This window comes from Macaca mulatta, chromosome 10 (genome assembly GCF_049350105.2).
Source record: "Macaca mulatta isolate MMU2019108-1 chromosome 10, T2T-MMU8v2.0, whole genome shotgun sequence".
NCBI classification, from domain to species: Eukaryota; Metazoa; Chordata; class Mammalia; order Primates; family Cercopithecidae; genus Macaca; species Macaca mulatta.
Genome location: NC_133415.1, coordinates 35,977,976 through 36,028,591, shown reverse-complemented (window position 1 = coordinate 36,028,591; position 50,616 = coordinate 35,977,976). Strand labels below are relative to the sequence as shown.

The 50,616-nt window shown below is 37.7% G+C and overlaps 1 non-coding gene and 1 pseudogene across 2 annotated transcripts; both read right to left on the bottom strand.

The window, feature by feature from the left end:
- Positions 1-4,741: 4,741 nt before the first annotated feature.
- LOC114670404 (putative ankyrin repeat domain-containing protein 20A2) lies at positions 4,742-47,566 on the bottom strand (annotated as a pseudogene). The gene is made up of 16 exons (XR_013399681.1): positions 46,686-47,566; positions 42,571-42,685; positions 42,235-42,408; positions 38,235-38,341; positions 37,015-37,156; positions 34,320-34,376; positions 27,787-27,812; positions 26,856-26,860; positions 25,099-25,168; positions 21,861-21,945; positions 19,368-19,396; positions 19,203-19,275; positions 13,148-13,218; positions 9,080-9,243; positions 7,550-7,730; positions 4,742-6,061 (listed from the first exon to the last, which is right to left on the bottom strand). The product of XR_013399681.1 is annotated as a putative ankyrin repeat domain-containing protein 20A2 (transcript).
- On the bottom strand, positions 35,537-35,643 carry LOC114670641 (U6 spliceosomal RNA). The gene has a single exon (XR_003720342.1). It is a non-coding gene; the product is annotated as a U6 spliceosomal RNA (small nuclear RNA).
- Positions 47,567-50,616: the final 3,050 nt, after the last annotated feature.

Genomic DNA, 50,616 nt, shown 5'->3' with positions numbered 1-50,616 from the left:
GCTCAGCTGCTATTCCACTTTTTAAATTCTCTCAGGACTGCTAAAATCTCAAAACTTTGACCTAGATTCTCTAATCTACATTTCCAGCTCTGACCTTTTATCTTGAGGCCTCTTCCTTCTAGTACACATATTATAGACAATATTCTCAACCACACACTCATACATTGCTACTTTGTGCAGATTACTTTTGCAGATAGTGAATCTTGTATATTCTATTCTTGTCTATTCTGTTGGTTCTTATTGATATTACTTTGAGTATACTGTTATTTTCTAATCTCAAAGGGGGACAGTCTCACCATTATGATACTGACCAGTATACTTTGTCCCTTTTTTCTTTCTTTCTTCTTTTTTGGACCAGTATACTTTGTCCCTTTTTTCCCTTTTTTGAGATGGAGTCACACTGTGTCATCCAGGCTGGAGTGCAGTGGTGCCATCTCAGCTCACTGCAACTTCCACCTCCTCGGTTCAAGTGATTCTCCCGCCTCGGTCTCCCAAGTAGCTGGGACTACAGGTGCCCACCACCAAGCCTGGCTAATTTTTATATTTTCAGTAGAGACAGGGTTTCACCATGTTGGCCAGGCTGTTTTTGAACTTCTGACCTCAGGTAATCCACCCACCTCAGCTTCCCCAAATATTGGGATTACAGCACCCAGCCCTTTTTTTCCATCAGATTATCACTTGTTTGCCTTTGTTTTCTTTTAAAGAGTTTCCTTTGCCATAGAGATATAGCATGATGAAAGTCTTGTTCTAAAGTTTCTTCAGGGGACACTCAGCTATATCATTGGGAAGCTCCAGTCAACTAGAGGTCTCCCTTCCTCCTAATCGAGATACTTCATCTCAAAATGGTGTCCACCAAATGTCTTAATCCAGGTAGTCTCTTGCTTAGAAATTCATGAAATAAGAACATTCTCAAGAAGTTAGAGGCTATTGATTGAGATGGTTTAATATTGTCCCTTATATGTTTTACTCCCAAGGCAGACATCAAAGTGGCTAATAACTCTAAGCCTGATGTCTAACTCACTTCTATGGGAATCTATACAAAACTTTTTATTTATGAGACAGAGTCTCGCTCTGTTACCCAGGCTGGAGTGCAGTGGCTTCATCACCGCTCACTGCAGCCTCAATATTCCAAGCTCAAGTGATACTCCTACCACAGCCTCCCAATGTAGCTGGGACTACCGGCATGCACTACCATGCGTCAGCTAAGTATTTAAATTTTTTTTTAATGTTTAACTGGGGACTAACATGAAGCACTTAGAAGAGTACATGGAACATAGTGAGCTACAAAAATATTTGTTCCTAGCATAATAATTGAATTGTGTATCTTAACAAAATTGTGTATGTTAGGCAGGTGGCATGCCAATGGAAGTGGTCTCCTATAACTGCATGCAATCATTCTTCTCACCACTGAGAGTTGCAGCAAATGGGGGCATATATTTATAACTTTTCTCTCTGTGTGACTCAGTAGGCAATGACTATGCATGTACTACCATGTAGATAGCACCTCCTGGATTGAATAGTACATAACTGACATAACCAGCAGAGACAGGCTAAAGACACTGAGCCAAAAACCCTGGATGCTACTGCTAAATTGAAGTTCCTGAATCAGTTCCCTCTGACCAACTGTTGCTGTGGTGCTGCCTTCACAAGCATTCTGCTGAGCACTCAGATTGAGGGGCTGTGCTATCATTCATCAGACAAGCTGCAGCCAGAACTGTTCAGCTGACAAACTGGTAGCAGTCCAGAAAGACAGTTCTGACTGCATCGTGAAAACAGGCCAATTTAGATTCTTTCTCATAGTGAGAAAAACATAAACATGTGATTGATCGATTCTCCTTTATTAGACTAATTGGTTTAGATTTGATAGTTAATTGCTAAAAATACATTTAGAATATAAACCTTACTGTGTCAAGGTCTCAAAAAAGAAATAATTGGTATGGTATAAAGTATTTAATTGTATGCTAAAAACTTCTAAGCTAAAATATTTTCAATTTATGCAAGGATAGGTGGCATACCTATTATATGTTATTCCCCTATTAAGCAAATTTATAATGAGAGAAAATTATCTTCCATAAAAAAATAAAAGCCATGTAAAAATTAAGGACTAAGTTCTTCTGCACAGACTAGACAACAATTGCTAACACATAAGGTCAATGAGAGTCAGAACAGTCAGAGAAAGCTTCAGGAAAACAAAAAAATTGTCTGACAGGTCTGAATGAATGAGGCTAGATAAACAAACTAAGAAGGCAGAAAGGCTAGCATGAGCAAGACAAGTGCTGATATCTGCCCAATTAACTCTGAGGATAAAGTCCAAGAGCAGGGAAATAAAAACACATGTTCACATAGTAACCTGTAAGTGAATGCTCGCAGCAGCATTTTTCATAATAGCTAAAAAGTGGAAACTAACCTAAAGGTCCATCAACTGATGAATGAATGGAAAACAAGTATAGCCATGCAATACATATCATTTAACTATAAGAAGAAATAAACTATCAATGTGTGCTAAAACATGCATGAATTCTGGAAACATTATGCTAAGTGAAAAAGCCAGTCACAAAGGACGACATATTGTAGAACTCTATGTATGTGAAATATGCAAAACAGGCAAACCTATGGAGACAAAGGTAGATGGTGGTTGCCCACAACAGGGGTAGGTGAAGGGACATGGAGGAAGGCTGCAGTCATGCCTAGGAGATGTGGGGTTGCTTTTCAGGGTGACAAAAATGCTGTGAATATACTAATAGATACTGAGTTGCACATTTTAAATGGTTGAACTGTCTGATATGTGAATTATATCTCAGTGAAACTGTTTTTAAAATCCAATGGCAGGATCAAGATAATTTTCTCAGCTCTCAATTTTTGATGTACATACTATATCAGATCTAAGTATTTCTACACTTTTATAGTATATTTTAAATAAAAGATAAAGAGAATGCCTAACTTTTCAAATAGTTTGTAAATTAACATAAAACATGTACATTTCAAAGAATAGTATAATGGCCTTTCTCTACAAGTTAACCTAGAATCTGTGAAATAAATAGATACAGATTCTGTGTCCATTCACAAAAGTGAAGAAATAAGACAATTTTCTGGAACATTCCATTAAATCTTCCCCTCTGATTTAATCTAGCCTGCCTCATCATCGCAATACAAAAATTACTTGAAAATATGTTGAACAGGAAAAAAGTCAATTTTCTGTGAGGAAGGATGTAGAATTCTTAATTTTTCCAAGGGTACATACTGTAAGAGAAAAGCTATGCAATGGTTTTTCAAAATGGTAGAATGAAAGCCACAATATAAAAAAATAAGTACATTGTAAAGATAGTAAAATGGAAATAATTAAAATGAAAATACAAAACCAAGCTTCTGCCAAAATCAGTATCCTAAAACATGTTATATAATTCAACCAGCTACGGAATAACTGTCGACATGTTAAATTCCATACATATTTGACTTTCCACTTGAAATAATTTCTTCTTTGAGGCCTGTGTCTTATCCCAATTAATGTGACAATGTGATGTACCTTCCAGTGGAGACTCTAACGTAGTTAATTTTTTACGGGGATCAGCCACTTCTTGAAGTTGCCTCACAACCACCTGATAAAATATTTTTCTTACTGATTTTATAAATTGCCTTCTTATTATGTTAGTAACATTTAACTCTAATATACCTACTTTGAAAATTATCACCACACACATCAATTCACTTTCTTTTCATCACATGTACACACTTTTATTTATTACTGAATTCAGCGAGGGAGGCAGAATGTGTTACCTTCCTGCCAAATTGGTATTCTCTTACTTAACACAACAGATTCATCCCACCATTTGATCATCTTAGAAGCTCAACTCAACCTCAAAGTTCCTAGCATATTCAATCACCTGTTCAAATCCTTCCAACAGATTCCTATCTCAGAATAAAAGCCAAATTCCAATGGCCTAGGTAAACAGGCCTCTACCTCCCTCTCTGACTTCAAGCTCCTACAACTCCCTCCTGTGCTCACTCCATTCCCACTGTACATAAGCCTGCCACCCCTCTTTAGTCTGAAAATGGGAATCTAATGCCTAACTCATAAATCACAGGCAGCTACAGTATCTTTGTACTGGACAAAGTTATATTCAAATGATAGTCATTGGGTCTTGAAATAAAAATTATGAGCTAATTATTAATAAAAATATTCAAAGTAAATTATAAATTCCAGTGGGAAGACCAAATCAAATATGGTTTTGCTAAAATCTACCACATTTATCCTAAATTGTAATTTTATAACAAGTAGGTGCCTTTAAAACACTATGTGGTCATAAAAATATGTAATTTGAGACTCACATTTTCAGATTTAAGTTAAATTAATATGAATAATAACAAAGCTTATACCAACTAAAATATATAAAAAGCTACTTAAAGGAAGGTATTAGAAGACACAGCAATACACTTCAGTTCATCTGGGGAATCTAGAATTAAGTGACAAAGCAAATCACTTACTTAAATGTTAATTTGAAAATACTCATTTCAGGTGTAAACATTTCCATTTATACCTTCATCATGGTCTTAACATGTGGCAACATAAAGACATTAAAATTATTGCTTCAGCAGCACAGGACTATCTACCTTAAAATATGACTCTGTGCCTAATAAAATTTCATAGGTGACACAATGTCTTTTCTCAAAGTAAATCATCTCTCAGCTCCACCTTTTATTTCCTGGAAGCAAGGTATGTTTCTAAGTTGATATAATAAACACATTTTTTCTTTTTTTTATTAAAAAGCTTTATTGAAATATAATTTACATACTATAGAATTTGTTTTAACATAAAGTTAAAAGATTTTTAGTAAATTTACTGAGTTGTGCAGCCATCTCTACAACCCAACTTTAGAGCATTTCCATCACTGCATGATCCCTCATACCCATTAGCAGTCACTACCAGCTTCCAGCCCCACCCTTTGTAAACATTAATCTACTTTTTGTCCCTATACATTTATCTTTTCTAGATGTTTCATGTAAATGGAATTATACAGTATGGTAAACACACTTTTTATCTATTGATTTTTATATTCAACTGGGTTCGACATGTATCCAGAACCGAATGTTTAAATTATCTTTCTAGAAGTTTGAAAGTATTTATCTGCCTTGACACTTACTACTCTTTCTGTTTTCTCTTTCTCATACTGAAAGACACTTTCTTTTAAATGATTATATTCATTCATTCGCTTCTTATTTTTCTCTTCTAGCAGGAGGTCTTTCTTTCCACTCTCAATAGAGCCTCTTTGGATATTAATTACTATCTCTTGATGATCCTCTTTCTGATGAACATCGTCTAGTTGCTGTTCAAGCCGCAGATTTTCACGTTGGAGTTGACATATCCTCTCTTCTACACAGTTCCGCTTTCCAGTGGATTTACTCACTTTTGCTTCTGCATTTTGATACATCTCTTTCATTTCCTTTATTTGCTGCTGTGTTTGGCTTAGGTCATTGTGTACAGTTTCTAAAGCCAATGACTTTTTTCTGAGAGTATCTCTTGTCTTACGGAACTTATCTTTTAAGGTAATTAATTTAATTTGCATTTTAGAAAGTTGTTCAGTAAGAAACTCATTCTTATCTTCTACTTCAGAAATATCAGAAGTCATTTTTACTTGTAGAGAAACGTCTTGTGTTCTTTCTAAAGCAAGTCTTAGGTTTCTTTCTGTTTTCACACTTTCACTGTGTTTACTTATAGCAGCAGCCAGTCTAGACTGATACGATTCAATTTCAGCTTCCAGTCTTGCCTTGCTTTCTTTTTCCTTCAACAGTTTGGAATTGAGCCCTGTATTCTCAGCCTTGAGATCATGAAGCTCTTGTATCAATACTGGAATGCTGTTTTGTTAGTTTCCTCATTGAGTTTTATACTCTTTTCAAGGTAAGCATTTATTTCCTTAACAATTTTAATGTCCGTAAGACATTTATTTTCTTTTTCCAGGCTGTCATTTTTCATTGTGCATATTTCCTGTCTGAGTATAGCAACATCTGTCTTCAAAATGCAATTTTCATCCATCAGATCTTTCATTTCTTCACGATTACGAAAATCCTAAATACAACAAAAAGAAAGTTTTACCTAGTACTCAATAAAATAACGTATCATGATTACCTCTGAAGGGAATGAATAAACTGCACATCCATACACTAACAAGGTTACTGTAAGTGGATGTCCAACTGGAGAAAAAGTTGAAGCAAAACTTTGAACCTTATAGAGCATAAATTCCAAAAAGTTCAGAAATGTATTTAAAGTCAATGAATTTATAAAAGTAAACACACACACACACACACACACACGCACACACGCACACCAGAGAATTTTTAAGAATATCAGAATTGGAAGAGCCTTTCCCTGAATTACCACAAACCCAAAAGCAGAAATTAATGCATTAACAAATTTGATTAAATTAAAATATATCCAAAAAATTGCATTTATACTTTAATATCTAACCCATTCACCACCCTATAGTAAGAATCTTAGTTCACAGGTATTTGGACAGATAAAATTTCCCAAAGTTATTATACTTCTGTTTCACTGATAATATTCTATTGCAATTTGACTCTTTTAACAATTTTATAGTCAGTTGTAAGAATTACATTTACTAAATCATAAATCTAGACATTATACTAGTCACTCCTATATACATTCATTGATGAACTCATCTAGTTACCACAATTTTGAAAAAGAAAGGTTAAAAATATAAGCAAGTGCCAGGCACGGTGGCTCATGCCTGTAATCCCAGCACTTTGGGAGGCTGAGGTGGGTGGATCATAAGGTCAGGAGTTCTAGACCAGCCTGGCCAACACGGTGAAACCCCATCTCTACTAAAAATACAAAAATTAGCCGGGTGTGGTGGCAGGCTCCTGTAATCCTAGCTACTCAGGCGCTGAGGCAGGAGAATCGCTTGAACCTGGGAGGCGGAGGTTGCAGTGAGCCAAGATCGTGCCACTGCACTCCAGACTGGGCGACAGAGCAAGAATCCGCCTCAAAAAAATATATATATATAAGCAAGCTACAGGATTTTCCCCAGGACTTCTGACTCTACTTCTAGTTCTCCAACAGATCACAGTTACTTCTGCGATGTAAATATATCAATACAAAACTTTTATTTCAAAACACCAATAGTAAATAAGATAAAATTTATAGAACTCTTCTTAGAATATTATGAGATTATTTGTGACTGCAATAATTTGTTTCTTCTTTATAATATTAGGTAATCAGTATGAAATAAGGGAAAGAAAAAGGAACAATTTTACTGGGAACAAAATTTTTATCAATACGTTATCACTAAGTGTATATTACGGTATATAATTGTTTTCAAAAGCTCTTTGTAATAAAATAGTATTCTATGTGGATGCCAAGATTTATAATAAATATTAATAATTGTACCTGTAAAAGTCATCATTCATTTTTAAAAATGAGATAACATTTCTGGTTTGTTTTAGACCTAAATAATATATATTAAATCAAGGGGATATTATAAGTAACATTGCTAAAATAAAGTTTAAAATACAGAATTTTTACCAAAGATTGATTTACCTGATTTGGAGTATTTCTTACAGTCTTCGGTTTCATCTCTAGTGACTGAACAGTCGGTTCAAGTTGTTTGCTTCAACTTCTTTCTTACATTGTTTCTCCTTCCTTTCTAACTCTTCTCTATTTTTCTTTGTACAGCATATTAATATTTGTTTTTTCTTCATTTTCTTGTTTTAAGGTGCGTCTGCAGATAAAGACATTTATCTTAAAATTCATTTTGTTAAAAAATAAAAAGTTCATCTTCTGATCTACCTCTTCATATGCTACTATCCTAACAAAGTTTCTATGTTCTGGATTATTTTTCCTTTCTAGTTCTCAGATATTTAATTTCTCACTTCAACATCTTCAAAAGAATGCATATACTTGAAAAGTAGTAAGGAAAGAATATTCTGCTAAAGTTTGTGTTTCTAGTCCCTCTAGTATATATTATAAAAAAGGATACTGGAGATTATTCAGTAAACTTACAAGTTCAAAATTACCTTTTTAAATCACACAGTCATAATTACTCCCTAATTTAAAAAGATCATTGACAATTAACTAATTTTTTAAAGTTACTATTTATTGACAAGTGTATAAGTTCACCAGAAATAAATTTTAATCTTTATGACTGATGGTATAAGATGGCACCTTCAGATGTCTTTCACACAAACTATCTGCAGATTACTGTAATCCAAAACTAGGCTAAAGAGTCTAACATATCCATACTTTTTATATTTCTTTCTTAATACTTTCAATTCACCTTGCTATTACATATATTTTATATATTTATTGGCCTACTGTTCATTATGTGTAATATATAATGTCCTTAATAAATGTGTATATGTTTACACAAGTTATGTTTTCCTGTGAAATCTAGTTCCAGAAGTGAAGTTGTCGAGTTAAAGGGATGTCAGGTTATTTGAAATTTTGATACACAGCACTAAGTCACCCTTCAGAAATAATTTAATAATTTCATATACCAACAGTGTGTGAGAATGCCTTTTTCCTCACATTTGCCAACACTAGTAATTACTTTTTAAATATCAGCATGACTTTTAAAAATGTATCTTATTTAATGTTAATTTGCATTTTTCTGATTACCAGACAGGGCTAAATATCCCTGGTAAAAGTATAAAACTTGTTAATCATAAAGAATATCAGTCTAATTTTGAATTAGTTTATAGCACAATGAAAATTACCTGCTGTTATATACTGCAATAGGTGGCCAGGCACGGTGGCTCACTCCTGTAAACCCAGCATTTTGGGAAGCTGAGGTGGGCAGAACACCCGAGGTCAGGAATTCGAGACCAGCCTGGCTAACATGGTGAAACCCCATGTCTACTAAAAATACAAAAAATTAGCTGGGCACGGTGGCACATGCCTGTAATCCCAGCTACTATGGAGGCTGAGGCAGGAGAACTGCTTGAATCCAGGAGGCAGAGGTTGCGGTGAGCCAAGATCACACCATTCCACTCCAGCTTGGGCAACAAGAGAGAAACTCTATCTCAAAAAAAAAAAAAATCAAAAAACAAAACCACCGCTACACAGGCTTACTTATCATGCTCTTCCTTCACCTCCTTGGGAAACTGCTGAGACTATGTTTTCCCAATCTTTCTTTGTTGGGTTAATCTGCCAGCAGCAGCAGCAGATGTGCAATCACATAGACTTTCTGATAGTTGTATTTTTTCACTTTTGTTTGTATTATTTCCTTCTTTGACCTTTAATAAAATAATAAATAATTATTTTATTCAGTAAAAAAACCTTTTTCCCTGATTTTTTCACTTGATTCAGGTTGTCACCATTTTAATCATAAAAATATTTTGGGCTTAATTTAATTTTATCATTATACATAACTATTATAATTGTAAGATATTCTTATTTCATCAGTGAAATATTTTTGTAAAGTCTGCTCATTTCTGTTTGAGTGAATAGAAGAATTTTCCAAAATTTCAACAAGGGCTCTTCTCCACTTCGTGCTTTTATTCCCATCCACTCTTTGCTACCCGATATAAATTTTTATGCTATCTGACTGGCAGAAACAGAGAAATAAAAAGACACAGACATAACATATGTCTTCTGTCTTTACCGCCTGGATTTTACATGAAATAGCCAGATTAAGAGGATGTGACCTTGTAGGGCTTCGGGAACAGTAAAGAAGCTTAAAGAAGCTTTCCCTTTTCTGCACTAAGCTATTCTTTTCCCCACTGCCTTTCATGTCTCTTTTGTTTTTTCATTTGAATCCTGGGATATCAAAAAAGTAAAGGTGCTCTCTGAACTATGGGAACAAAAGTTTGCCACAACACAAAAAGCAGAGTGACATTGCTGACCTTCTAGTGCAGAATTCTGGAAAACAAGACGCTTCCCAGATTTCACATTCAATTACCACAAAAGTTTATAGGTGGAAAACATATGGTACAGTTACCTACTTTAGCCCCATTATCTACTGCTAATGGGAGTCAAACCAATCAAGACATATTCAGTGTTTCATCCAAAGCTCCTAAGGTGGCATTCCCTAGCATTTCATGGCACCAAATAATATGATACAATTTCATACTCCTGAATTACATAAATTACCAGATAAATTTATCAAATTAGATATATTAAAAGTCTAACTGAAGCAAAGCAATTTAATGCCCCAGAGGGTGGAAAAAGGCCTCATCTGCTTTACTTTGAAAGAAGTAAAACTCCAGATTGTTGTCCATCTTTAGAACACAATCTACAGAACTCAACTTTCTACTAAAGAGTCAAATGCTAAATTTTGGGTTGAGAAGTTATGCTTCTTATATGATAAAAATCATACATGTCAAAACTTACCATATTTTATTAAACAACATAATATAAAGGTCTGATTCAACAGAAATATTAGAGAGTGGTAATGTTTTAAAGTATGTGGAAATATATATTTGTTTTCAAAAATATTTGAAATAACCATGATGGGACTGTAAGTTCAAACAGTTTGAGCTAAGCAGATAAACTTGCACGCATGAAAACACATTAAACAGACTCCTTTGGCTGGGAATAGTCGTTGTAACTCTCAAGGCTAGATGTGTTTTTGTGGCTCTTCTCAGTCATTGCTTCCCTCCCATTGTATTCTCATTCTATCATTAAATAATGTAATTCATCTCTAAATGAATACAGAAAAAAATAATCTAGAATCTAGACCTTGTTTCCAGCAATTTCTTTATTTATCTGGTTCAAAAGGTCACATGGTACACGGCTGAATTAGTTTCCCAGCCCATATGCCACTTGGGAGACTGACGATGAGACTTAGGTTGATTAATGAACAAACATGATGAGAACAATCTCCAGAACCATTATTTAGATAGGAGAACTAATCTACTTTGACACATAATTACACATTTAGATAACCCCCTGTAACTGTACACATGAGATTTTCTTGAATAGAAAATTAGACTGAATCAAATAATTGATAAAGAGAAAAAAGGGAAGCAGCAAGTGAACCTCTGTATTTCCGAAGTTGAACTGTCTCTTTCTCCAAAGCCAGGAACTCAACTTGTAACATGCCTACCTCATTCTTAAACCTTGGAATATCTTGCTGTAAGTCTTCTAGCTATACTTTTTATGTTCTCTCACTATGTGGTAGAGAATAACTCACATTTTATAATTCAAGATTCACGCTTTTGTAGTTATTAGCACTGGGATTGTCATATAGTGGCTTCTGGAACAAGCACTGTATTGGTTTTCTGTTTTTATACGTATCTGTAACAGCAGATTTACTGTGGCTTTCTATCTGAATCATATGCTTCATTTCTTTGGGGTGGGTAAACCACAAATTAAAAAGACTTTCAAGATCTCTAGACTGAGGCCAATGCCTAATGTCTAATTTCCAATTAGTGGTATTTGGCTTTCTATTTTTTGCCATTTGCATGTTAAACTCTTAATCTCTTTCTTTCAATCATAATTACTGGGTTCCTTAATTTTTATCATTACAAACATTTTCTTCATCTGTGTTAGAAACAAGCTATGTGTCTAGTTTGTTATCATTTCTTAGTCTGATCTATTTTCATTTAAATGAAGCTTAGAAGATAACTGGTAACTGTATTTCAGGGACCTGGAGTGTGAATGGAATGAAAAGATATTTGACATGGACTTCCTCTGTCAGGCACTGCCTGGAATGCTACAGAGTTAGACCCTCCAGATGCAGCTCCTCCTCAAAATCAGGGACATGATTCATCAGATTAGACGGCACTCTCTTTAAGTTCATCCCTCTTTATAGTTACTATGTAGGAGCTCTTCCTCAGGGCAAGGAGTAATTTGGGAGTTTTCAAAACTGTCACCAATATTCAGCTTAAACTTGTTTGTAATGAATTTTAAAGGAAGTCCTGAATATACAGATATATTCCCTTTATCACAATTCCTACCCAGTTCTGGTTCCTGAGAAATTTTTTTTCCACAGGTGCACAAGTGGAAAACTAATTTGCTTGTTTTGTTTCTCAGATGTCTTTTCTGTCAGAGTGCATGTTTTAAAAATAGCTTTAATCAAGTATAAACAAAGAAATATCCGAAAATAAATTTAACTGTGAAACTTAATCTATGTGTTGCTACTCTTAAATTATGGGATTGTAACTAAAAAGTGAAATATAATTTGCCTTGGCTTAACATAGGAGAAAAACATGAATCGGCAAGCTGAAACTCTCAGTGTTTGTTTGGACTAAACTTATTATGTGTTAAATCTACCAGAAATGAATTCAAAGATGATATGTGGTATTATAAAAGCTTCCTCTCTTAAAAAGATGTTACCTCAGCATACCGGTGAGCCCCTACAGTGCATTTATATTTCTGAAGATTAGAAGATTAGAGACTAGGCAAACACAAAATTATTAAGAGCCAAACTGAACACCAATCAGAAAGGGAAGCAAAATTTTAAGTTCTAATTCAAATGATAAACTATGATAGTGTTATGTATCTAGATAGATTTTCTGCTTATATCCACTTCTAATATATTCTAAGTTCTGCTAGTGATAGCGGATGGATTTTTAAAATTTTAGTAATATTTACTATTTATTTATGCTGAAATAAAGTTATTGTTTGTACCCTGACACCAACGGTCCCATTCTGCAAGGTATAATTCTCTTAACAGACAACTGGGTTGACTTTTATGACCCCATTCACTCCCTGAACACAAACACTGAGGTCAACTGGCAACCACAAAACAGAATAAATCTTTAAACTCGGCACTGGTGACCAGCAATATGAAACTGCAAAATTTGAACCACTAGCAATGATGACTCCTTTAACATTAGTTTAACTCAGTGGCCATCATTGTTAAATTGTTCATAATTTCTATTCCTTAGTAATATGACTCAATATTTCATGTTACCTTCTGTATTATGAGTAAGGTTATAAAAATAAAAGAGCGAGATAATACTGGAAATTTCTTGCCTCAATTCCAAAGGTGAAGACAGCTATGAGTTACCACAGATGGTAGGAATATCTTAAGTTTCATAAGTGGTTAAATGTTTTAAAAATTAAATTTAAAATTATGATCTACTGGATTCTAAAGGTATAGTCTAAAAGGTCATGTCATTTGGACTACACTTTGTTATTAAAGCAAAAAAAAAACCCACCAATATTAGACAAGAAACTTAAATTTTTATATACCTGTGGTTGCGTCTTTTCACTTCTTTCAAGCCTTTCTCGTTCTTCCTCTGAAGCCACTAGTAAGTCTTCTTCTGTTGAAAAATTCATAGGTTTAGTTCAAATGAACTAAGAACAGTTAAAAAAATACTATAATCTTTATACAAATAGAGAATAAAATTTCTTTGTATTTTATATTTTGAGAGTTTAAATGAAGCTTAATGTTTACTGAAATATTTGCTTATTTAAGAAATACTTCTAATTATCCAAAACTTTAACAAACCACTTGGGGAGACACTAGATACCGCCAGGTTCAAGCTATACACAATCTCAGGGTCACTCACAAATTGTTCCACCCAACGTAGATAAACAAAAGTGTTGCAAACAAAACAAAATTTTAAAATACACTCAAAATATACAATGTAACACTTTACTGTACTTCATAACAGTATCTTTTTAACAACACACTAATTGAGTTGGCAGTTACTAATAATTTGCAAAATTATTGTTGTTTATACTGTAATTAGTGTGCACCCCGTTTTTTACATCGCATATGTTCTACAATTCTGAAAAATGTATTTTGATCTTTTAAGACTCAGAATGTAGGCTGGGCATAATAGCTCACATCTGTAATCCCAGCACTTTGGAAGGCCAAAATGGGAGAACTGCTCGAGGCCAAGAGTTTAAGACCAGCCTGGGAACCATAGCTAACCTTGACTCTACAAAAAATTAGACAGGCATGGTGATATGTGCCTGCAGTCCCAGCTACTCAAGAAGTTTAGGTGAGAAGATCCCTTGAGCCCAGGAGTTTGAGGTTGCAGTGAGTCTCGATCATGTCATTGCACTCCACCCTGGGCGACAGAGTAAGAACTTGTCTCCAGCAACAGAAAAAGAAAAGAAAAAAAAAAAAGGCTCAGAATGCTATGTGAAGTCTTCCTTGATTCTAGCTCTCTTTCTCCACATACACATGTTTCTGCTTCTTGGGGCTCCCTTAGTACTTTGTCAATTTTTCTAGTGTCACTTTACCACCTCAACTGCACATCATGTCTTTACATGTCGATCCCCTTTGCTGCTAGACTGTAGAAGACAATCTTCTGAATCATCTTTGTATAAACAGTCTTAACTTTGCCAAATAATTAGCTATTGAGTTCCTGTTAAGTGTTAGGCATTGGGGTATAAGGAAGGAAAATAAAAGCTGTCAAGGATGGCTTTCCTAAAGATCATGCATGAGCTGAGACTTAGAGAGTAAGGTTAGCCAGATTAAGTGAGGCAGAGGGCAGGAAAGGATGAGCACATGCCAGGCAGCACCAAGAGAGGGAGAGAAGCCTCCAAGAGCATGTGTATTTCTCTGCAAAAGAGGAATGGTGAGAGGGGCATTACCAGCAGCTCAGTAATTCCAGAGAAAAAGGCAGATGGGGAAAGGGCTACGGATGGAGATTTGGGCAGAAGTCAGCTTCTTTTTCTTTTCTTTTTTTGAGACAAGGTCTTACTCTGTCTCCCAGACTGCAGTGCAGTGGCATGATCTCGGCTCACTGCAACCCGGCCTCCCAGGTTCAAGCAATTCTCCTGCCTCAGCCTCCCAAAGAGCTGAGATTACCGGCGGGTGCCAGTACCACCTGCTAATTTTTGTATTTTTAGTAGAGATGGGGTTCCACCATGTTGGCCAGGCTGGTCTCGAACTCCTGACCTCAAATCGTCCACCTGCCTCAGCCTCCCAAAGTGCTGGGATTACAGACATGAGCCACCGTGCCCAACCCAGAAGTCAGTTTCTGAAAGCCTTATATAAACCTTTAATATGCTTGGACATTAGGTATTCAGGAGTGGTTCACAGATCTATTTACATTAGAGATAATTAACTCTAAATACTGTGAGGAGCATAAAATTCTGAGGCATATAAATAAATGAACAAAGATAAAACATAAGGCAATGTTGCAAAGATGATGCAGGTCTGAGGAGATGTTTTTAGAAATATTTAGAATATAAGTATCAGTGGCCATTATAAGAATGAATTTTTATTGAATGAATATATATCTGGGTCCCCAAAGAAATACATGCTGCTCATTACTTTACAAAAATTATCAAATGAGAAGTAAAATAACACACATAAACTGTTTCAGTTACTTGTATTTACTTGATACTTTTTCTGTTTCAGTTTTACTGTGCCAAGAAAATGCATTTGGGTTTTGTGGTGGTGGTGGTCATGGTTGTTGCTGTTGTTAGAGATGGAGTTTCACTCTTGCTGCCGAGGCTGAAGTGCAATGGTGCGATCTCAGCTCACCGCAACCTCTGCCTCTCGAGTTCAAGCTATTCTCCTGCCTCAGCCTCCCGAGTAACTGGGATTACAGGCATGTGTCATCATGCCCAGCTACTTTTGTATTTTTAGTAGAGATGGGTTACTCCATGTTGGTCAGGATGGTCTCAAACTCCCAAACTCAGGTTATCCGCCCACCTCGGCCTCCCAAAGTGCTGGGATTACAGGCACAAGCCACCACGCCCAGCCGCACAAGCCACCACGCCCAGCCACATTTGGGGATTTTGTTTTAAAAGTTCTGCTTGCTGGATCTACGAAGCTCATGAGAAAATAGAAGCAAATAAGTCATTTGCATAGGTAAGAAACTTTAGATTTATGGCTTGTCATCACTACTCTAGAAGATTACCATAAGGTTTTATAAAACAAAATGTTAATTCTAGACATAAAGGGAAAAAGAAATTAAAACTATAGGAGTGAAAAAATAATGCATAATTTATTACTGTTCACCTGATCATATGACTGATTAAAGGCACTGAATTTAACTTGTATGTAAAGTAGACCCCATAGTTCTGCAGTTAATCAACAGACTGTGTGTTCTAGCAGAATCAAATTTGATGCTCATGTGTTATCTTGAAATGATACAGCTCTGATGAAAACCCGTATTCCTAGTGCATGATTATCCATCCATTAAGACAAGGTGATGGAATGTGTGAGTACAGCCGAGGAGACACTACAAGGCAAATGCTCAATGGTTCCCATTAATATTGGGAAAATCAACACTATAATACAGAAAGCCATAGACATCATTTAATATTTGGTTTGGGAAGGTATTTTTAGTCACACTGCATATAATTATACCTAATAATTGCACAATTAGAGATGTAAAAATGAATCAAAGCCAAATTGTGTTTGAGTAGGAAATCTGTAGACATCTACTTCATTTTCCAATCGAGGCCCAAAATTCTAAATATAATCATGGTACCCACACACAAATTTATGTTAAATACTAACCTCAATGAAATTACTCTTTCTCCTCATTCTCTTTGTTATTTGTATGTTGCTTTCCTTAAAGGAAGAATACAAATGCCTTGCTAAGAAGCATTATGTTTGGCTGTAGGCTGCATAAGGGGAGTAAACACAAAGTACATTTGACCACAAAATGACTTTACAAGCCAGAACTACGGTAGCATGAAGCCAACCGAGGGAATCTAGAATAAAATTTTCTATGCTCCTTTCCCTTCCTTGCTCTCTTTCTACTGTAATAGCTGTGATTCACACAGGTAACGAAGAGTATAATTCCCTGATAGAAACACAGCTTCAAGATTAAGCCTTTCTTTAACTACGAAGTTTGTGTGTCCAAAGTTTGTAGTTGCTGTCTGATTTTTGATCACTGATGGTGATAGATATTTATCATCAACTCACAACTTCCCAAATTTTTGAAAAGTCTTACTATTGATGGTTCAAGTAGTAGAAATATAATCTAAAACATCTGAAAATCAAGTTTTCATTTATTAGAATGTAAATAGTAATACAAATTATAATGAAGTATAAAAATTCTTTCTTCACTGAAGCAGTACCATATTGTCCTCTACCCCACAAACACACTACTCCTTCATGGTCTAATGTATTTTACAAGTCCTGTAATTGCTATTAACTCAGACAAGTGTACTTAACTAGAATTTCTCACTTTGTTCTGAGCTTTTGTTATTTACTACAATTTACTTTGAATCACTCAACGATGTCTATTATATATTTTGTTTTCCACGAGAAATTTTTTAATAATTAAGATTCTTCAGAGATAAGAAAATATTTGAATAACTTTGTGCATAAACACATTAAGATGAAATACCCATGACATTATTTTGTGTTTCTGTGTACTAGAGACAAAAACTTCAAAAAACATTTCAATGAATATACATTAAATTAAAAACTGCTTTCATCTTCCTTCAACGCATGAATACCTTCAGAATTCATATATGAAGCCTTAAACATAGACCAAAGATTTGCATAAAATATAATAGCCTTAAAAAATCTTATCTGTAGCCGGCACAGTGGCTCCCACCTGTAATCCCAGCACATTGGAAAGCTGAGGTGGGCAGATCACCTGAGGTCAGGAGTTGGACAGCACCCTGGCCAACATGGTGAAATCCTCTCTCTAATAAAAAGAGAAAAATTAGCAGAGTGTGGTAGCATGTACATGTAGTATCAGCTACTCAGGGGGCTGAGGCAGGAGAATTGCTTGAACTCGAGAGGCAGAGGTTGTAATGAGGCAAGACTGAGCCACTGCACTCCAGCCTGGGTGACAGAGCAAGACTGTCTCAAAAACACAAACAAACAAACACACAAAAACCTAATTGTTCCCATACAAAAAGAAGTCTAGTTCACACTAGATCTGAAGCATACACAATGCCGTGAGACAGGACAGAAATATATTTAACAAGTTCTATTCCCGGTTTCTGTATAAATAAAACTGTTGAATTTAAGCTTTTAAGACAAGTCAAGGAAAAGAGCAAAAAAATGTAAAAGTGAAACTTGAAAGTTCATTTCACCATCAAGGGCTCATGATCACTAGACATTCACAAACTATATATATTGTTCAAAACATTAGTTCTGAATTTTGATCTGAGTATCCCCGGAGTTTCGGTTTCATTCAAGGATGTCCAAGAGGTCAAATAAGACAATGCCATTTGCTCTTTTCAGTTTTCTTCTCTGAGAACAGCACAGCAAACTTCTTCAGAGAAATGAATTGTCCTAACTTCAGAGGCTAAAGGCTCATGAATCATAGTTCTAAGGACATTTATAAACTATAGTGGTGCATGCTTGCACTCTGAACTTTTCAGCTTTAAACTCTTGTATAGTAAACATGAATAGGTACAACCTGATTAAACAAAAGCCTTTTTAATCTGACATTATTTTTATTTTTCTTTCTTTCTTCATTTATCAGCAACAGGAGAGTCTAACTAAATGTGGTAAAGTGGTTTAAGGGAATACAATGAAAAGTGTAAAATGAATTAAACCAGAGATAATCATGTCAATGTGGATGCATCTGGAAAATAATACAAAACACACCAAAGAAAGTGGCAGAAAGGTATGTAAAGTGTATAACTCACTCACATACCATTTTAGGACACAAATAAAAAATTCTGCATATTATTTCTGAGCATCACACAATATAGTTAAAGATTTCAAAAGGGCATTGAAATGAAAAACAATCGATTTATGATGTCGGTAGCCTCTATGCAATCATGTTTCAAAAACCTTAACACCAAAAAGTCTCAAAATAACCCTTTTAAAAGACTCTACCAGTTATAAATGAATAAATACTTCCCTAATTTTTAATAATCAAAGATGCCGCAAACACATACATACACACACCTATACATACACATACACACACAGTCTGCTCATTGGAACATCTGATTGGCTTCAGATCATCAGTGTAATAACACTAGCAGCAAGTCTCTAAAGTTAAAACAGAAACTGACACGTTAATAAGCAAAGCTCTCCTCTAGGTAAAGATCAGAACTCCAACTAGCACATAACTCACTGGAAATATCCTAGAGTTTCAAAATTCACTGCTTTGAATCCCTGACAAGTATAAAAATTTTATATTGAAAACTTTATGCTATTCAAAACATTAAAACAGAAACATCTGAGTTACAGCTTACATTTTTAAAATCTTTTTTATGCTTCTAAATTTATTTTTATTCAAATGTAGATACCAACAAATAACATTTATGTCAATGAATTAGGGGTTAAGAATAATGTCAGTACTTTCAATCATTTGATGTACTTATTTCCAGCATTCCATTTGTATTGAAAACGTACCTGCTCTCAATGTCTGAACATTCTTTCTTTGTACTGCTCCTTTCACAGCAGGATCTTCCATTTCAGTGCTAGGCTGAAAGGCTTTTAAAAGAAAATGATTCATAAATCATATATATTTTATACAATATGGAGTTAGTGATTCAAAAAATATACATAATTAATTACCTTCAAGGAAGGATGTTTTGCAGGAGGCTCTACAAAGCAAAGGGGATATGTCATCAATTACATGTAAGTATGAGTATGACAGGGCCAACGAAACATTCATGCAGTGTTACTATCAAGCTGAGTTTTCATGCCTGGCTATAAAAATACTTAAGGTTTTGAGGTTCTTCTTGACATCTTTTCATTGCCTAGGACAGCAACATGACAGAAATATGAGGAAAATAGGAATATAGGATTCCTACAACACAGTTTACATTTCAATAGTGAGATTATGTTTCTAATGCCTATACATAAAATAGAAAACCATGGATAGCACCGTGAACACGTGGACTAATGAGGAGAAAACAGACCATTAAACAGAGGACCAGATCAAACCTGAGGGAATCAATGTCAAAGCTGATGGTGAGTGTACAGAGTATTTTCACTCAACACATCAGAGGCATGGCTGCCAGCACACCACAAACAAATTCCCCTGTCCTGTCACTGAGGAATACACAGCTGAGATGACAGTTCGGATGAATGTGCAATTCACCTCTCATTAAAGAGAGTGTTCTAAATTGATCAGCTAGGATACACACTTATGAAATGACAGCTAATCAAAATACTCATTTTTCCCATGACCGCATGGGCTACTGCAGCACCTACGTTTCTCCTATCTCCTCGTTTGGCCTTAAATTAGAGCTCCTTGATCCACTCATGCAAGGCAGTCCAAAAAACACACCAAACAAACCGTGTAGAATAAGCTTCCAATATCAAAACATTTATCAAAAAAGAAAACATTGAATTACCACAGACTTGCTGGATACGAATACACTTTCATATTGCAAAATTAGTGCAATATTTATTGAAAATGACAATTTTGGTATTCACAGAATGAATTTTACAATATTATTGCTTCTAAAATTAGCTAAGTTTGGTATATATCTTACACTGTAAAGGATTTTTATAAAACACCTATCATATCAAAGAACTGACTGTTTCGAAAAAAAATTAGCCAAAGTATCTATATGCAACTTAATGACATCTTATTCACTCATGTCAATGAGACGTCTCTCTCTGAGACCTGACAGTTATGAAGTGAGATGAGCTGCTGTGGTTTATCCGAATTCTAGCACTCCCTCCTGCCTCCAGTACTCCCCACGGCAATAACCTCTTTTGTGAGACTGGGTATATGCTGAAGCAACTGGAAGTGAGTTGTCTCAAGTTTACTTAGCTTTAACTCCCAAGACCCCAGCAAATGTCTTTCTTTCCTCCCTCCTTGTCCTTTCACAATCCCTCTTCCTTTGAAAAAGTGATTTTTAGATCTGTCGTGCTTCCCTTCCTAACTGCTTTTTATGGATAATTGTGACCACTGTTTACATCTGTATTCAGCAATAGTATACACCTGTAATCTCTCTTTTCATCTCATTCTCCTTCCCTTATGGCTAGAATCACACTCAGAAATAAAAGGAAATTAATGCTTTCCCTTGATTCTGCTATTTTTAAAATTGCTGTCCAATGGTTCTTTTTCCAGATTTCGCTAAAGGAAGGCTATTCCCTTGCTATTCAGAGCTATGTCCAAGGACCAGCACCAACATCACCTGAGTATTCATGAGAAAGGCAGAATCGATCAGAATGTGCATTTTGCAGAAGCTCCTCAACTAATTCATGAGAATTTGAATGCCCTGTTCTACACTGATATGCTTCCATATTTGTTTACCCTAGTTGCCCTTTTTGGCCTAGCCTCAATTTCTTCCCTATTATGTCCCTGAATTTAATACTACATTATAAGCCATAGTGTTCCTAATGAACTTTTAATCAGGCAATACCTTCTCTAATTAATTTCTTCTCCATAAATCACCCAACACTCTTCTTTTCAATTATGTTAATTTGGCCTATATGATACTATCCCATGAGGTTACAACATTTTCTATAAAACTAAATTATAGCCATACATGGCTGACCACTTTTGGTGATGCTCATCTATGGTAGATAAAACACAGGTCTGTGTAGTAAAGTACCTCAATCCTTAATGCCTTCCCAGTAGTGAGGATGACAGCAAGAGTAGGAAAATGTTACTCTAATTCTCTGACACATTTTGGTACTGGAAGCTCACTTTATCTTCTTTCCTATTTCTAACACCATGTTCTTCCTTCTTCTACAGAACAATTTGAGTTTACTACCCTCCATTACATACACCCGCATTTTTTTTTAAATTCCATGTACACTCTGCCCTCCTCATTCTTTCTCTTTTATTCATTTCCATTCCCTCTTTCCTGACTTGCCTCAGGTCTTAGAGTGTCTTAAAATGGAGCTCGTAACTCAGCTCCTTTAGTGGTATTCCATAGAATCAACTGCTGACCCTTGGTTAGAGACACAACTTATCACCATTTTACTTCTCCTTTACTTATTATACAGTTAACGGGACATTTTCTTTAGCTATTCGACTATATTAGTGCTTATATTTTAAAAGAAACATTCCATCAAATGACTTTTTAAACAAAATACGAATCTCACCTTCTCCTTTTGCATTGACTATTCTGTTTCCTTTTTCACGGGAAAGTCCAGGTAAAGGCTCTGACACTTTCTCGGGGACACACTGCTAAGGTAATATCAAGAAAAAGTTTCCATTTTAAAAATTATAATAAGTTGCATCAAGAGTTTCTTATCAATCTCTTTTTATGAAACTGGGTCTCACTCTGTCAAACCAGAGCTAGAACGCAGTGGTATGATTATGGCTCACTACAGTTTCAACCTCCTGACTTCAAGCAATCTTCCCACCTCAACTTCCCGAACAGCTAGAACTACAGGTGCATACCATCATGTCAGGCTAACGTTTTTATTGTTATTTTTGTAGAGGCAAAGCCTCATTATATTGCCCAGGCTGGTCTCAAACTCCTAGGCTCAAGGAAACCTTCTACTTCTGGCTCCCAAAGTGTTGAGATAACCACTGTACACCACCACACCCAGCCCTTTGCCAGGTTTATTTAATCAATTCCTTTAAATAAACCTTAATATTGCCCAGGCATGGTGGCTCACACCTGTAATCCCAGCCCTTTGCCAGGCCAAGGTGGGTGGATTGCTTGAGTTCAGGAGTTTGAGACCAGCCTGGGCAACATAATTAGAACACATCTCTACACAAAAATACAAAAAGGAGTCAGGCTTTATGGTGTGTGCTTGTATCCCAGCTGCTCGGGAGGTTGATGTGGGAGGATCACTTGAGCTTTAGAGGCGGAGACTGTAGTGAGCCAAGATCATGCCACTACACTCCGTCCTGGGCAACAGAACAAGACCCTGACTCCACAAAAATTTCGACTTAAAATGTGAGAAAGAAGGGAGATACAAACAAAAAACAAGCCTAACTGGTCAATGAAACATGAGCTTAAGCCAAGAAAGAAAATAAACAACATGAAGTACAATAAAGTAAATGGAGAAACAGATCTATAACAGAGCCTTTTGGTCTTTCATATCCCTAATAATACTAATTAATATTTATGCTACAATTAGTTTTTTGTAAGTACTTCTGTGATAGAGTTTATTACTCTAAGACATTCAATTACTTAAATATGGTCATCTACCACTACCTGAAAGAATATTACTATAACAAAGAGAGAAACCTGGAACTTTCAACTTTCCACCTAGAAAAAGAAATGGTCACCAAAATTCTAAAGAGTCATGTATGGCTTGAAAAGGTAAATTTCATAGAACATGAGTTGGGGCTAATAAAAAGCACAAGAAATGTTTATCTAAAATCACAATGTTAAGATTCCAGTTGAATGATACTTGAAAATACATTGTAATCCTCATTGCTACTGATGACCTATTTCTAATTTATTTCCTTTTTATGTATGGCATAATTTCTCAACATAACACATCAAAACTTACACATTCTTAAATATTAAAAAATAATGCAAATGTAAGCAATATTTTAGAAGTTTAATCATTAGATACATGAGGTATATTATATTACTTATAACCTTGCACTATATAAAAATTCATTTGTCTATTCAGATTAAGCAACTATTAAGGCTGAATGTCTCATGCCAGTAACCCCAGCACTTTGAGAGACTGAGGCAGACAGAACACTTGAGCCCAACAGTTAAAGATCAGCCTGGGCAACAAGGCAAAACCCTGTCCCTACAAAAACTACAAAAATCAGCCAAGCATGGTGACACAGGTCTATAGTCCCAACTACTTGGGTGGCTGAGGTGTGAGGATCACCTGAGCCCAGGAAATGGAGATTGGAGTGAGCCAAGATCTTACCACTGCACTCCAGCCTGGGTTACAGAGTGAATCCCCATCTCAAAAAACAACAATTAAAATGCTTCTTACATGGAAGACTGTATTCTACGTACTCCAGGATACATGCAAATATGTTTACTGACCTCCAGTAGCTCATGGTATTCAGGAGTTTCCAATGATTACTTAAACAACTAAACATAAAAACTTCTGAAACTCAAAATTTCAGAATGTGATATAAGGACTTTGAGTGGTTATTTTATTTCATTTTTTTAAGATGTAGTCTGGCTATGTCACCCTGGATGGAGTGCAATGGTGCAATCTTGGCTTGCTGCAACCTCCGCCTCCCAGGTTCAAGCAATTCTCCCTCCTCAGTCTCCTGAGCAGCTGAGAATACAGGCATGTGCCATCATGCCCAGCTAAGTTTTGTGTTTTTTCTTTTTTTTTTTTTGAGACAAGCTTTCACCATGTTGGCCAGACTGATCTCAAACTCCTGACCTCAGGTGATTCCCCCACCTCGGCCTTCCAAAGTGCTGGGATTACAGGCGTGAGCCACTGCGCCTGGCCAAGTAAATATTTTAAATAAACTACAATGACAAAATTATGATGTTAAAAGTCTTACCATATTGGTATTACAAGTCTCTGCTTCTAGAACTGTTTATTTGCAGCAAAATACATGTTATTCAATTAGATGAAGTGTTTTATATAAACTCTTCATGGACAACTTATAAAACACACAAAAATCCCTTTGCGATACAAATTTTGAGAGCATAAATTTAAATTTTTACATTTCCACAATTTATATTTTTAAGACAGATAGTCTTGTTATGTTGCCCAGGCTTTTCTCAAACTCCTGGGCTCAAGCAATCTTCCTGACTCAAACTTCCAAGTAGCAGGGACCACAAGTCTACACCACCACACTCAAGTGATTTTTTCTGCAATTTTTAATACTATTTTAGTCTCATTACAGAACCAATAATATAAGTAGAGAAACAATCTCTCCTAAAAACTGTATGATACCAAAATTGTAAGTTTCCAAGGAAAAAAAAGCTCTATGCTATGTGCTCAACAATTTTGCAACTAAAACGTCCTGGGGGAGTCCATGATTACTGCAAATAATTTGATCCACTGAAGATTTATACAGGCATAAATATTATGAAAGTCACTCTCGTATGATTTAAAAATCAAAGTGTTAGTATTTATCCAAATAAACCTTAACCAAATTTCATGTTTCCTCTATTGGAGAAAGCATTTCCTAATTTGATTTTCCTGTCACTACTTACTTTCCAGTTCATTTTTTTCAGCTCACACCCTGTCACAGGACTTATCAATCTTTGTTAGTTACCAAAGTTAAACAAATGTTTTGAATCAACTAGCCACATGTATGTTTTTCTCTGACCAACTTTCCATTACCACCATAAAACTATGATAGGTATACCACTGCTAAGTTTTAAAAGTAAATACTATGCAAAACTGGATTCAGAGTGAAAAATAATTTTACAAGAGACCACTTTACCTTAGTAGCAACACTCAAGTCTTCATCATCCGATGCAGGCAATGAATCTACACACAGATCACGGAAAATGCTTGAGAGCAAAAATGTACAATGAAAATGAGCAAGTTGATTTCTTCACAATTTTTTTAAATGCCAGTTTGTATCCAGCTTCCCCCTCAAAAAAGGAAACCATAACCTGGGGAAAGGTCAGTGATCTACATATTAAATAATGATTCTTGATATAATTAAAATATGTCCTCTGTAGTAAAAGATTTTAGTTACCTATTTCTGCCTCCACCTGTCTAAATCTATAAAATATTCAATGAAAACTGACCTTGAGTTCTATAACAAATAGTGACAGTCAATATGTTGGCAGAGCCTGACAATAATTTACCCTCACAAATTATCTCTCCTGAAGCTGAACTTAAAATTCAGTTAATGGGTGACATACATTTTGTTATCTAATCTGGAAGAAAACCGATGACCTAAAACAAGGTAGACAGATCCACTGTCTCTTGTCCATGATCTACTTCTGGTTAAAAGACTAATCTGCATCACTTCAAAATGGCAGTCTTGAGTCCTCAGCAAGGAAACCACTTAAGAAGGTCATATTGCTTTCCTTTGCCCTAAATCAGTACAGGGAATCCCCTGCAATATCTGAAATGTATGAAAGCTAAATGTACAAAAATCAAATAATGAAGGTGTATGTTCTTACTGAGAATACTTTGCCCAGAAAGACTAAAACATTAATAATAAAATTCCATTATTTCTACTCTATAGGTCCTGCCTCATTCAGATCCACATAAACTAGCAAGCCCTTAAAGATTTTCATAGGTGCTTAGACACCCAAGGAGAGAGCCTGCTGGAAAAACAGAGTCCTGCTAGTTGTGCCTCTATTTCCCTAAGTACTATCTAAATATCTGTCTTCCTATGGGCTCCTGCTTCCAGATTCCACTTCTGCAAGGCTCCACAGAAGTCTCCAATCTTCAAATATTCAGTCTATGAAAGCACAGATTCCTGAAAGGATGGCCTCAAATGACCAAGTGTAGGAGCCCTCTATATCCCTGCTCCTGAAAAACAAGCTAACTGGAATCTCCATCACCTGCCCCCAGCACAGACACACTACCAAAGTCCCAACTGAACTCCACGAATGATTTGCCAGACAATCATGCCCCTGATCCAGCCTCCATGAACAAAGGAAGGACATCAGTGAATTGGGAAAAGAGGCAGAGGTGAGGAGACCACCTGTCCTGGGCCACAGATCTGTGTAGTTCAGCAGTCTCCAGTCCCTTAGTATTCCAGGGGCTCTACGGCACCCCTCTGTAAGTCAGGATGGAAGTAGATGATGCCACATTTCTATCTGCTGTAGACACTCCTCCCAGTGTCTCAAAATGTTTTAGCATCTTTCAGTAAAAATCTTCCAAGTTTGTCAGTCCTTGATAAATAAAAAAAAAGCAGCAAATTTTTTAGAGCTCCTTTGAATCTATTTTAATGTGCCTTTGTAGATAATTCCCAACATCTTGTGTGTCCGTTATCTTTATAATTTATTGATAAGTGTTTCTCTTCAAACTTGGCCTTCCTCTGCTCATTCCATTCTTACCCACTTTCATTGGGTTCACTAGCTAATTCGACCTTCCTTCTATCCACTGGGTGCAAGAGACTCACTCCCGTTTGTATTATTAAACACACGCCAATAGGATATAAAAAGAAGGAAGAGTACTGGGCTTTAAAATGAGTACAAATCTCATTTCTGCCAATTCCTATGTCTAAAAAAAAACCTAATCTTTTTGATTCTCAAGTTCTCTATCTAAAGAATCACTTCACCAGAATATTCAACACACGTGAAAATACTACAAGGTATTTTAATTCATTCTAAGATTCCTTAAAATTCTGTAATTCTATGTGCTTTTGATTCTGTCTATAGGAAAACTGGGAATACATAGCAGAATTTGAAAAAAATAATAGAATAAAAGAAACACCAAAAAAAGCAGAGAAGAAAGTTTTCAAAAATCAATACAAGATTATGGAAAATTCATGGAAAAAGAAACAAGACTAAAAAATGTATTATGGAAGTAAGCAAAAATACTAGCCTAAATGGAAAACAAAACCAGGAAATCAAATAATTTCTAAGGCTTGCCTAAATTTGATTTTGTAAAACTTACAGTCCTATGGCCATAGCTAAGTAAGATCTGCCCTAAAGCCTTTGATGGTAAAAATAAGATACTGGTTACCACTGAAATTGTCAAATTTATCAGGACAAACTCTTGGACTAACCACATTCTAATGATAACCTTAAATGAGAGTTGAAGGTATTTAAACTCTCATTAATTTAGACATTAAATTAATGAATCTGATTAATCTGATTCAGACGTATACCTTGATCCAAGGGCTACACAGATGTCTATCAATCTATGCTGAGGAGCAAGAGAAGGGATTTGGAAGGCAGGCAGGCTGATGATCAAAGTGGGCCAGCGACTTTGTTAACTATGGGATCATGAGCCAATTAATCAACTGCTCTAATCCATAGTTGTTTATTTAATAAACAGTAGCTTATAGAAACACAGATGTTGTGATGGCTTTATAAGATGATAAATGCATAGACCATAACAGGATGTCCAGCCCAGACTATGACACTCAACAGATACTAGTTTCTTCCATCTATATTTCCTTAGTTAACATAATTTTTAAATCTATAAAATCCTATCTGACTGCAGATTCATCAGAACTTCCAACATCTATTAAAGAAAAAGGCAAAATGCATTTTAAATCAATCATAAATATACAGAATATTAAAAGCAAAAAAATGCACAGTGATGCATGCCTGTAATCAAAACTACTTGGGAGGCTGAGGCAGGAGGATCACTTGAGGAACCCAGAAGTTTGAGACCAGCTTGGGAAACATAGCAAGACTCTACCTTCATTAAAAAAATTGTGCACACTTGTGTGTATGCTTTAGATCCTGTTGTTGTTGTGTTGTTTTGGTTTGGTTTGTTTTTGTAAAGCACATGACTGATGCTTTGTTACAAAGAATTCCTTTGGGAGCATACCTGGGACCTTATTAGAATTAACATTAATTATACCTATTGGTAGGTAATTAATGCATTAAGAACTGTTACTTCCCTTTGTATTTATTAAAAGCAAAGAAGAATAAATTTATTAAAATTTGGTATCTACAAGTAAACTGCAGTATACAAGTCATCCTAGTCAAACCCTATGAGACTGAGTAAAAATGTTATTGTTAGCGGAACAGGTGTGATGAGTCAACAGTGTCAAAGAGCATGATATCTGGACCAAAACATGAGAGGCAGTTAAAACAGAGTATACAGTAGTACCCCTTATCCACTATATGTGCAGAAAGACACACTTGACATGGTTTTGTCTGCTGTCACGCCACAGCAACAATCATCAACAGAGAAGGCTTCTGTGACCAAATGTGTGGAGAGTTTTTCCCCACCAACAAACAAGCAATCATTTCTGCTGATGACACAATTAAATTTTCACACTCTATCTGCAGATAACATCAGATTTATTTTAATTTATAAATTAAAGTTTATCCTAGATACATATGTGTAGGAAAAAACAGTTTGTGATTCAGTACTACTCGTAGTTCCATGCATCCACTGGGGGCGTTGGAATGTATCTCCTACAGTTAAGGGGGAACTACTGTACTTATTTTGTTATAACACAACACAGCCTCTCTAGCTCTTCAGTTCAAACTGTTCAGTTTAGGATAAAACACCCTATCACCAGAAGCCAGCAAAATATAGGAATCCGATCAGAAACAGGAATCCTTGCAAAGACTTTCCAGCTGCTAGTGGAAAAGAGATCAAAAGAGATCAATGTGTTACTCTGGCTACTACTCTTTGGGGAAGGTGCTGGGTGGTTTACATAGTTGTAGCTATTTGCTCTGCCCTACGTATAACAAGGCCCAAATTCACCTGCCATTTTACCTCCCACAGAAAAACCACTGGAAATACCACTCCTTTAAGAGCTTATCCACTACGAGGCACACCTCACATTCAGAGAGAAGCTTAAGAAACACTGGGGAGGTGTGGCAGGCTGCCAGGCAGTACTATATGACATGAAAATGTATAGAAAGAAAACCATATCAATGCCCTTTTACTACCAGAATGTTCCAATGTTTGCCCTTCTCCCTAGTAAGGGAAAAAAATTCTTTTTCACCTTACATAAAGCAAAACTCTCTTGCCATCCCTCATGACAGAATCTAGTTGTAGGTGAGTCATGTCATTTTAATAGCTTGTTGTCAAACTCATCCCTCAAAGGAAGAGGATCAGTGAGGAACCTATGTATTTACCCTATAGCATTCACTGTCTGCTCTTATTTCTAACCAAAGGTAAGTAAGAAAAACTTTGTGATTCCAGTTTTATAAAGTACAACCCCTGGAACTTGTCCCCTTTCACTGCTAGAGAGTCTATCGGGACCCACCTCATAGAGCAAGAGGCCCCAGTGTGTGCTGTGTGGTACTGCATGGTGTCCTTTTCCTCAACCCTTTCCATTATGTGACAAATACCTATACAAATCATGTTTTCTAAGTATGTAAGGAATATGTCATCAGCATATATCATTCTTTACAATGATAAAGAAGCAAAGGAAAAACAAAAGGACAAAGTACATACATCTTAAATGACTACATTCAATTACAATGGAGCTTTTTTTAACTATTCAAAAAGATACCCAATGTATTATTCCAACTATATGACTCTTCTGAAAAAAGTAAAATTGTGACAACAGAGTAAAGATCAATGGTTGCCAGGAGTTGCTAGGGAGAAAGTGAGAGATGAACAGGCATATCATAGAGAATTTTTAGGGCAGTGAAACTGTTCTGTCAATAATATTACAGTAATAGATACATATCATTACACATTTGTCCAAATTCACAGAATGTACAGCATCAAGAGTGAAGCCTGAAGTAAACTATGAACTTTGAGTGATTAGAATGTGTCAATGTAGGTTCATCAGTTGTAACAAATGTACCACTCTGGTGGAAAATAGTAATAATAGGGGAGGCTACGCATGTGTGGGAGGCATGGAACATATGAGAAATCTCTGTACCTTCCTCTCAATTTTGCTGTGAACCTAAAACTGCCCTAAGAAATAAAGTTACTGACTTAAAAAAGGTATTCACAGCTGGGCACGGTGGCTCATGCCTATAATCTCAGCACTTTGGGAGGCAGAGGTGGGTGGATCACCTGAGGTCAGGAGTTCAAGACCAGCCTGGCCAACATGGTGAAACTTCGTCTCTACTAAAAATACAAAAATTAGCTGGGCATGGTGGCAGGCTCCTGTAATTTCAGCTACTCAGGAGGCTGAGGCAGGAGAATCACTTGAACCCAGGAAGCGGAGGTTGCAGTTAGCCAAGATCGTGCTACTGCACTCCAGCCTGGGTGACAGAGTGAGACTCTGTCTCAAAACAAACAAACAAACAAGCAAACAAACAAACAAAAAAGGATATTCATTGTCTATGCATCCCAGGATCTTCCAGAACAAAAATTAAAAAAAAAAAAAAAAGATGGCCAGGTGCAGTGGCTCATGCCTGTAATCCCAGCACTTTGGGAGGCCAAGGCGGGTGGATCACCTGAGGTCAGGAGTTTGAGACCAGACTGACCAACATGGTGAAACCTCGTCTCTACTAAATACAAAAAATTAGCCGAGCATGGTGGTGTATGCCTGTAGTCCCAGGTACTTGGGAGGCTGAGGCAGGAGAATCGCTTGAACCCAGGAGATGGAGGTTACAATGAGCTGACATTGTGTCATTGCACTGCAGCCTGGGCAACAAAAGCTAAATTCTGTCTCAAAAATAAAAACAAAAAATAAAGGATATTCACTGAACCTGTTGTTATAATATATTTAAGCAAGACACTGTGACCCTAAAAATTAGAGATCATTGAAGACCAAAGTAACATCATGTGGTCATTATTTCACAAATTGAAGAATATATGATAAATAAATAAATTTAATTGCATGCATAGGTAAGAAAATATTGATAAAATGATTGAATATTTTATCTTATTTCATAATTCTAAACACGGATTTAGCACAATATGAAAACTAGATTATTCATGTAATCAAAATAAAAGACCATTTTTATTCTAATTTTAACTCGGAAATTATGCTTATTTAACATTTTACTGAAAGATTAATGAGTTAAAAAGGACAGATTATAATTACCTAACATTGCTATGGTAACTTACATGCAAATACCTGTTAGTCACCAAAAGTCAAAAAAGCAACTGGCTTTACAACTTCAGATGGATCATACAACAGAAACTAGTACCAAGTTACCTTATAATACTGAGTGTTACTAAAATGAAATTTTAAAACAACACCAAAGTTTAAGTTGGGGTTATAAGTGTTGTGCAGAAAAGATTTCATATAGCAGGCAAGAGACTGCCATCCTTAGAAAGGCCTGCAGCATGCAAGGCTGGCCCTTGGCTGGTGTTTAGGAAATTGGAATTGGGAGGGTTTCCACCATTCCCTGAGAAGAGTGGCTCACTGTGTTTAAAGTGTTTATAGAAACAGTGCGGTTACTCTGAACAGCTGTTTTCCTTCTAGAAGTCTGGAATTTGGATACCTGTGAGGGAGAGTAACCTCCATATAAAAACTTGGGTACTTAAGTCTCTAATGAGACTCTGGTACTGACAGACATCACTGCACCTATGTTGTCAAAATGTGAGCCTGGGAGAATTAAGCAGATCCTGGGAACTCCACAGGAGAGAAGTCCTGGAGGCTTGTGCCTGGTTTCCTCCAGACTTGACCACTGCACACCTTTTTACTCTACTAATTTTACTTGTCCCCTTTCTTGTAATCAGTTAAAGATCTGAGTATGACTCTTTGCTGAGTCCTGTGAGTCCTTCTAGTGAACCACCAAACCTGGCGGTGGTCTCGGGAAACCGGGACACATATGCATTGTATAAGATTTTTATTAAGTTGATATGATACATGTAACTGTAATCAGATGGCTATTTCACAGAATAACTTTCCCTAATCTGTTTTTCTTTTTTGACCTTGATGTTTGACTTGGAGATTCTTGTATTTCTATATCTATCCAATTGAATAAAGCCATAAAAGAAATAAACGAAACAATAATGTCACAAAGTAATGTGAAATAAGCAGCAATCCTATTTTAACCAAATAAAAAATAGAGGATCTGGGTGATTGACAATATGTCCTATAATATGAATGTTTCTAGAAAAAAAACGAAAAGGTGGTCAATTTTCTGCAACTCAACTGGGCTTCATTCCTTTATATAATAATTGTGCAGGCCATGAGCAGTGGCTCACGCTTATAAATTCCAGCATTTTGGGAGGCTGAGGTAGGAGGATCACTTGAGCCCAGAAGTTCCAGACCAGCCTGGGCAATATAGTGAGACCTCATCTATTAAACAAACAAACAAACAGAAAACCCTCAAAAAGAAAATTAACCAAGTGTGATGGTGCATGCCTGTTTGGTCCCAGCTATGTGGGAGGCTAAGGTTAAACATGAAAGGCTCATTTAAGGCCAGGAAGCAGAAGTTGCAGTGAGCCAAGATGGTACCACTGCACTCCAGTACCAGCAACAGAGGGAGACCCTGTATCAAAAATAAATAAATAAATAATTGTGTATCAGGCCAGATGTAACTACACAAGACTGTAGGTCCCAGGTACTCAGAGGATAAGGTAGGAGGACTGGTTGAGTCCAGGAGTTCAAGGCTACAGTGAGCTGATTGTACTGCTGAATAGACACTGTATTCTAGCCTAGGCAACATAGAAAGACCCCATCTCTTATAATAATAATTGATTCATTGTGCATCATTCAAGTAAACTGTATAACTGGAGAAAAACATATGACTATTGAATATACTGTAATAGTCTACTACTGATCATAGAGTTCCTGTTTACTGCTTCTAATCTTTTTCTTCGTTTCTTATACAATTAAAAACACAATTCACCCATTAAAGGCAGTTCATCACAAAACAAGTCAAAAATCCAAAGAACTGCATCCAAACTATAGGATGTGTTATCCACTGCTCCCTGTAAACAGTTGGATTTGGTCACTAAGAATCAGCAAGACTTTTAACTTTGTGTGTGTGTATATGTGCATGTGTGTATGTGTATGTGTTTTGTAAAGTATGACAGATAAAACCACTTTGCTTGTGTTAAGAATATGTAATATAACTTGTGCTTCTCAATAAGGAATTGCTTTTCTGTCTTCTGTGCTCAGTAGCTATCTTCAAAAAATAATCTCCTATTTGTATGGATGTATGCTGTTCAGTTTTACATTTCTTATTGCATTTATGGTACCAGAAAGGGATTGCTGAGTTCCCATTTCTAAGATAGTTACTTTCTTAGTGACACAAATCAACATGTAATACAGTTCACCCTTCAACAGCAAGGGTTTCAACTGCAGGGATTCACTTATATGCAGATTTTCTTCTGCCTCTGCAACCCAGAGACAGCAAGATCCACCTCTCCTCCTCCTCCTCAGCCTAATCAACCTGATGATGATGAAGACCTTTGTCAGGATCTACTTATGCTTTATGAAAGGTCAATATGCTTTTCCTGATGATTTTCTTTCTAACAGCTTCATTTCTCCAGCTTACTTTATTGTATGAACACAGTGTATAATAATGCAGCACAAACAAAACAAGTGTTCATCAACTGTTTATGTTATCAGGAAGCCTTCCAGCCAATGGTGGGATATTAGTAGCTAAGGTGAAGGAATCAAAAGTTATACTCAGATCTTCAACTGCACGGGGATCAGAGTCCCTCACCCCCACATTATTCATGGGTCAACTGTAATTCTTTATTTACTAAATATAAAAATTTATTATAAAAATGAAATAGAAGATCCATTTGTATAACAAGTTCAATTTGTTATAATGTGACTATAGAGGAAACCTACAACATACTAACTTAAAAATCTTTTTTCTTATTTATGCAAAAATATTATATAGGATTGTAGGGATCATGATTAAATAAATGAATTTTTTCAGACAATAATGTTTGAGATTATAAATTAGCTACAACTACCTTCTTAAATAAATCTGAATTTCAAACTAAAGTTAAATTTAAAAAATTAATTTACTTATGTAAATACACATATACACATGCAATTCATACATATTTCTAAACTGGCTTTTTTTGATTAACACTAACTACCTTAATCTTGTATCTTACTTTTAATTTTCTTATCAAGAGTAGGATCACCAAGAGAAATAAGAAATTCACTATCAGAAGTCTTACCTGGATTACCATTTTTAAGTATTTTCTTTTTAATGTTCCAAAATTTGTTGTTTAATTCTATGTATAAAAAAGTAATAAATAAAATTGCTATTTTAATACTGAAATAAAAAATATTTACCAAACATATTAAATTCTAAAACAATTTCAGGCAATATCAGACCTAATATCAGAATTTTAATGTCCCATACATTTCAAATTTTTTAACCTTACAAGCTGATTAAGCTTATAATTAAAGAAGAAAAAAAGTGAAGTACTCATAAATGGAGGAAGCACAGCTCAGTAAATTAACTCTAGTTAGCAGGACCTCATGCAAAGTGTCCTGCACTCAGAATAAGTCCTCGCTCTGTAACCAATAGGTATTCTGTTTACAGACAAGTTGCTTCTCGTAGGCTCCATGGTTTCTTCTAAAAAACAAGGATTTTGCTACCTACCTCACTAGGTTGTTAGGAAGATGTAATGAGATTACATGTTTAAATGTTCAGAGAAATAGTAAAACAATGGAATAATTTATTCTTGAACGTTATTGCTGAAACAATTTTTGGAATCCCAAATAAAGCTCAGTGTGTGTTTTTCTATAAGTCCTAATATTCAAATGTTGCAGTTTTCAGAAAATGTTATTAAGTGCTAATTTTGGTTATTAGTTGGATTCATTGTGGCTTGTAATTCAGGGCATTTTACCTAATTAATAACTTATTACTAATATATATACACACACATATATATACATATATACACATATATATACACACACACACACATATATATATGATGTCATTAAAATAGATTATCTAATTGTCTCCTATCACTGAGCTCATCAATCACACCAAGGGCAGAAAACTAATAGGTATCAAAACTTGGCTTGGACAACTACCACTCCTTCTCTACCTCCTCAAACTCGGAGCCAGCAGATCTGTGCTAGGATGCTGGATCTCCATGGTCCTCTCCAACTAACAGACAAGACAAAACCCTGCTTTGATTGTTTTTCAGATCCATGAAGGAAACACAAGCTGACATCTTCTCATTCCCAAGACATGTACTAACAACATGTAACATTCCCTTACTACTTAACTCTTTTCTCATTTCAGAGATCACCGTACATCATTAGTTTCATACTGATAATCACAATTTCAATATTGGGTGTCTCCTGTTTTGATTTCACTCACACTACTTCCTTGGAGCTACTCAACAAACAGTCAAATGACCTTCCTGGGGCTATGCAAAATATGGAATGCTTTCTGAATTTGTGTGCCATCCCTAGGCAGCAGCCATGCTTATCTGCTCTGTATTGACCTAATTTTAAAATATGTACTGCGGAAACAAGTACAAGGTCCTGTTTGATACATGGATACTCATGAGTCATGGATGAGGCTTAGCTCTATTAACTCCAACTCACTTAACTTTAGATTCAGAGAATTTTATTGAATGGCTTCCTGTGAGGCAGAATTTTAAAACATATTTAAAACTTGAGAAAGAGTTGCGATTAGCCTAGGAGATTTTCATTATTATAAAGACACACTACTTGAGGGGCCAACTGCAAGTTGGTTCCCACTACTCGCTGGAAAGGTAACACGGAACCTTCTGCTATCTAACCTAAGCTGCTGCACAGGATGTAAAAAAGCCTCAAGGTACCGATCTGATAGCAAAAGGGAAAGGGAGCTCTGATCTTTTCCTGCAACATTATTTGAACATCCCTGACTGTTGAGAACAAGTCCAACTAATACTGGTTAAAGAAAAGACAAACATGGCTCTCAAAGGATAACATACCATGAAGGCCTAGGCTAAGTCTAGCTAAGAGGTGGGCTCCAAATAAGGTTTTTAGTGTAGGGCAAGCATCAGCTTGCTCAATGTTTGTGTGGGTAAAGCTAGGAGGCCTAGCTGCCAGAGCAGGGTGCTGGGGACAATGATTGAACATAAATACATAAACTAATAAACACTGTAGCTTTGAACTCTATGTATGAATCACCACGAAAACTGAGGGGTCTGAATCAGTGATGGCATTCTGGTGGCAAAGGTCAATCATTATCAGATTGTAGGACCAGTTACAATGGCAACAATACAGCAAGTGAGTCCGATCATTCTGGAGACAACAGAATGATTAGAATGGCCTTTTTCCCCTTCTTCTGATTAGTGAAGAAAGGTTGCCTTCCTCAGACTTAAGAAAGCCCTTAGCTTCTTGGAAAATTCAAAGAAGGAAGACACAGGGGATAGCCCCAGGGGACAATACAAGATTTTCTGCTCAATTGGACATTTCGAGATCCAACAACTAATTAGAAAAGTCAGGCCAGGCATGGTGGCTAGCACTTTGAGAGGCCGAGGCAGGAGGATTACTTGAGCTCAGGAGGAGTTCAAGAGCAGCCAGGGCAACAGAGCAAGACCTTGTGTCTATTAAAAAAAAAAGCAAAAGAAAAGAGGTCAAAGATGTGGCTCCTTTTATCCCATGCATGGGGATTATACTTAGAATAAAATGAACAACATTGAGATTCTTAAGGACAAAGGTCTTACAAATCCTGAAAAAAATCTTGCCCTCTACTTCTAACTAATCTAGATTTCTGCTTGATTTCTGGCTAAAAGGTAAAACTCACTGCTATTTCAAACTACCAGAACCAAACTATGAAGTCTCACCTAATGTATAAGATGGAATAATTGCAATTGTTTTAAACTTCCATTTAGTATTAACTGGTCTTTTAACATAAACCCTTATTTTGTCAACCCACGAGAAAGAGCATAACCTTCTGCCTCTCGTCCACACGTCTTGAGTGAAGACATTAATATTTTGCTTAAGAAGGATGCTGACAATACCTGGTGAGTCATAGTGCACAGCAAGCGTGAGGGTTGTTCTAAAATAACAAAGAAATAACTCCACTCAACAACTTTAATAAAGACTTTTTTAAACAGCTAGTTTGATACACTTTACTATTTTAATATCTGCCTGTCAGTGTAGACGTAATAACCATTTGCATGTACTAGCTTGAGTCTATAAGCAACTAGGGTGCTCAAGTGTTCATCTTTGTAAATTATCACCAAGGCTAAAAGGAAGGGACAACAAGGAATCCTCTTGTCCCACAGGGGTATGACATAATACAACTTGCTAACTTATAGTCCTCTGGTGGCCAAGAAATTGTGCTGGGGTCACTTATCTAAAGTAGGCAAAGATTTAGATGAAGATTTCCCCATTGCTTTCCTAGTCTGATATATTATAATTCAAATCAGCTAGGGGTCAGATAAGAGTTATCTGCAGGCGGAAAACAACAACAACAACAAAAACAATAATAATGACAATACTAGTAGTCGTAAACTAAAAGTCCACACCTTAAAAATTAATAAAACTGGCCAAGTGCAGTGGCTTACGCCTGTAATCCCAGCACCTTGGGAAGCCAAGGAGAGCAGATCACGAAGTGAAGAGATTGAGACCATCCTGGCCAACATGGTGAAATCCCATCTCTACTAAAAATATAAAAATTAGCTGGGTGTGGTGGCGTGCACCTGTAGTCCCAGCTACTTGGGAGGCTGAGGCAGGAGAATCACTTGAACCTGGGAGGTGGAGGTTGCAGTGAGCCAAGATCACACCACTGCACTCTAGCCTGGCAACAGAGTGAGACTCCATCTCAAAAAAAAAGAAAAAAAAATTAAGAAAACCAATACAAAACCCTTTAGCTAATAAAAGATTACACTAGCAAAAACATCAGATTATAAATAACAAACACTCTATATTATAAGAAAAGATGAATTCTACTACATACCGTTCTTTATGTTACTCAGTTCAAATATTTGCTGGTCTACCTGATTCTTCATGGTGGTATTTTTCACTATATGACAATAATTATATTAATCTTATTAATATTTCTGACTTGACTGTTACCACTCTAGAATATACAGGTTTTTATTTAAAAAAAAAAAAAAAAAGAACTACTGTACCATCTCAGCTTATCAACGGCATGTACATTTGCTTTGTTTTTCAATAAAAAATCTACCATTTTCTCTTTCTTGCAAATTACAACAAATAAAAGTGGGGTATTATTGTCCTATAAAACAGCAGAAAAAATTAATAATTCACAAAATTACGTATTTCTCAACTGAATTGAAAATCTTATCTAAGGTGCTTTGAACTTCAACATGCAGTATAGAAAGCAAGTAAATGAAAAGCAGGCCCTTCCTTCTCACTCCTCTGCACTTTCTGATGTGCTGCTCGTTGCCTTGCAAACAACCCTCCTCTGTCTCCCCAGATTAACTGTGGTCATTACCAAAACTCACTTTAAACATTTACCAGTCCCAAGAATCCTTGCTTTGATCACAGCACTTAGCATGGTACATTGTAATCATTTCATTGTTTCCCACTGAAACCAAGAGCTTCTTGAGGGCAAAGGCTGTATCTTTTGTCTCTATAGCCCCAAAACCCTAAGACATAGTAGCAAATATTTTGGGTTTTTTACATAAATTAATGATCTAAATTATTCTCTCTAAAGCAGTGTTTCTTAAACTATATTCCAAAGAATATTTGCTTTACCAGAAGTATACCCCAAGAGAAAGACTCCATGACCATCTGCATTTGAGAAATATTACAAAACTGTATTTTATGTCCAATAATCAAGAAATCTCTTGAATGTTACCTAATCCCCATTTGATAATACTATTTGTGGCAAACATTAACATTTGAGAAATTAAGAGTTTCAGAGAAACAGTTGCCAGAGCTCCCCATTACAGGTGGAGGTTTCCTCTGGGTGGTACAAACTTGCTTGATTCACTTCTATCAGTGGTGTCAGGATCCCAGATGCCAATGTCAGGCACTCCTGCTCCAAATGGTCACTATCAAAATGAGCTCTGAATTAAGAGAGACTGGCTTCAAATGCACTTATTTTCCTTATTATTAAATAGTCCGTAGATTTTTTTCCTAATACAAGAGAATAGATTTTTATCTTTACTTTTAGAAAGCTCAGTATGTTCTGTGTAAGAGAGATAGGTTTAAAAAACTTAAAAACAAATACTTAAAAGACCAAAGCTCAGTAAGAAATACTGTTCTCAATTACAATGGTAATCCCGGCACCCTAATGCAGTTCTACTTTTTAAATCCATTTTTATTGGCTTCCACTTAAATGGCTATTTAAAATTATTTTTTATTTTAGGGAAAACATAAATCAGAAATAAAACATAAGTGCTTGTCAATAAAAGTTCTCTTACTGATCCATACGGATTATTTCTAGCATAATGAAAGCCAGTAAGTCACTTGCATTTTTAAGGAAGAGTGCTGAGGAGAAAGATGTAATGTCTGCAATATTCATAAATTATCCAACTATAACCAGGAATAACCTAATAAGGCTTCTAGGCATTCTTATGGGAAGATGACTATTTGTGGTATATATAAAGAAAAGAGTTTTAAAAACTTCTAAAATTCAACTCCATAACTGAGGGATTTATATACTCTATAGACTACATATTATAAACAAGCACATGCTGACTTAAAAACCTTGAAGTATTTATCAAAATATACTACAACATAAGAGTTGTAAAGTCAAATACTTACAATGACAAAGGAAAGTCACCTGAGTAAGGGAAGTACTGAGGTGGGCACAGTAGCAAACTGGAGAATACACGCCTTCTACAAAGGGGCAACCTCTGAACAACAGACCAAACAGTGATAAAAACTCAGGGGACACCAGATTTGACTTTTTAGGATAAGCCTTAAGTCCAGATTTCTACACAAGTCTTCTAAATTTTACATGTTGATTCAACTTATACAGGCAACCAAATCTGTGTACCACATTAGAATATAGCCCTAGTGTTTTTATATTTGCTATAAATGTATTACTAAATGGTTGTGTATAATCCAAGTATTTGCATGTAAAATATTTTCTTTCTCTAGTGTCATGTTTTACTAAAAATTCAGGCTCTCATATATAATAAAAATGGTTAAAAAGACTTATAATACTTGTTTTAAGAATTTTTCCAACATTTATTCATTTAAAATATATTGGTAGATAATTTTCCCAGATTGTTAGCCAAACAGATCATCGGTTCACAGGACTGCTAAAACTAAATTATTGTAAGAATTCCTACCTGTATTCTTATTAACTTTATGGATTTCAGTGTTTAAAACTGACATTTTGGTTATGCTAAAGCTCTATAAACTTAACAAACATACTGAGATAGTTCATAATACAACTTCAACCAAAAAGAAATAGTTTAGGATTTGCTACTATTCTAACTGAGAAAGCCCAACTTGTAATGAATATTTGTTGACACATAATCACCTGCATGGTGACAAAGGGACATCAAATCCTGAAAGGGTCAGCCCCTACCTATCAAAAGATTACCCATAAGCAAATTTCTAAAGACTCTCTGAATGGTAGTGAATGATTAATGGTGGGAAGGGAAAGGTGTTATTCTGTAAGTTGAGAGATATTGCCAATAATATTTCCCTTTCACATCCCAGTCACAGATGTAGAGAAAGACAGATAAAGTCTTGAAAAGGAGATCAAAAAGGAAAACTTTGAAGGAAGTAGCACCTATCAAACACAAACTCTTCTAGAGATTTCTTACATTTTTGAAATACAGAAATTTATATATTGCACTTATCTATTCTGGGGTTCTTAATCAGGAGTGTATACAAACCCTTGAGGGTTTTTTTTTTTTTTTTTTGGCCGTTGCTGTTAGAGACAAGAGTCTCACTATGTTGCTCAAGCTGGACTCAAACGCTTAGGCTCAAGCAGGGACTACAGGAACATATCACTGTGCCCAGCTTCGAGAAGATGTTTTTAAACAGGTTCAGGCCTTATTAGGTCTATTACATCAAAATCCTCAGGGGAAAGCCTACAATTGTAGATTTTTAACAAAATGTCCTCAGGTCACTGTAACGCGCAATTCTGAGAATTAGTGCGGCAAGCACTTCAGTCTCATCTCTCACTTGCATGGCTAATTCCCTTTATCAGTTGGACATGTAGCCAAAAAGAGAAAAGAGTAAGAGATGGTGTCATTTATTAAAGCTCCAGTTAAGTTTCCTGGGTATGGGTAGAACAGGGACAAGTAAACTCAAATTCCTACTTGATTTTGCTATTTATAAGCTCCTTATCTCCCATCTTCCCACCAAGACATACTAGATTTGAGAAGAGTCTTTAGACTCTTATCTAAGTGGCTGTTTCTGCCAGGATGGGCAATAAGTCAGTTAATAATTTGTTCCACCTTCTGCTGAAGTTTTTCTCACTTTGTCAACATATATTCACTGCCAATCTGGTTTCCTCAGACTCCTCCTAAAATTAATCTCCAGGCAAGTTTCAACTCACTCTCATTTTCAAGCCAAAAATTATTAGACCCAAAACTAAAGAGCACCTTGTCTCAACACATAAACTAGAAGAACTTAAAAAAAAAAAAAAAAAAAAAAAAACTCTTCCTGTCATTTTCCCTCATTACCTAACTTCCAAGTGACCTGCATATTTCTGATTGCTCTCCTTTTCCCTTCCTATGTTTCCCTCTTAAGCCTTGTGCCACTGAGAAATGATACATCAGATTTTCAGAAAATTATCAGCAGGAGCAACATGTCCATTTACTGTAAGTTGCTTTAGTTTTGTTTGAGTTTTAAGATAAAGCCTATTTCCAGGGCATATTTTCTTTCCTGTGTTGTTTTATACTAATTAGGAAAAAAAAAGAAGGAAAAGAATAACCCTGTGTAGGAAACAGTGAAAAGGTTTTACCTTTAACAAATTCACAAATATTTTCCAAAGTGCATTTTATAAAGCTGTGCCCTTTAATGATTCTTTAAAAAGATCAATATTTAAAATAAAATCTTAGACAATTAATTATTTCAAAATAACTTAATTTGCATTTGCTTTCAGGGAACGGTTGAGCTTCCAAATATAAAAAATTGACCCTTACCTATGTCAATGTTAAAACAAATATTTTGGAAAGAAAGTTGATTGAACTATACCTTGTCCAGTGCTTCAATATTTGCACCATGTGAAAGCAGTTTTTCTGCCAGTGAGGTGCTCTCACTACACACAGCATAATGGAGAGCAGTGTTGCCTTAGATATCCTTAAGGTCTGGATTGGCGCCATGTTCCAGCAGAATAACGGCACAAGCCTCTTCCTGGCAATGGACTGCCTGTTCATATTAGACCAAGAAATAGATTGTAAATTCTAAGAAATCAAAATACACATTTCACAGGTTTCACCAACTAGTTATATTTAAATGAGATCAATTTATTTTAATTCTACATGTGTACATCAAATCCATGTCATGCTGAAAGTGTTGGCTCTAATATACCTGTATCAAAGGCGTTCTGTTTTCTTTGTCGCAGATATCAGTCTGGCATTTTCTGTTAACCAGGAGAGTGACCACTTTCACATGGCCACTGGCACAGGCCAAATGTAGAGCAGTTCTACAAGAGTAAGAGGACTTTTTAGGAAACTGTAGTGCAACATCTCAAAATCTACCATCATTCATGTCATTGTAAAAATTGAATAGCATGTTTTTCCTCTGCTTTCAAAACAAATGATATTTTTTGAAGAAAGTACAATACTTGCTAGCTCTTATTGCTCACTGCCTTAATGAAAACAGCAGCCTATTTGAGTAGAAAGAGCTCAGGCTTTGGATTCAGTTCGACTAGGGCTTGAGTCCTACTTTAAACCCTGTCACTTACCAACTATTGCTTAGTCTTTCTGTGCCTCAACTTCCTCATTCATAAAGATAATAGTAGCCATCTCATAGGACACCATCCTGAAGGCTAAATGAGAATCTATGTAAAGTATTTAGAATAGTTCCTACAATAGCTTAATAATTGAAACATTTTTGTTTATTGAGACAAAGTCTCACTCTTTTACCCAGGCTGGAGTGCAATGATGTAACTATACCTCACAGTAACCTGGAATGCCTGGGCTCAAGTGATCCTCCATCCCCAGCCTCCTGAGTAGCTGGGACTACAGATATGCACCAGCATGCCCAGCTATTTAAAAAATTTTGGAGAGTAAGAATCTCACTTTGTTGCCCAGGTTGGTCTCAAACTCCTGGCATCAAACAATCCTCTCACCTCAGCCTCCCAAAGTTCTGGGATTACAGGTGTGAGTCACTGCACCCAGCCAGATATTATTACTATTACTACTACTTAACAAACACATTTTAATTAGGTAAAATGATACAATTATACCTACTTTGCAGGATGGTTTAAAGAGTAGGTAACATTTTAACACCTCTGACATGGGAATGCCACTTACAATCCATGATTTATTATAAATAAAATTGGTAGCATTTTAAAAATTATCTTATTGATACATAAAATAACGGGGCATCACACAATCCGTGAGAGCTTACATTAAGTAGAATATGGTAACTCAGGTCTAGGGCAGTTCCAGGCATGTAACTAAAACTTAAATACATTTTAGTTCTTAAAGGGACTATGGGAAAAGAGCACTGAAATAATCATGCATTTTTTTAAACAAATTATTTGATTTTCAAACAACTTGAAACCAAAGGAAACTCATGATTCAAATGAATACATGTATGGCTCATTTTATTCAATACTTACACTTACAGAATATATGCAAATAAGACTTTCCGATGATTAATATTAGTATTTAAGACTGACAAACTTTTGAAAGGGCAGTTAAAGGTTATCTTCTACTATTTTCTAACTTCAGAAATGCTTTTGTTTCAAAGGTGGGAGATAAAGTTTCAAGGAGTTTCAGTCCCAATATTCCTATTGTAAATCTCTCAGCTTGCGCAGGCAGGGCAGGTAAACATGAAGTTTTTAAGGATAGAAGGGTCCTGAAAGATAATAGAATATGTCTGCTACATAACAGGTACTCAGGTTATGTTTCACGAATAAATCAAATGAAAGAATGGATAAATACAGTTGGGGAGTTCAGTATTTTTAAATAAACTCCTATAAAGTAACAATTTTGCAACAGTAATTATTTATATGTATTTTTATTTTTAAAGAATACAATTAAAATGAAACGATTACTCTATCATTGTTTGCATAAATGGAATGAATGTATAAGAAAAATGTACATAATAAAATATATAGATAAAATCTGGAAACAGATAAAAACATTCCCATTTTACTTCTGAAAAGGCTAAAAGTTCAAAGAACAATACACACAATAACGATAAAAAATAGAAAGTGAGAAATTATTTTTATCAGTGCAAGATTCATATTCCTCTCTTCCCAAGGATTATTCCATTAATAATAAACTTTTACTACAATTTTGTACATGCTCACTGCAGTAATCACAGATAAGAAAAAGGAAAAAAACTTTACTTAAAATACAAATGCTCAGAAATTACAAGTTTTTATTTTGTACATATTTTTTTGCTAAAACAAGACCATAGTATGTTTGTGCAAATGTATAATTTAACTGATTTTTTTCCTCATTAGCTATAAAAATACACATCTTCACACATCAACGTACTTCTGTATCTATTGCCACCTTCAATGGTCACATATTTCATCCAATGGATGCAACTGAAATTTATTTATAGGATCCATTCTATGGGTCTTTTTAAAATAAGTGCTGTGAAAAATAAAGTGCATGTATCTTTATTTCCTAAGGGTATTTTAGTGTAATGGAATTGATGGGTAAAAGGCATACACATTTTTTAAATGTACTTACCACCAAATTATCTATTTGAAAAGTAATCAGCAACTTAAACTTTAAGCAGGAGTATAAAACAGCCTCACAAATATTGTGGATAAAAAACTGTTTCATTCCTCTTTTATTTCAATTCTTATACCAGAAATGCAAAGGACTTTTTCCTATGTGCATAAGTAACTTATAGATCTGGAGAAACGTACTTTGCCCAATTTTAGAGTTTTTAATGATTTGATTTGAAATAATTCCCTGTAAAATGAAAATGTACTTTTCATCTATATATATATAACTTTTCATCTAATGTGTATATATAACTTACATATATAACATCTATAATACATATGATATAAATATCAGTAATATATATCATATAACATATAATAATATAGGCCATGCACGGTGGCTCATGCCTGTAATCGCAGCACGTTGGGAGGCCAAGGTGGGCAGATCACTTGAGGTCAGGAGTTCGAGACCAGCCTGGTCAACATGGTGAAACGTCCTCTCTACTGAAAATGCAAAAATTAGCCAGGCATACTGGCACCTGCCTGTAATCCCAGCTACTTGGGAGGCTGAGGGAGGAGAATTGCTTGAACCCAGGAGACAGAGGTTGCAGTGAACCAAGACTGTGCCATTGGACACCAGCCTGGGCAAAGCAGCGAGACTCTGACTCAAAAAAAATTAAAAAAAAAAGGAATATAATGAATTCCCTATAAAATGAAAACATACTTTTCATCTGAATATATATATATAATAAAGACAATATTTTTCACATAAGCTCTCTTTCATTTCGTTAATTTGTCTTCCGAAACACAGGCAGTTTTAATTTTTAGTTTGCTAAATCAACCTTCAGAATGTCTGCTTAAGAGGTCATTCTCAGGAAGGCCTTTGTCAACATAAAATGTTCCTGTAAAATAAGCTTTTGTGTTTTCTGGTACTTTACTAATTTGCATATGTAAAAAATTCAATCTGCATTCCATCAGGAACTCATGCTTGTGACATAAAATTTCATTAGTTTTCTTCAAACAGCAGGCATTTTTTCATTAATAATTCATCCTTTCCTACTCATCAATCTTTACTTCCATCTTACACAATTTCAGTGTTTCTGGGTTTCCTACTCTGTTCCATGCGTTTGTCTTTTCAGCTGTCAGTAAACGATTTATTGTCGAAATTATAGCACCTTTTGCTATCTAGAGAAGTGTTTTTTCACTCCATTATGAGATTTTTAAAAAATGTCCTCACAATAGTGAAAGACAGCAGGTGTCATACAAAAATATTAAAACCTTGATATTTTCATTGGGTCTATGTAAAATTGATAAACACAGAAAGGGCTCACATTTTGAGAAAAATGTGCCTTCCCATTCAAGAACACAGAACCCACCTCCCACTTTCAAGTTTCTCTCTAAGAAACTTCAGTAAAGAACCTACCTACACAGGTGGATACGGCTGTAAAACGGTCAGTTTTATCTGAGAACTTTTCACCTACTGAAAATAACTCACAGTATTTTTGATAGGGGAATGAGTTTTCTCATTAGGCACCTCCTATAATGTACATAAACCATGTTTTAAAGGAGTTCGTTAAAAATAACACCATATATGCTTAACTTTGTGAGTTAAATCACTCAAATTCTCCACCTACTCCAGCCAGGGAATTATGAGGGATGGAAAACAGCTGAGGGCCTGTTTGGCTCCGCCACTGGGAGGGTGCCCGGCGCCCTCCAACGCCCAGTCCCAGGGGCTGCGGGGAAGCCGGGCCTGGGGCCCCCCTCCAACCCGGGGCTGAGCCCCTACTACCTGTGCTGCTTGTCCAGGGCGTCCAGGTGTCCGCTCCTGCGGGCCAGGCAGCGCTCCACCTCCGCCGCGTCACCCTTGACAGCCGCCCTGTGGATCTTCTGCAGTTTGGCCTCCCAGACTCGGTACCCTCAACCCGTGTAGTCGTGGTCTATGGAGCCCAGGACCGTCTGGCGCCTGCGGCTCCCGAAGCTGAACAACCTCATGGTGGTGACTTCTCAGACCCCCAACCACCGGCTCTCGAGCGGGGGCAGCTTCCTGTCACCTTTTCACCAGGAGCCCCTGCCCCCGCCGACCCAGCCCCAAATCCCCTATCCAACCCCAAGTCCCGATCCAACTCCAAATCCGCGATGCAACCCCCAGTCCGCGATCACAAATCTATGATATACTCCAAAATCCGCGATCCAGCCCGGTCCACCACAGCCTTCAGCAGGGACACTCGCAGCCTCCGACCTCTCAGACCAAGTGAGCTTCGCAAAGCCGTTGGGCGCGCGCCTTCACCGCGGTGGCCGCTGGCTCCCGGAAGTCACTCACAGGTGGCCCGCGCGAGCAGGTGGGGCTGCAGCTCTCCGCGGGCGCCACCAGGCTCGAGGATTCTCCTGGGCTGGCCTGGGCGGCCCCAGGATAGCACGCGTGCAGCCAGCCCTGCCTGAGGAGGAGGAACTGTCTGGCCTTGCAGCCCGCACGGTTTCTCCTCCGAAGGGAGATAGGGTGCTGGCAAGAGTACTCCCGGCCACCTGAGTGGCTTCGCGGATGGCCTGGCTTCACGTTGAGGCTCTGGCCCTGGAGTCTGTGTGGCTAGTGTCGGGTAGCGGGAAAGCCATGGAGAGTCAGGAGCTGCTCCTTCCCCCACCCGCCGTCACCGCTGCCAGTGCCCCACGAATGGTTTGCAGCTGCAGATCTGGCACTGGCAGGAGATGGCGGAGCTTCCACTAGATGGCGTCAGGGTCGCCGAGTGCACAGCCTACCTGGCCTGAAGGTGAGCTCCTCTTGGACATCTCTCGGGATCCTGGGCCCTGGCACTGGGCACTCTGTATCCACACCGATGAAACAGCAACCGCTGGTGGGGCCGATGGCCTGACTTTGCCGCCTGGGTGTCTGGCCTCAGGATTCACGCTACTGGGGGGCGGGCCTGGTCTGGAGTGTCCAGTCACTTGCTGCCCGTGCACCACGTCTAGGCTGCAGGTGCGGCTTCGATGCCAGTGGGGGCTGGCAGGCCTGGTACCTGACGTCCTCAGGGTCATGTTCATCGCAGGTGTGCTCTGACTTGGCCTCCTCCAAGAACGAAGGGGCTGCCGAGGCGGGCTCTTCGTGGTAACTGGGATGGTATTAACCAACAGGTTCCCACCCTGGTGCCGCTGCTGTGCGGACTGCCTGACTTGGGACCCAGGCACTGGCCCAGGGTCCGCGCGGCAGGTGTGCGGGTAGGGTGGGTGGTGCGGAAGGTCAGGGGTTGCTCCGTCATCTCTGCTTGTGTGCAACTTGCAGTTCTGCAGTTTTCTGCAACCGCTGAGGCACTGGCGCGGGAAAGCGGAATTCCCCTGGATAGCCTCAAAGTTGCGGACACAGAGCACAGCCCAGCAGGCCTGAGGGTCCGCTCCTTTTCCACGTGGTCTGAAGCCTGACCCAGATGCTGAGCACTCTGCCCGGGTGCGGATAGGGCTGACTGATTGGTTGCAGAGTGGGCCATCTGGCTTTACCACTGAGGCATCTGACCCCAGGATCCGTAGGCTGAGGTCGTGGGCTGGGGGTGGCCAGGCAGTTGCTGCCCACATGCAGGTGGCAGCTGTAGCTTGGGCACCTACGGGGATTGGCGGGGCTGGCACTTGATCTCAGGGTCGCCAAGTGCACCGCCTGCCCAACTGAGGATCTGTTCCTCTTTAGCCCGAGCCAACAGCGCAGAGGCCATGATGGCTCAGTTTCTCCGTGGAAACTAGGATGGGGTGGGCGGCCAGTTCCCGTCCTTTGGCCGCCTGGCCAACTGCCAGACTTAGCCGCTGCCGCCCAGGCATCTGTATCTGGGGTTGCCTCTACTTGGGTAGAAGTGAGGGTCGGGGTGGGCGTGGGGCATCACCGGTTGCCAGGCCAGCATTGTCTTTGAAACATATTCAGATGGCGGCGGCACCTGGGCAGAAACTCAGACCCAGTCAGCCCTCCCACCCAAGTGCCGGTTCCGGATCCTGATGCCTCCACCCACACCACAGAGCCGTGCCCACCGTGGTGTCTGCTAATCCGTGTCCGGCATGCCTAGGGGTCCCAGGCGGTCTCCGCAACACAGAGCGAGAGAGCTCGGGCCGGGGAATCCAACGCGAGTATGAGGGTCTTGCCGCGCTCAGGATTCCTGCCGAAACGCTGTGCACTCGCTGCGCTCCAGGAACAGGAGCAGGAGGTGGTCAGGTCGCCCTCTAGAGTCTGGAGGTCCAGGGAAAGGAGGAAGACTCCTTCCTTGGAGACCACTGCTGTTGCTGCAACCTCTGCCGCCACCGGCAGGGCACCCCCCGATAGTGCCCCTAACCAGCCGCCTGCTGTTGGTCCCAGGACAGCGCCCCTAACACCCTCCCTTCGCAGCTGCAGTGTAGAACCCAGTAGCCCCCCAACCTGTACCCGCGTCGGACGTTGCAGCACCAGATAACTCCCCCAAACTGCCCCCTACAGTTTGGGACACTGTACTGTCACTGATGGGACCCCAACCCATCCCCCCCGCGCTGGGCAGTGACGTCCCAGAAAGCGCTGCAACCTGCTCCCCGCAGTGAATAGTGCAGTCACAGATCCTTAAGGCCCCCAACTCGCTCCCCACAACGGGCTGTGCAGCCCCACATAGCGGATAGCACCCCCAACTATCCCCCAACCACAGGGAATGATGCCCTGAATAGCGTACCCCACCTGCCCCCCCGCGGTGGGCAGTGTAGCCCCCCACAGCACCCCTAACCCCTATGCTGTTGCCCAGATATGGTCCCGACAGCGCACCAAACCGGGCCCCCACCACAAACAGTGCAGCAGCTGACAGAGCCCTTAAGTCGCCCCCTACTGACCGCATTGCAGCCCACAACCCACCCCACCACCCCGCCTGCCACTGGCGGGCGGTATCGCCCCCAAACTGCCCCGTGCACGGGCAGTGTAACCCCCAATGGCGCACCCAACTCTCCCTCTATCATGGGCAGTCTGGCACCCGATAGCACCCGAAACCACCCCTCCAAGAACCTCCCTGCACACACCCCCTTTCCCACCCCCCCAGGCAGTGTAGCACCAGATACTGCCCCTAATCTGTCCCCTGCGGTGGGCAGTGCAGCCCCGGATAGCACCCTCACCCCACTGTGGGCAATGAAGCCAGACCAGTCAGCACCCCATCAGTCCCCCCACCCCCACGCCGCCGGCAGTATAACCACAATAGCGGCCCCAACCCACACCCTGCCATAGGCAGTGTAACACCCAATAGCATTCCCAACCAGCCCTACTGCTGCTGTAATGATAAAAGTTGGAATGTCTTATGTGTAAATATATATAACTGTATGTTTGATTGTTTTAAAGATAGTTCTAGAGTAGGAAAAAAGGACAGTTAGAAATTTAACTTGAAACCACTGGAGTGCCTGAGTTTACTGAGGGAAAGTGTGTTGAATGATAAAAATTTGGGAAAAACAGAACAAACAACTGTGAAAACTTAGGGATCAGGTATAGCAAGAAGAATCTGCACAGTTAATTGAGAGATGGAATTGTAAAATAAGTAGACCATCCATGGAAACATAAAACCTAAGCTAAGTGTGTGTTCTAAAATAAGGGGGAAGTTAACAGTGTTAAATTATTCTTAAAATATATGCAAGGTAAGGATTAAAAATGTTCTATTTTATTTAGCGACTTTTGAAACCTTGCCATGGAAAGGTTTATTGGGAGTGCTGGGTTAAATTTCAGTTCTTGGTGTACAAAGAAATGAATGGGA